Source organism: Camellia sinensis, chromosome 3 (genome assembly GCF_055761805.1).
Source record: "Camellia sinensis isolate YWXY chromosome 3, ASM5576180v1, whole genome shotgun sequence".
Classification (NCBI taxonomy): domain Eukaryota; kingdom Viridiplantae; phylum Streptophyta; class Magnoliopsida; order Ericales; family Theaceae; genus Camellia; species Camellia sinensis.
In genome coordinates, this window is record NC_138963.1 from 188,164,577 (window position 1) to 188,215,545 (window position 50,969).

A 50,969-nucleotide genomic window follows, 5' to 3' on the forward strand; every position below is an offset into this window, starting at 1 on the left:
TCTCTAGGGTTTGATCTAGTTTGAGTGATCCCCTACCTTGGTCCCTTTGTATAAAGTGTAGAGCTTGGCTTGGGCTGCATTTCCATCCGAAAATCTTGGCTTGTGGAGCATTTCGAAATTCATCATCTTCTCCATTTGGTCTCATCTTATGAGGTAGGGATAACTACTCATTTTTATGATCTTTGACATGAACTTTTGGTCATTTTGATTTAATGTTGAAGTTGGGTGATTTTGGGTGTTAGGGTTTCAACATGAATAAAGAGGGGTTTTGCTATTTTGACCAATATATGTATATTTTGGGTCTTAAAATGAGCTTATTGATGTTGTTGTTAATATTTGAGTGTTTGGGTCAATATTCAGAAAATAGGAAGGAAAGTCCTAATTTTATGATATAAATTAATTTGCATAATTAATTTGGAAAGTCATGGAAATATGAATTTGAGTTGGAAATAATGAAATTGGCTTATTATGAGATGGAATGGTGGAGTTGGATTTATTAATCACTCACGTTTGAAAATGTTGGTAATTTATCAGTTGAGGCATTATTATCTGTTTAGAAATAATTGCTTTAGGCTATCGGTGGAGGATAATCTTGATTGTTGTAGACACTGCATGATGATTAGGTGAATTAAAACTAATCGGTTGAATATGTCATTGAATATGACGGTTGGAATAATACATCGAATTTGTGTATTGATTGATTGTGTATATGATAATTGTTTATATACATTGTATTGTGTAGGAGGAGATAGAGGATGTACTCCACGGTTTGGGAGAAGATAGGGGATGGACTCCTAAACCGGATATTATTTGGGAGGAGATAGGGGATGGACTCCATTGATACAGCAAATCTGTGTATCATTTATGAAGTATGGAAGTGTTTAATATGAGTTGTTATCTCATGTGAATTGTGAATTATGGAAGTGTTTTATTATGAGTTATGATCTCATTTAAATTGTTGATATTGGAAAAGTTTTTACATGAGCCGTAGTCTCATGGAAATTGTTTGGCCAGGTTCTGAGCCATGTTTTTGAATTGAATCGGTTAAGTAAAGGAAAGTGGAATGAAACATAGACATATTTGTCATGGAATTGAAATATGCTATAAGTTGTTTATATGAGTTAAACATTTATCAAATGTTAATGTTTTAGTTATTGTTCATTTTATGTTTAGCATATCTCTACTGGGCGTTGGCTCACCCTATATGGGATATCATTTTCAGGTTCAGGTGATATGCCACCTCCAAGGAAGTAGCTTGGGAGGCTTGAGACTGATAGCTCTTTTTGTTGTCTCTTTTGTATATTACATGTATATCAAGCCATGGGCTTATTTTGTGTAAAGAGTTAGAACTCTACTTTTGTTGAACCCAAGTGTTGACTTGGAAAGTTGTAAGCCTATAGGACATTTATTTTTGTTGTCAACATGTAATATCTTTTGTAAGAATACTCTGATGAATGGCATTATGTCTTACTCTCTTAAGTTTATGGATTTATTTTGAGAGCGTTACACTACCCTGCGAACGAAGTGTCTCCGAGGAATCGACAATTTGTGAGGAAGACTGTTATTTTTTAATCCATTGTTTCATTCATCGCCGTCTAAAAATCATCACAAGTTCTGCAAGACAAAGTCTCCACACAAGTTCTTGATTAGAACTAGGTCTCTGCCGCCACTTTCCCTTTATCTCTCCCTTACCAAATCTACGAGCTTGAGCAAGAAGAATGCTTTGAAGCCTTCGTCATCAACTGCTGTGAAACTACACATATCATTTTCGCCTTCAAGATTGGTGAATAGATTGGTATCGCCATTGAAGAGCATGAAGACTGTGCAGAGGAGTGATGATGGGCTAATGATTTGTCCCGATTCGACTACCATGCGATTCAATGCTCGAAAGGTTAATCTTCTTTTTTCATTGTCCATGTTCGCGTTTACTAACTTCAACGACCTGAATCCACACTTTTTTTTTTATCTGCGATGACTCTGCCGGTAGCAAAATTTCTTTGTGACATATGAGTATGGGGTTGACAAACTTTAAACATCATAAAATAATATTGTGGATCTCTTCCATTACTAAAAATGGGAGAGGGACCTTATACTAATTTTTCCTTTCAAAATTCTATTAAAAGAAATTTTCAATTTTTTTTTTAAATTGTGTCCTTTAAAATTATTTTTTATTTTATATTTTTTTGAAAAAATATATTTTTTATTTTTATATTGAAGAAAATTATTTTTTATTTCTTTTATTTTTTCAAAATTTTTTTTTTTTTATTATTGACAAAATAATTTGCTATGATTTAGATATTTATGGTGATCTAATCTTCTTTTTAAATTTAAAAAATTAAAATATTTTTAAAAAAATATATAAAATATATAAAATATTTAAATATTTAAAAATATATTTATAAAATAAAAAACTATTTAAAAAATAATTTTTTTTAAAATTTTAAATATTTACAAAATATTTTTTAAAAAATACAACACACAAATGTATGAAATACAATGCACATAAAAATAAATAAATAAATATTTATCCAAAAAATAAAATTAAGAAATTTTTTTAATATTTAAAAAAATTAAGTCCAAAAATTTTAAAATACAATTCAAACTCATAATTAAACAAATTTTCTCTTTTGAGAATTCAATTTAAAACACATAACTCAAAACATGACTCCATATTCAAATCATGATTCTAAAAATAATTTTAAAAATTAAAATAAAAAAAATCTTTTAAAATAGAGTTTTGAAAAGAATTTAGTTTTGAGTTTTAAAAAGAATTTTGAGTTATGTTTGGTTATGAGTTTTGAAAATATTTTTTGAATTAAGATTTAAATTGCGTGTTTGGTTTTGAAAATAATTTTTAAATCGAGTTTTAAGTAGTTTTGAATTGTATGTTTGATTATAAATATTTTTTAAAAAAATATTTTTTTTAATTAAAATTGTGATTCCAAAAAAAACCAAACGTGGTATAGTGCCTGTTTGGTGCAGCTTAAAAGCTGCTTATTTCAGCTTTCAGCATAATTTAAGCTATTTTGATGTGTTTGGTTTAGCTTATAACTTATAGCCTATAGCTTTTTGGAAGTCAGAAATCAACTAATTCTTTGAGTGGGGCAGGAGATGCTTAATTTATAAGTCAGAAATCAGGTAATGTTCATAGTTATAAACTATAAGCTGTTTAGACATAAGTTATAAGCACTTTCCCACCGCTCTACCAAACAGGGCCATAAAACGGTCCAAACGTTTTTGAGAGTTGATTGTTGTTTGTTGATACGGCAAGTTACTGTCCATCTCTCATTGGTCAAGGGTGCCACCTGTGTATGGCATCCTCATAAATTCTCAAGCCAATTTTTATTTTTTTATATTCGTAAATTATGACATATAAAAATTATAATTTTATGTCTAATTAGACATAATTTAAAATTTTTACAAAATAGATAATGGGTAGTTAATAAATTAACAAATATAATTTATTATATGATTGGGTTATCTTTGATATAAAATAAACTAAATTATAAAATTTATAAGACAAAATGCATTTTTATTTCACTATAAACATAATTTTTATTACATTTTTTTTAAAAATACATTATGCCTTAGTTCATTTATTTCTTATCAATAAATTCTATATTATTATTTAATTTCAAAATTAATTTTTAGTTATTTATTTAAACCTGTGCATAGCACGGGTATTATGGCTTATAAAATAATTTTAAAAAATTACATTCGTGCTATGAAAATCTGTTAAGCAAATGTGAGTGAGAGAGAATAATAAGAAAATGATTCAATGCGAGATGTCTGAGAAAGTCTAAAAGTTACACTTGGTACTAGTTTTTAAGACTTTGTGTTTTTAATTTGTTTAGATATTCTGTTTGTGTTTTCAATTGAAAAAGAGTTTAAATATTCTATTGTGTTTTTAATTTATTTTCAATTTATAAATCCTTTTATGAAATGGCAAGGGTTGATATTTGGTATTTTTGTGTGAAAATTATAAGACTTAATTTTGTCATTTAAAAAAAATTCAAATTAAATAGTTTTTGAATAAAAAAAAAAGTAATTAAATAGTTTTGATAATGCATAATTTTCTTATATGTATTTATTATTGGTATTTGATAATTTACTTGATAATTTGTTGGTTATGTTGAGTTTGATTGTTATCCAAAAACAATGTTAACAACTTTGTTGTATTATATTAAAAAATTGTAAATGTTTAAATTGTCAAACTGATTCGCAACAATCCGCCAATCTGCTCAATCTGCATCCATCAATCTGACGGATGGATGCAGATTGATTTTTTCCAATTCGCCAATCTGGCGGACAGATTGGAGGATCTTTTACCGCAACCGAACCGCGAACATCCCTACTTGATAGGTAAATACTGATTTCAAAAAAGATAATAGAATAAAGGGTATTAGTAGTTCATTGTTTGTCATTCTCATTCTGTTATTCAATTTTTTGATTTAAAAAAAATTTGCTAGATTGAGTTTCACAACAAAATTATTATTATTATTATTGTTATTATTATTATTATTATTATTAATAAATATGGCAAACTAAAAAAATGTAATTAGTAAAAAATAATACAAATGATTATTGAGTTTCACATAGTTTACGAGCCAATATATGTCAAATTAAAATTATGAAACCATTAGTAAATAATAATGTATTTATATTTTATCATAGGGATAGTTTTGCTCCTAAAAGTAAAAATTAAAAAGTGCAATTTTATAATTTATTATAATTTATATCTAATTTTTACTAATTGCATTATGATTCATGTTATTGTTATTTAGAACTTAAAACATAACATTAATGGTAGGGGGGAAAAAACATAAGTGAAATTGTGATAAAAATAGTTAACATTTAATTAATTTTATTTTTTTACTATTTAATTTTAATTTTAAAATTAATTATTAATTATTTATTTGAAACCGTGCATAGCACGAGTATTACGCTAGTATATACATACATACATATATATATATATATATATATATATATATATATAAGTAGTGTTTTTCTCTTTTTTATGTGACACATTCTAATTTTTTTTTTTTTTTATTTTATTTTTTTTTTTTAAAGCCACATCAACATACCTTTTCTATTTACATGTAAAGTTCTACACAAACTAAATTTCAATTATAATAATCAATTTTATATAGACTCTATTTGAAAAATACTTATTTTCTATATATTTTTCATCATGTATTTTGTTTTGTCATTGTCAGATTTATTTTATATACTTGAAATTTTAATTTAATTATTGTGATATTTAAAAAAATTATTTTGATATACAAATAAATAAATAAGATAGAATATGCTTAATTATATATATCGCACAGATCAAATTAATTTTCTTTTATATTTTTTATTTATCTTATTGATATCTTAATATTAATTTAAATTTAATTTTTTATTTAACATGAAATTAATTATTACAAAACATTTATATTTAATTTAAATTTTATATACCTATGTAGAATATGTATGAACAATCAAAAAACAATATTAAAGAAAAAAGCAATACTCTACCTAATTAATTTATGTATTTTATTCTTAATCCAATCACAACATATTTATATTTACTCTTTAAATAAATTTTGTGTAGTTGTATTTTTATATATTTTTATTTTTCAAATAAATATAAAAAATAAAAATAAATAATTAGAATCACTTTTAGTTTTATATTATTAATTCTCTTTCTAATTTAACCATTATTTTTAATATCAAAATAAGTGTTTATTAATATCTTATAATTTAATTTATACCATTTAAAATCATTGTATGATAATTACACTTTTATAGCACAATAGAATTAAAATGATCAAAATAAACAAATAATTTCACTAAATTTATTATATATAATTATTCAAGTAATACTTTTATCTCCTAAGATTATTGAAATAAACAATTAAAATTAATATTAATATTATCTTTTATAACATATATCATAATATAAAATATCATTACATTTATTAAAGTTAACTCCATTGTGATTTTATGTCAGTCATCATATTTCTATAAGTAATTTACATACAAGTGTAGCATCCAATTTGATATTGATTGATTAAAATAATAGAACTCAATATTTTTTTGTTAAGTTTTTAGAAGATAAATTGACAAAATGTCAAATGATAAATACTGTGGAGTATTATTTTAAAGAACAATGACTCATTGAAAATGATTGTGCATATTTAAGGCATTTATTGATGTTTTATTGAATAATTTTTAAATAAAATTTTTGAATTTATAGAATTACTGATAATGCACCTTCATAAGCTTTGCCAGAAAAGATATGCAAAAATAATTTAGCTAGAATAAAAAAATTGCAGTTATTATGATGTGTTACATAATTAATTAGAACTCCTTTGGAATTGAAGTTATTAAGGTTATAGAGATTTTGTGCCTGATTCCTTTTTATTTTTTATTTTTTATAAAACTTTGAAAAAAGTTATGTTTATGAACTTTTTACATAGAATCACACACAATGACAAATTTTTTTATTAGCCATTAGCAAATCTATTTATATTTGGCTTTCAATTGTTAAAATTTTATACATATAAAGTATTAACACTCAAAATCAATTTTTCATTATAAAAATAAATTCTTGTACATCGCACAGGTCACCTGTCAATGTCTATGTATCTATCTATCTACATCTATCTATCTATCTATATATTATATAAGCAAAATGATGATTTTCAATCCCAAGGGCTACGAGAATTTTAAACCCTCAAACTAAAGTTTTTGATTTTTTGATTTTTAAATAATAATAAAAACTAATCTATTGATTAAACTCTCATTTAAAGATTGTTTGGGGTGTCCTAAATAAGTGCACTTTTTGACTTTTTAGACTAAAAAGTGAAGGAAAAAAATATTATTGTTAGAGATAACTTTTTGACTTTTTACGAAAAAATGTGTAATATAATATTATTACAAATGCTAAAATGACTCTTTTACCCTTTCAAACTGACACAATAGCAGAAAGAGACGTTACATGCTTGTTAGGTAGCGTGCCTGTGAATAAGTGGCTCCCATTGGTCCACATAATTGGACAATGGAAAACACTGTGCAACGGTCACATTTTAGTGCTGTTGTTGAACATTATTTTTTTTTATTTATTTATTCATTTCCTTTTTTATTAGCTGGACAATGGGAAACATTGTGCAACAGTCATGCATAGTGTTGCTGTTCTTTTCCTTTTTTATTAGCTGGTCTTACTTGATATGTAGGACCAATAACAACAAACAAAAATCCTGTACCATAAACAAATTTTTTTCTATAAATTTTTTTATTTTTTTGAACAATTTTTTGTGGACATATGTAACATAAAAAGGGATAGAAAAGTATATAAAGTTCCTGGTGAAAAGTATTAAAAATTTACACAAGCATAACAAATTTATTGCGTTATTTTTGTGTTATGTGTTTTTTCAAATTTCTTTGACATAGATTTTTGTTTATAGAAGGTGCATCTAAAAAAAAATATTGCTTGTATCACAAAATTATTGGACATACATCCTTCATGTATTTTTTATGTTAAAGATTGGACATACATCCTTCATGTATTTTTTATGTTAAAGATTGGACATACTTCCTTTATAAATAAAATTCGTTCACAATTTATTTTACCGAAGACATCAAAATATTAAAACCAAACGTTTTTAAATATATATGATAATATAAATTTGAATCTTAGTTACATGTATTAAAATTTTAACCAACATTATTGTTTCAAATATTCGCCCCTACTGCTGCGCTTGCCGTCCGAGTTGGTACGTAATGTTCGCTCTTACAGCAGCCATTGCGGGGGTCGGAGTCCCCTTTCTCAATCACATTGGCAACCCGTGTGTATTCATCGTGGTTGGGCATTTCCGAGGCCATGTATTCATTTCTGTCTAGGATAGCCAATGTGACCTCATCAATTTGACTATGTCGGTGTATGAAGTTATGTAACGCCATCGACGCAGATACAAAGACCACCTGATTAGAGAAACTGAACTTCTGAATATTCCGCAATGCCCCCCACCTCGACTTCTAGGCACCGAATGTTCGCTCGATACAACTACGTAATGACAAATGTGCCTTATTGAACAGTTCGAACTCATTTTGTGGTGTTTGATTCTGATGGGCATTTTGGTGATACCTATACCCCTTATACGGGGCTAGGTACCCTATCTTGTTGTTATAGCTGCTATCCACCAAATAGTATTTTCCTGCAATGAACACAGAAATGTTATTCACTGTGGCCTATTTGGTAACCATTTCATTGTCAGTTTGCAGTTTATAATTACAAAACTCAAAATTATTGCCAATAAAACATCGTTCGAAAATAGTTTTTCTTGTTTATAAATGCTTGTCACCTACAATAATTTGAGGAAAAAACGTAGTGTCAAAAAATGAGTTTACGTTGTTTTTAAACTGACATTTAAAATTTTTAGTAACACATTTTTTTTTTCAAGTAAGTTTTTTGTTTCAAATAATTTTTCTTGCAAGTAATTGTTTTTCAATTAATTTTCATTTTCAAATAATGATTTTCCAATTACATTTTTTTTTGTGAAATAATTTTTCTTTGCATTCGGTTTTTTTTTTCAAAATAAATAATTTTTCTATTATTGTGTTACTAATTATTTTGTTTTCAACTACTTTTTTTTGTCAATAAATTTTCTTGTGAAATACAACAATTTTCAATTACATTTCTGTTTTTAGTAAATTGTAGTTTTAAATATTTTGTTTCGAAATAAAAAAATTTCGAATTAATTTATTTTCTCATTTGTTTATTTACAATTTTTTTTGAAATGATACTGTGTATGATCGCATTATCATGTGGACATATTGGCTGTTGGCACTTGCAATTTGATGATGATGAAATTTTGACACAAATATGTTGTGTACACGCAAGCAAAATATGTAGCCATTAGTGAAGGCAATTGTTTGAGGGAAGAAATTACATTGCACTTGCGTGACTACACTGAGCACATTTTTTAGCAACAGCACTACCAACACTTACGAATATTGTTTGTATTACCAGTATTGAAATGTTATTCATTATATCAAATAAAATACATACAAAAAGTGTACACTTGAAGAAAATATGAAATCAATCCTACCAATATGTTTATAATATTGTTTATTTCCTTGTTATTATGAATGATTGTTCATAATCTTTCCAATCAACAACTGGAAATAGTAATTTTATCAATTTTTTGTACGAGAGCAAGTATGATGTCGTAATTTGTCTGCTATTATTTTTAAGTTATACTATTTTATTAAATATTTAATAATTTTTTCTAGGTGCGGGGTGCAGAAAGTGATGTTTAGGCTCGGTTGTGACATAGTGCAACACCCTGCTGTCATGCATGCTCCCATTCCAACCAGCTGACACAAACATGAAGCACAAATCAAAGTCACATACGGCCAGTATATTTTGTGTTGGCACGCCTTTTCGGCCATAGTACGAAGTGGCGTACTCTTGCGAGACACAAGCCATCACGTGCATGACGTCTAGTGCATCACTATTTTTCAGAAAGTATAAATAAAAAATTCAGGGTATATGTCAGCACTATATTCACTAAAATTTTATGGAAAGTGTCACCTCGAATGGTCGGTACCGCCGTTGCGATCGTAAATGTGGATGGCCCCCTTGTTGCACTTGCTCGGTAGTAAGACTCCTACTATGAACCGATTTGAATGGTATCATAGCTTGCATAACCTTATGGAAATTGCGTGACAATGTCTCATTTGAGTGTTGGAACCATTCTTTCAAATTTTACCAAGACATTCCCTACAATGCACAAATGAAAATGGCCACATTCTCTTCCAGCCATTGTTTTGAAACCCGGACCGGACCAGCCAGTTGGACCGGTTGGACCGGGAACCGGGCTTTGTCCCGGTCCGGTCAACGTCCTAAAACTGGAGTGGGAACAAACCCGATGTGAAAATGAAAAACCGGAAGACCCGACAGTCAAATCGACAAAACCAATGACCCATACTAGGTTTTGAGGGTCGGCCCGTTTTTTTTTTTTTTAACTTTTTTTTTCTTCTTCTTTTCTTTCTTTCTTATATATATATATACGTATATTTCAAAATTATGACTAAGAATTCTTACTTCAAGAGTCTCCTCTCATAAGGAAGAGTCTCATTGGAAGCTTCAGAAAATTATGAAAGTCTATTCCTATTTATAGGAAAAGATTTTTCAAAGAGAACCTATAAAATTCTATGTGGGATTCAATCAAATTATTTGAAACATATTGATTGGAGGGAGAGATGAAAATTTCATTTCCCTCCAAAATTAAATCTAGTGTTCAATCAATTTGTTTGGAGGGAATGTTTAAAAAAATTAATTTTTTTTAAAACAAGTGACTTTTTTTTTTAATTATCAATTATGACTTTATTAAATATTATTAATAAATACTATGCAACAATTTTTATTTTTATTTGAGTATTTATATATATTTTTATTTATTTATAATTTATAGTTATATTTTTTAATTATATAATATTAATCATGACGTCATGGTTCGACCGCTTTGACCCGACGGTTGAATCCGTTCCCTTTCCATTCAATCCCTTTTTCGGTTCGCTTATCGGTCCGGTTTTCAAAACATTGCTTCCAATGGAACGCCATGCTCTCGCTACGGCAGTGTCAGCCCAAAACTATGAATCGCGTCACATAACAACAAGAAGACTGGTTTGGACATACTGACAGCATCTTCAAACTGGGCTTGGTACCCGTTAAACAACTCATACATCCAGAAACGTCCCAAAAGTATTGATGTATTTCGAGGGACTTTGTGACAATGGTTGTAATAATATATAGTTGCACTGTTCTACGCCTCTATCAAGTTGTGATCAGTTTCGACCACCATTTTTGCGCAATTTCAACGATAGCTTCCCGAGATGTACAATTGTGCACGATGTGACTAGGACCAGCGTCGTCTGCCATTTGTAAAAAATGAAACGCAAAATATGTAAAAATTGAAGGCAATACGACGGCCGCTACGAGTTTTACAAGAATTTTTCACAATCTAAATGAGTGATGAGTAAAAATATAAGCACACACCTTCTACAAATACTATGGAAAATGAAAGAGTTTAAGGGAGAGGAAGTGTGAGAGAGAACCACACTGTCAACAAACAATAATATAAACAAATGAAAAGGGAAAAAAGAGATGGAAGAAGGTGGTGGTGGGTACATTTTCTTGCATGTGCTGTGTACACCTGCTTGTGAGAGTTAGGACAAGGAGGAAGGGGCTTATGTCTATGATTCCCTTTTTTTGGTTCACCCAAAAAAATTATTTGTGTTCAGAAAAGTCTATATTGTGCACCTCAAAAAAAAAAGACACCTTGTTTTGGTATAATTTTTTAAAAACAGTGTTCAGAAAATTCTATTTTGTTCCGTTGCGTAATTTTTGTGTTCTCTACCTTTTGTTCATATTTTATAGTCAACTTTTTAAATTGGTAAACACACGTAACATAAATTTACAAAAACAGTAAAATAGTTTTACAAAAAAAAAATCCAAAAAAAAATGTACACTAATTGGGAACAAAATTATGCTTGAAAAAAAAGAAAAAAAAGAAAAAAAAAACAATTTGGAGGACTCCAGTCTTCAAAACAGTTGAAGAAGAAAAATGTAATGGCGAAAAGGAAAATTGTAAACTGTGAAAAGAGGGAATCAAAGCACAGTGTAGTGTGGGCAACTCCACAATGGGTTTCCTAAATTTTATTGTAACCATTTATAAGTAATTAAAAAAAAAGTATATATATATATAATTATCTTTAATGATCATTAAAAAAATCTAGAGGACTCCAGATTAGTGTGGGCAACTCCAGTTTTTTCCTTTATTTATTTTTAATCTTTAATGATCTTTTTTTCAAAATTATATAAATTTTTGTTTACTTTTCAGCTCTGTTGCAAATCTGAAAAATAAAAAAATAATAAAAGATAAAAAATCAAAAACAGAAATGCCAAACCAAACAGAGGAGTTCTAGTTTGACACGCTACACTTATTTTTGAGCTAAAAATTCTATGAAGTGGATTTAAAAAAATTAATAAATAAATATAATCATTCAAAAATCTGGAGGAATATGCAGAAACTTGTTGAAGAAACTTGAGATTTGAAGCATCAACTTTTACTGGTTCAACTCTCTTTATGAATCTGTAATTGGAGGAATATGTAGTTTTAAAATTCACTACAAACAACAACCACGAAAATACACTCCAACTACTCAGCTTTCAAACAAATTTTGCGAAGAAGATAGAGTGTACGAACAATATTCACTAAAAAAGTAGTAAAATAGGTCGAGATTCCCATAATGCAAATTAGACAATTTGCAACTCAAGTGGCCAGAGAAAACCTATTTCAGCAAACAGCTACAAGCATGTGCTACAACATCAACATCATCACACAAACCAACCGATTGATAATAACGAAAAATTCCATGCACAGTGTCACAGCTTTTGGGAAGGAAGAAAAAAAGGCACACTAGCACAGTTTTTGGTAAAGAAAAAAAAAAGGCACACTGTCTTAGTTTGTTCGAAAGGAAAAAAAAAATAACAACAAACAAAAGAGGTTGTAACATGATACAAATGCTGGACAGTTGTCAGAACCAGCCACCCATTCCGGAGTTTGCCGCTGATGGGCCATCCATACTTTGGGACTTCTTCATTCGCAGCCAGCTAATGACAGCCGCGTCTGTCGGAATCCGCACCATTATGGCTTGATTTGCAGGGTTGTCCAGTACCGTCAAACAAAAAACAATTAGCAGGTCTTGCAGATCCAGCGCTTCCAGCGAGTACAACCTTGTCATACACTTGTCAATGAGCTCTTGTGTCGAATCTCCGTAGTCATGATGCACGCGGACCTCTCATTGTTGTAATTTAACTGAAGATGCAAGGTTTTCCATGCTACTCGCTAACAGCGAAGCTTCTTCACTCTGCCATTTTTTTCGCTATGGGTGTGCTGTGTGACTAAATTTGCGTTTGCTCCCACCACTTGTAGGTGTGTCATCAGCGTGAATTGCCGACGACGCAGCGTGTACGGTCACCGGCATGTCATCCTCTGGTGCAAAAGTGTGGTGGACAATGTCTTTACACTGTGCGATAGGCTGGAAAAGGAGCAAATCGCTGCTGTCCTCGCCATCTTCTTCATCCATCGGCGAAGTACCATCATCGGTTGTGACAAGTTCGAACGCTATACCTGGTGTCCATACATATTTTTCGGTTGTCGTAGCGCCTTCGTACACCCTTCGCATGAGGCCCATGTGCTCCAACGGTCTCGTTTTGACCTTTATTGCATTCTTGTCAACCTGGGAAAAACCCAAAAAATTGCACAGGATTAGATGCCAATGGTTGAAAAATCTATAGCATAGGATTTGAAATAAATATTTGTATTTCATGGTGTGTGAGTGAACCTGCTGCTAAGTCATACCAAAAAATAAAAAAAATAACTAAGCTTGTTATTAAATAATCAATGACAACGAACAAGGGAACCATTTAATTAAATTGTAAAATTATCTTCAACATCTTTATGTGTTGCAATTGGAAGGTTCCTTCTTTATACTAATTATCTGAGGCTGAGAGTTAAGACCATAGTTAGCTACATTCTAAATTCATGTTCAACAGTGTAACTAAGGAGATGCATGTTTTGGTTAGTAACCTTTACTGAACTTGCAGATAAATAAGGCTCCATTCCTCCCAATTACAATACAGTAACTTTCTTTCATAATTTAGATTGCAAACATTTTGGTTGGAACATCCTGAAATGTTTCTTTCTTAAAACATCTATCACCCAAAAGTTTAAAATTTTAAAATCCCAGGGTTGAATGGGGTGACACCTACAAGTGTGTATGCCAAATGTTCTGTGTGCCTGTTGGTGTTTTAATTGAAGTTCCTATGTCTGATGTCTAGCTGATATTTCATTTTCAATGTTCTAGTCAAATTAAACCAATGAAGTCAATAATAAATTTTGTTAGATACAATCATAACTATGTTTCCTTATTCAATTGTGCCATAGAATTGAGTAAGGAAGACAAAAGAGAGAAGAAATTTATAGAAGTGAAGTGACAAAGCATGACTCGTTTATATTTAAATTTTGCTATGTGGACTGAAATATATATGGCTTCAAAGTCCAATTTTTTATCTACCCAAAGTAGAAAGGGATAAACTTTCTGAGGTTTATTTAGAGAACTTTTATTCTGATATGTATAAATCAGAATGAAGGCGTTAAAATGTTGAAAAAGTTAAAGATGCAGCACATTTTCAAAAATCACAAAAGGGAAAAACCTACACAAGTCATGAACTTATTTTCTTATTTATGAACTTTTCAAAAAAAAAAAAAGCCTCATCGAGTTGCTTTAGATCACAAAGTCTGCAATATGTGGAAAACACTACTAGTACATGCCCATTCACATTCACAACCACAAAAACACCCAGACAAAAATACCAGAGAGAAAGAGTTTTTTGAATAAAACTAGCTTGGCAACTTTCCAATGTCGATAATATAATAAAGCTATTTGGAGTCCAAAATAGGTCCCAATTTAACCACATACGTGCATGCACACTCACACCTATAACAATGCAATTTGGAGTACAAATTGGAAATCTAACAGAAGTACTTGCCCACACAAACTCAGAAAACACTTTAAAAAAATTCACAAAACAGTCAGACATTGAAAGGAAGGGGGACAGAGAGACGGAGAGCCAAGTTGGCAAGTATAGCAAAGCTACTTGGGGTGAAAAATAGGTGTCTAACATTAGTCATACAACAGTAGTACATGGCCACTGAAACTCATAAAGCTCCCCCCCAAAAAATTGAAATTTTCTCTATCTTACATTAATTTGTCTGTCTAACCAAGTGACACTACGTTTCATTGAACACAATGACTAATAAGGCTTTCATCATTTTTGCTCAAATAAAAATATTAATCAATAGTTACATAAAATAATGCTTCTAATATATGCATGAGTATTGATTAAGGCCGAAATGTACATCATTGAGGCCGTTAATTAGAATCTCTTAACTTCACTTGCTGGTCAAACTGTATATTTTATGTGTGTTGAGTGTCAATCAGGTTGTACATCGTCGGAGCATAAAATGAGCTAAAAGACAGAATTTGGGCAGCGTTGACTTTCCCGCACGTGCGTTGACTTTTTCTGGGAAAGTCAAACCGACGTTTTAAACCTGTTTGGACGAGATTGGAAGTATAAAAAGGCAGGTAAAAGGCTGGATTAGGGTTCGAAAATTGTTTTGACCTAAAGAGGGAGGCTAGGGTTTACAAAAAGGGGAAGAAACAAGAAGCTTGAAAGATGTCTCCCATGGTTGTTCCTTCTCCTTCTACCTCCTTCCACTCCTCCATGAGTGGCTAGTCTTCTTTTCTAGGGTTTTGATGAAACCCTAGCCATGTAATTATGTAGTTTTCTTTTTTGATTTTATATTATGTAAAGGTTTGAACCATTGTATGGTGTTTTAGAAATTCTTTATATATAATTTTCATTATCTTTTCAAATATTTGACTTTCTGTGATTGTTGAATATTATCCATACATGAGTTTTCTATTCCTTCACATTCAAGGTATGGGACGAACCATGCTACGAGGAACGAGTCGTATCACTACCCTAGTTTAGAGTGAACGATTCGTATTACTTGAGATGGTTCGTGCTCGTACATTGAATGTGATGATCTTCTTGTTAAATGCTTTGAGCTTGTAGTTGTGAAGCATTAATTCGTTCAAACCATAGCATAATTAATTTCAATTGGAAACCCTAATTATGTGGTTAGTGGTGAATTCTCTACCCTAGGATTTTTCCCCAATTCAGTAAACCTAAATTCAATTATTCTTGATAATTTAATTCCTTAGTTTAATTTATTCGTTATTAAATTAGGTTACAAACATCCAATCTTTTTATCAAAATTAATTTAGGAATTTGACAATTAAATTAGTTTAATTTCATAATAGTCCCTGTGGATCGATACCTGGACTTGCCATTATTCTTATTGAATTTGGTATAGTTTAGTATTTAATTTTGGTGTGTTCAACGACCCATCAAATTTTGGCGCCGTTGCCGGGGACTTCTGGCAAAATTAGTTAATTTAAAGTTACATTCTTATTTTAATTTTTAGTTTAGGATTTTATGCTTTTGGTGTTGCTAAGTGTGCAGAGCGTTTGAAATTGGAGCTGTCACTAAAGTGCAAGCGGAGCGCAGCCGAGCTTCAAAAATAAAAAAAAACCCGCAGCGCTAAAGTGAGTAAACAGAAGCAAACACTCACAAGCAAAGCACCAAAGTGCTAAAACGGAAGTCAAAGCTCAAACAGAGATTGGAGATAACGTCTACACGTCAAGCATCCGCAAGACGAGTAAAGCGTTTTCGCTAAACCGCTGTGAGTATTTCTTCCTTTGGTATTTTGCTTTCATACTTAGTGCACAGAGTCAGAACTTGTTGTGTGTGTTTGGGTAGTGCATGCACGGGCGTCGTTCTTGTTGCCCTGAATTGTGGAGTTTGGACCTTGAACTAGAAAGGACCCTTAGGAGACTTAGGACCTCTGCCCGTATTCCTAGGCTTGAATATTCATACATTGAGCCATTAGAGATGGCAGATCCTAATGTCCCGGATGTGCCCAACCGGACACTTAAGGATTATTTTACACCCACTGTATATACATCACCATCATGCATCCAATTGCCCAATACCACTGCTGCTCATTATGAGATTAAGTCCAGCACTATACAAATGCTCCCATCATTCCATGGACTAACTCATGATGACCCTTATAAGCATTTGAATGAATTTCTGGAAATTTGCTCGACAGTAAGGATCCAGAATTTCACAAATGAGGCCTTAATGTTGCGATTGTTTCCATTCTCGTTAAAGGATAAAGCCAAACACTGGCTAAATTCTTTACCTGCTAATTCAATCACAACTTGGGACCAATTACAGCAACGGTTCTTGGAGAAGTATTTTCCCATAGGTAAAACCAACCAACTTAGGCGAGCCATCACAAACTTTGCTCAAATAGATGGCGAGCAATTCCATGAGACTTGGAAAAGACTTCGAGACCTTCTCCAACAGTGTCCCCACCACCAAGTGCCTAATTGGCAACTTGTTCAAACATTTTATTATGGCTTAACTGAGCCACACCGCCAAATGGTGGATTCGTCCTGTGGTGGGACATTTATGTCTAAAAATGATGCCGAGGCATGGCAATTGTTTGAGAACCTAAGTGATAATTCCCTTCACCATGCCTCCGCAGCCCGGCAAGTCCGGCAACCCATAGTTGGAGCCCCGAAAAGAGGGGGCATTTATGAGGTCGGGCAAAACCTAGAGTTAGCCCAACAAGTAGAGGCATTATCCCGCAAGATGGACCAATTATTAGCTACGGGACATGCTCCTACCCAACATGATCAACCTCAATTTCACGAGGCATGTGTTATTTGTGCGAGCCCTGCTCATGACTTGAGTGAGTGCCCTTCGGCATCACAATTTCCGGAGTTAGTCCAAGAGCATGTGAATGCGGCTCAAGGATTCTCCAACCCGGGTAATGACCCATACTCCAACACATATAATCCGGGATGGAGAAATCACCCTAATTTCTCATGGAGGCCCCTTTCACAAGGCACTTCTTACAATCCTCCACCACCAAGGCAGAATTTCAATAATTTTGCCAACCAATCATCTTACCGACCACCGCAACCGTATAGACCCCCACAATCATACCGTCAACCACAACCCCCGCCTGTTCCTCAGGGCAACTCTGCCTTTGAGACTCAGGTGTTGGAAGTTCTTTTAGAACTTAAGGGGTTAGCACCGATAGTTCACTCCCATACTCACTCTATTGCCAAGATAGAGACCCAATTGGGTCAAATGGCTAACAACATGAATCGGAGAGAGGAGGGAAAATTACCAAGTCAAACTGTGGCCAACCCTAAGGGACAATACGGGGCAGAGAGTTCGGGTGGGAATGGTAAGCAACATGAGCAAGTGCAGGCAGTGGTTGCTTTAAGAAGTGGTAAGGAGTTAGAGCCTCAATCAGTTGCGTCTAATGCAACTAGAGTTAGGAAGGGTGACCACGGTGGTTCACCTAGAGAGAATAAGGGTGAGGGGAAAACACTTAAGAGGGATGACTTAGTCTCTAACACTTCATTTGAGCCCAAGGCACCATATGTGCCTAAGGCACCCTTTCCCTAGTGCCTTGATACACCGTCCCCTTTTAATAAGAAGGCGGCATCTATGGAGGCAATTATGGAGGTCTTTAAACTGGTAAAAATCAACCTCCCCCTGTTGGAGGTGATTAAGCAAGTACCATCATATGCCAAATTTTTGAAGGACCTTTGTACGCAAAAGCGTAAATCTAGGACACATGTATCCCAAAAGGTCCTACTCACGGAGCAAGTAAGCTCCATCTTGTTGAATGACACACCTCCTAAGCTTAAGGACCCAGGTGCACCAACCATTGCATGCATTATAGGGGACCATTTCATTGATAGGGCCTTATTGGATTTAGGGGCTAGTGTTAATTTGTTGCCGTACTCTGTGTACGAGGAATTCGGGCTTGGCGAGTTGAAGCCCACTACTGTTACTTTCCAGTTGGCTGACCGGTCCCTCAAAGTGCCACGAGGCATGATTGAGGATGTGCTAGTTAAGGTTGATAGGTTCTACTTCCCTGTTGACTTTTTGGTTTTAGATATGAAACCGGTAGCCAATTCGAGGAAACAAATCCCGGTGATTTTGGGTCGACCTTTCTTGGCTACGGCCAATGCGTGCATTAATTGTCGGACCGGAGTTATGGAAGTTTCATTCGATAACATGCAAGTGAAACTTAATGTTTTCCAAGCATCACAACAACCTCATAAGAGAGAGGAGTGCTTATTAGTGGATGTTGTGGATGAGATTGTTGAGGAGGCTTTGCCCTCCATTCTTGTAGAGGACCCTTTGGAGGCTTGTCTAGCTCATTTTGGGTTTGAAAATTTTGATATAGATGGGTCAATTGAGGAGGTGAATGTCTTACTCAATTCTTCTTCTACACCGGATTTTCCTCCATGGAAAGCCCGGTTTGAGTCACTTCCTCCTCTGTTGAGAGAGCCTGCCACACCATCTTTGGTCACACCACCTACACTTGAGTTGAAGCCACTTCCGGCCACACTCAAGTATGCATTTTTAGGGCCCCAAGATACTTTACCGGTCATCATTGCATCTGACTTGACTGCAGCACAGGAGAGTCAGTTAATGAGTGTTCTCGTGGCACATCGGAGTGCTATAGGGTGGTCAGTGGCTGATTTGAAAGGGATAGATCCCTCCGTGTGCATGCATTATATACACCTAGAGGAGGACACCAAACCTTCTCGCGAAATGCAACGGAGACTGAATCCTAACATGAAAGAGGTGGTGAAGAAGGAGGTTTTGAAATTGTTAGATGCGGGTATCATAACCCCATCTCAGATAGCAAGTGGGTGAGTCCCACACAAGTAGTGCCCAAGAAATCGGGCATCACTGTTGTTGAGAATGAAGGAGGAGAGTTAGTCCCCACACGAACCACTGCTGGGTGGCAAGTGTGCATTGATTATAGGAGACTAAATTCCTCGACTAGGAAGGACCATTTTTCCTTACCTTTCATTGACCAAATCCTAGAGCGGTTAGCGGGGCAGGGTTTCTATTGTTTTCTTGGTGGCTATTCGGGGTATAATCAAGTCCCGGTGTACCCCGCTGACCAGGAAAAGACCACATTCACATGCCCTTTTGGCACTTTTGCTTACAGGCGCATGCCCTTTGGGCTGTGTAATGCACCGGCGACTTTTCAACGGTGTATGATAGCCATTTTCTCCGACATGGTGGAGAAATTCTTAGAGGTTTTTATGGATGACTTTTCGGTGTTTGGACCGTCTTTTGAGAAATGCCTTAGGAACTTGACTAGAGTGTTAGAACGATGTGCTGAGGCAAACCTAATCTTGAGTTGGGAAAAAAGCCATTTTATGGTTCGTGAGGGTATAGTGTTGGGACACATTGTGTCCCCTCGAGGTATAGAAATTGACAAGGCTAAGGTTGACCTCATTGCAGGCCTTCCTCCACCCAATTCCGTGCATCAAATTAGGTCTTTCCTAGGGCATGCAAGTTTTTACCGTAGGTTCATTAAAGATTTTAGTAAGATATCACGTCGTTTGTGTAGTTTACTAGTTAAGGACGCGCCTTTTGTCTTTGATGAAGCATGCTTAAAGGCATTCGAAACACTAAGAATGGCCTTGACCACCGCCCCAATCATAAAATCACCAGATTGGTCTCTTCCCTTTGAAATCATGTGTGATGCCTCTGATTATGCTGTCGGGGCTGTGTTGGGCCAAAGGGTCAATAAGGCACCATCTGCTATACATTATGCTAGTCGCACTCTCTCGGATGCTCAATTGAACTACACTACTACTGAGAAAGAGTTGCTAGCTGTGGTCTTTGCCTTAGACAAATTCCGGTCTTATCTCCTAGGTTCCAAGGTTACTGATCATGCTGCTTTGTGGTATTTACTATCTAAGAAAGAGACCAAACCTAGGTTGATTAGATGGATTTTGTTGCTTCAGGAATTTGATTTAGAGATCCGTGATAAGAAAGGATCTGAGAATGTGGTGGCGGATTATCTCTCCCGAATCCTCGTTGAGTATAATAGCGACCCTCTTATTTTGCATGATTCGTTTCCAGACGAACAACTTTTTGAGCTGTCACAAGCGAGCCCCCTGTGGTTTGCACATATTGTGAATTACTTGGCCATTGGGCAAACTCCGCAGAATTGGTCTAAGCAAGACAAAGACCAATTCTTTTCACAGATCAGGTATTACTTTTGGGAGGATCCGGAGTTGTTTAAATATTGCTCCGACCAAGTGATCCGACGGTGTGTGCCGGAGAGTGAGGTGCATAGCATTCTTACATTTTGTCATTCTTCTGCATGTGGCGGTCATTTTAGTGGGCATAAAACGGCCGCCAAGATTTTACAAAGCGGGTTTTATTGGCCCACAATTTTTAAAGATGCCCATCAATTTTGTAGAACTTGTTTGCGCTGTCAGCAAATGGGTTCGATGTCTCGGCGTGACATGATGCCAATGTCCCCTATTCTTGTGGTAGAAATATTTGATGTTTGGGGGATTGATTTTATGGGCCCTTTCCCGTCGTCGTTCGGGTTTGAGTACATTCTCTTAGCAGTAGATTATGTGTCTAAGTGGGTGGAGGCAATAGCTACCCGAACAAACGATCATAGAGTGGTAATCAAATTTTTGCATGAAAATATCTTTAGTTTTTTTGGGTTTCCTAGAGCCATAATAAGTGATCAGGGTACACATTTTTGTAACTGGTTCTTTGAGTCGGTAGTTAAGAAATACTCTATCACCCATAAAGTTGGCACTCCATACCACCCTCAAACTAGAGGCCAAGTAGAAGTCTCAAATAGGGAGGTAAAGCACATAATTGAGAAAACGATGAGACCGGATAGGAAAGATTGGTCACAACGGTTAATTGATGCATTATGGGCTTACCGCACTACTTATAAGACACCCATTGGGATGTCACCATATAGGGCGGTGTTTGGTAAAGCTTGTCATCTCCAGGTTGAACTTGAGCATCGAGCATTGTGGGCCATAAAGAAGTTTAACTTCGATATGGCCGCGGCTGGGCTCAACCGGAAATTGCAACTCAATGAGCTGGAGGAAATCCGGAATGATGCATATGAGAGTTCGAGAGTTTTTAAAGCTCAGACTAAGGAGTTCCATGACAAGCACATTAATAGAAAATCCTTTGAACCCGACCAAAAAGTGTGGCTTTTTAATTCAAAATTGAGACTCTTTCCGGGTAAGCTAAGATCAAGATGGGATGGCCCCTTTGAGGTTGTTGAGGCATTTAGTCATGGCGCCATTGAGGTGCGAGATCCAAAAACTGGCCACACTTTCAAAGTGAATGGCCAAAGATTGAAACCATATGTAGAGGGGATTGGGAATGGGGATATGATTGAGTCCATTGCTTTGATGGACCTATTTTACTATGATTGATAAATTGATTTCTTATTCTCTTTTCTTTCCCTTCTATGCTATTTTGTTTTTCTTTGTTCTCGTTATGCTTTACTTGCGTCTAGGAGACTTTAAATCCTCTAAAGGTGTAATTCCTTTGGTGTTTGCCGTGCCCGAACGACATCTGACGGTCTGGTATAGCCACCTAACCGTGTTTGTAGTGAGTTCCTAGGAGACCAACTGAGACGGTGGAAACTAGAGTTCGAATGGCAAAGCCTAGAACACAAAGGTTTGGGATTTTCGAGACTAAAGTCTGGTTTAAATACCCAGGGGTGTGGAGATTGCTTCAAAACTACCTCGGCTTGAACTCTGTATGGCAGCCCCATAGATTGAGGTAGCTTTATGCGCCTCGATTCTGGATACCAAATCAACCTAGTCTGTCACCCTGTTGGAGAATAGGGAAAGTTACAAATAGAGTTAGGGAGAAAAGTAGTACCCGTAATTTTCGGGTGAAGATTATACCTTTAATGGGCATTCCGTATGTTCTTTTGTGCTATATTTATTCCGGATGTCAATTGAAGGTAGAAATGTTTATTCTCTGTGTTTAAAAACATGCTTTCATGTTTATTTTCTGTGTTAAAAAAAAAAAAAATGAAATCGCCGCACGTGCAGCCTGGGCCCCGCACGTGCGGAAAAATTTGGCAGAAATCAACCTTGCACTCTGCTAAATAAGCAGGTGCGGAGGGGCGTGCGTTGACAAGCCGCACGTGCGGCTTGACTCCCGCACGTGCGGGACGCCGATTTTCAAAAAAAAAAAAAATTTGAAATCGCCGCACGTGTGGCCTGGACCCCGCACGTGCGGGAAAATTTGGCAAAAGTCACAGTTGCACTCTGCTAAATAAGCAGGTGCGGAGGGGCGTGCGTTGACCAGCCGCACGTGCGGCTTGACTCCCGCACGTGCGGAACGAAGAAATTTATAAAAAAAAAAAAAAAAAAAGAGAGAGAGAAGCGCGGGGGATGGAATCGCTGCACATGCGGCCTTGACTCCTGCATGTGAGGGGCGGAGAAATTTCAAACAAAAAAAAAAAAAAAAGAAATAATTTTGTTTTGTTTTCTTATTATTATTATTTATTTTTATTTTCATTTACTATTTTTTTTTTAATTTTTGTGTCCAAAAAAAAAAAAAAAAAAAACCCTTATCTAACACAACTCACTCCCTCCCAATCACTCTCACTCTCAGATTTCTCTCTATCTTTTTCTCTCTCTCTCTCTCTCTCTCTTAACCCCACAAACCCACCTTCTTCTTATTCTTTTTCTTCTTCTTCTTCTTCTTCTTCCCTTTTCTTTTTCTCTCTTCTTCCTCACTACCATCGTCTCACCGCCGGCATCACTTCCCCCTCCGTCCAACGAAACTCCGGCGACCACCATTTTTTCCGGCGAACCTCCTTTCTTTTTCTCTCTTTCTCCACTTTTTCAAGGTAAATTTTTCTTTTTCTTCTTTTCTTTCTTTTGTGTAGATTTGTGAAGGTAGGAATCAACTTGTAGAGTTTTTGATTTTTTTTTTTTATCTTGATCTAGTGTTCATCTAAAAAAAAAAATATATTGTTTAGCCATGACTGATCTACTTCTTTTTAGTATTTTTAGTGGTCATTATGATTTTATTTTCTTTTCTTTTATTTTTTTTATGCTTATTATTATCTTTATTTTATTTGTGCTCTTTTAGTTGTAGAATGCATGTTTGTTAGTTTCTTTCAAAAAAAAAAAAGGGGTGTTATACTTGTTCAATTTTACAAATATATATATATATATATAATTAAAAACAAAATCTGTCTTTTCCTTTAAAAAAAAAAACAAAAAACAAAAAAAACAATTTCCCGCATGTGCAGCACTGTGCACGCACATGCGGCACCATCTCACCAAAACATGGTTGGGCACTGCTAAATAAGCAAGTGCGGGGGAGTGATCCTTGACCAAGCCGCACGTGCGGGACGCCGATTTAAAAAAAAAAAAAAAAAAAAACTCAGAAAGTATGGTGCTAACACTAATCCTAATTTAGTTTTTTATTTATTTATTATATCTGTTTAGTTTAAATTGCTTCGTAGTGATTCTGGGTTAATTTAATTAGTTAGTGAAATTTGGTTTTATTTTTATTTTTCTTATACTTGTGTAGTTAATGATTTTGTTTTTATCTTATTCTATGATGTCATTGTTCATATAATTACTAAGTAGTTTAGTTTTTATTTTATTTTGTTTTCTGAAGTTTTATTTAATTTTCTTCTCTTCCATTAAAAAAAATAATAATAATAACAATAATAAAAAATAAAAATAAAAATAAAAATAAAAAAAACAAAAAACAAAAAAAAAACAAAACAAAACAAAACATAAATAAATAAATAAATAAACATGTTTAGTTTTGGTTGTTTGATTCTATACTTTAGTCTATTTTGTAGTTTAGTTATTTTATAGTCTAGTTTAGTTTAGTTTAGTTTATTTTATAGTTTAGTTAATTTAATTTAATGACATTTTACTTCATTTATTTACTTAATTTCGTTTTTACACACCAAAAAAAAAAAAAAAAGTGGGAATTGCATGTGGTACATTCATGGGCAAATTTGTTCTTTCATATTTTATTTGATTCTCATGCTGGTTTCACGGATATCTGTATTTATTGTTGGTGTGTGCAGGATATGAGTCGCCGTGTCTCTGCTCAGGCCTCCAAAAAGGCCAGGGGTGCCTCCTCTTCGGCGCCACCACCACCACCATCACCACCATCCTCGCCACCACCACCAGGAGACTTGCCACGGCCGGAGTGGGCTTCACGGCCTCTTCACAAGCTTACGCAATTCAACCTGCCATTTTTCCAGCATGACGAGGACACTACTTGGGCGGTTGAGCAGCTCCGACTCCGGCAACAGTTAGGCATTTGCGCTGTGACAGAGCCCACTTATCCTCGCTTGGTCTGATTATTCTACCAGAACCTGCATGAGACACCCACCACGGTTGGATTGCTCTCTAACATTGATGGTCAAGTTGTCCACATCACCTCAGCCATGATTGCCACAGTGTTAGAGTTTTTCGCCAAATCAGATTATCAGCCTTTCCCGGAAGTTGAGGATCAACAACCCATACATCGCCTCATCCAGCAATACTTCCCGGGAGCCCACGGTGACAACAGTTTCACTTGCCTGCGGCGGAGCAAGCTACCTAACCGCTTGCTTTTCCTTGATTCCGTGGTCCATAAGAATGTCCTTCAACTTGGGCATCGAGCTGAGCGCCGTTTGGAGTTTGTGCGGGTTTTACACGGGTATCAGCTTGGCTATCAGGTCCCGCTTGAGGATTTCATTTTGATGCATTTGCAGAAATTTCTACGTGAGGCAGTTCGGCCTACTCCTCTGCAGAACCTGACTTGGCCCCTACCATTCGCCAATTTGTTGACACTTGTGTTTGAGCTGAACCACCTCCCCATTGCTGAGGATGAGGAGATTGATAGAGGGTATCTGACATTCGGCCAGTGGGAATGGCAGCACAGCATATCTCGCATCCCGCAGCCGGTCGGTGCCCTAGTTGATGAGGCCCCGGACCCCGTACATGACCACCCAGCTCATTCTGTTCCCCCCGTGCCTCTCCAAGGGGACCCACTCTACATGACTCGCGAGGAGTACTTACTGCTTCAGCACTCTATCGATCAGGTCCACCGTACTCTTCATGATCACCACCAGAGTCTCATGGAGTTGTGCACAGATTTTCAGGCTCATCGCGACTATTCTCAGGCGCGCTTCGATCAGCTACACGCCGACAACCTCGCCATCCGGCAACAGGGTCAGGATGACGCCTTCGAGACGCGCGCTTTGATGCAAACCTTGTTTGCCCAACATTTCCCACCACCACCACCACCGACTTCACCGTAGTACCCGCCTGTATACTGCTTTGTCTCTTTTATTTTTATTTTTATTTTCCTTCTTCTTTTTCGTTTTTTCTTTTCTTTTCAAAAAAAAAAAAAAAAAAACAACAGAGTGAAGTGTGTATATGTTACTCTCTGCCTACCTGGATGTGCACCTACAATTCTGGTAATTTTCTCTCATTTCTCTTTCCTTTTCCATTGAGGACAATGTCATATTCAAGTTGGGAGATGAGGGTCATATTTTCTTTTGTGCATTGCTATTTGGCTCATAATTCATGCTTATACATGTTTCACTTGAGTGCATTACTCCACTTGATGTGACTTTTTGCTAGTAGAGTGATGATATTTGCATATGTTAATTAGAGAGCATAGTAGACTTGTATGAAAAGGATTTATTGGGTGGATACTTGCATGCCATGTTTGCACGAGTAGAGTTGTCTATGTTTGTGGTATTAGTACACTTGTCATGAGTATGCCTTAATTCACAAGAACACACTATCATAGCAGTGATCTTTTTATTATAATCCCTGGTGTACATCATTGATAATAGCTAGAGTTGCAGAAAAGAATAAATGAGGAGCCAAGATTCTTTAAAAAAAAAAAAAAAAAAAAAAAAAAAAAAAAAAAAAGAGACACCACTTGGCTAGTTTGGGTCCGTAGTCTTTTTAACTCGAGTTATTAAGCCCGTAGGGGTGTCTCTACACCTAATGCCCTAAAACTGTCTGGTTTGGGAGTCATTGGCCCAATGCTTGTTACATGGGTTAATTAGAAAGCTTAAGGGACATGGGCATTGCACAGTTAAGGAAAAATAAGAAGAATGACTTGTTCGGATTCGTAGCCTTTTAAACTCGAGTTATTAAGCCCGTAGGGGTGTCTCTACACCTAATGCCCTAAAACCGTCTGGTTTGGGAGTCATTGGCCCAATGCTTATTACATGGGTTGATTAGAAAGCTTAATGGATCAGGACATTACACAGTCATTTAAAAAAAAAAAAAAAAAACAACAACAACAACAACTTTTGAAAATCTTGGCTGCAACAGGTTAGTTTTTCTGTATATGATGGGTGTTATTATGAGTTACACTGGGCTATTATAGTGGATAGTTAACTAATATGGAGATTGCACTTTACACCGAGGATACTGATGGCTTGTCTACTAGCATGCACAAGTATAGGGAACTTTACTTTTGTATTAACTGAATTGTGATTTTGACTCAATAGGTTCCTTCATGCTTGTCTACTGTGTCTTTAATGACTCATGATGTCTAAATATCACACTGTAGTGGCACATAAGTTGATTGTTAGGTGGAGTAGTGTAGTCATTTGTTGTTGAGTATATATGAATATGTTAATGTTTGTGGGTATCATTTCTGGAAACCCTCACGAGACTTTACTCGTCTACTTGGGGTAACCTTGTGGTTTAAAGGCTTGTTGCATATGCTAAATGCAACCGTTTTCCCACGAAAGAGGAAATAGATAGATTTTGTTTAATTTTATTTTATTTTACTTGCTTGAGGACTAGCAAGTAGTAAGTTGGGGGATGTGATTAAGGCCGAAATGTACATCATTGAGGCCGTTAATTAGAATCTCTTAACTTCACTTGCTGGTCAAACTGTATATTTTATGTGTGTTGAGTGTCAATCAGGTTGTACATCGTCGGAGCATAAAATGAGCTAAAAGACAGAATTTGGGCAGAGTTGACTTTCCCGCACGTGCGTTGACTTTTTCTGGGAAAGTCAAACCGACGTTTTAAACCTGTTTGGACGAGATTGGAAGTATAAAAAGGCAAGTAAAAGGCTGGATTAGGATTCAAAAATTGTTTTGACCTAAAGAAGGAGGCTAGGGTTTGCAAAAAGGGGAAGAAACAAGAAGCTTGAAAGATGTCTCTCATGGTTGTTTCTTCTCCTTCTACCTCCTTCCACTCCTCCATGAGTGGCTAGTCTTCTTTTCTAGGGTTTTGATGAAACCCTAGCCATGTAATTATGTAGTTTTCTTTTTTGATTTTATATTATGTAAAGGTTTGAACCATTGTATGGTGTTTTAGAAATTCTTTATATATAATTTTCATTATCTTTTCAAATATTTGACTTTCTGTGATTGTTGAATATTATCCATGCATGAGTTTTCTATTCCTTCACATTCAAGGTATGGGACGAACCATGCTACGAGGAACGAGTCGTATCACTACCCTAGTTTAGAGTGAACGATTCGTATTACTTGAGATGGTTCGTGCTCGTACATTGAATGTGATGATCTTCTTGTTAAATGCTTTGAGCTTGTAGTTGTGAAGCATTAATTCGTTCAAACCATAGCATAATTAATTTCAATTGGAAACCCTAATTATGTGGTTAGTGGTGAATTCTCTACCCTAGGATTTTTCCCCAATTCAGTAAACCTAAATTCAATTATTCTTGATAATTTAATTCCTTAGTTTAATTTATTCGTTATTAAATTAGGTTACAAACATCCAATCTTTTTATCAAAATTAATTTAGGAATTTGACAATTAAATTAGTTTAATTTCACAATAGTCCCTGTGGATCGATACCTGGACTTGCCATTATTCTTATTGAATTTGGTATAGTTTAGTATTTAATTTTGGTGTGTTCAACGACCCATCAAGTATCACGTTGGACGTAAGTAAAACAATTTGGAAATGTTACATTTTCATAATGGGCCCACCAGTCGTCAAATGCTTGTATCAAACCCGTTACTTCATTGTAACTTATACCGGTTGGCCCATGTCTGTTGTCCATAAGTCGTGACCATGACTGCCAATCCTTCTTTAGCAACGCGTACTTGTTTTGCAGTTGGTTGACGTCATGGACCTTATTTGTACACTCCTGGAAGGCCTTGCTGACAGCTCTATATCCATGCATTGTCATTGTATGGAAGCTCCCCTTAAAACCAGAGTCCAACTCTTTGATAACAAGTTGCAAGAAAATCTGCACTATGTCGGAGTTCCAAGCTTCTTTATGCACGTTTGCAGACTGCTGCTGTGTGTCACGACCCAAACCCACCCCTATGGGTTTAGCACCGTAACCAGCTAGTAATCCGAGATTACCGAAGGCCTGCTGAACAGTAAGACAATAAAACAGAGTACAGGGGCATGACGGAAGCCAAAACAGTAAATAAACAATGTCCAATGAGCTGTGAGTCTGTATGCAAAAAGATTTTTCATACGTATATACATGAACATGACAGAACAGTATGTACAACATTTACAGTCGATCAGAACAGGGACCTAATCCCTGTTAAACAGTACAGTACAGTGCTATCAGTCTATACAACATTACAAAACAGATACAGAGACAGACGGAGGAAATTAAAACACCCCTAAGCCATAGCTTGGCAGGCTCGGAACCTCGCAGTGAGGCATAGTGGTTGGCTTGACAAAAAGGGGAGTCTAACCCACGCTCTTAGCTCCGGTCTGGTGCCTGTACACCTACATATATATATGAGCAGTGAGCTAAAGTCCAGTGACTAACATAATGCGTAAAGAGGTTATGAATGAATGTCCTTACAGTATTGAAAACAATCATTTCAATCAGCATGTCAGTTATTCAGTCATTACAGTCATATGTGGTGCATCCAGTAGCAAAACAGTACAGTAGGTCTTATCAGACCGAACAGTTGGTTGATGGCCATCATATCAGCAAACAGTAGTGGTTCCAACATGGGAACCAACAGAGATCTCTGTAACAGTAGCAGTAACAGTAACAATAACAGTAACAGTAATTGCTAAAGATGCCACAATACAGTTAACAATTAGGACATCATTCATTCAGTAACAGTATCATTTCAGAAAACAGTACAGTTTAATTGTTCAGAAGATAATCATATTTGAACATATCTTTACACAGTTGTTACTCACAGAGTTCTGGGCTACAGTTAAGCTAGAGCGCGTCCTCAGATGCCAACCCTACACAGTTACAGGATGAACACACACTAAGTTCACATTCGGGAAACAAAGACTTAGTCCCTACTTAGACTCGGTGTGGTTCTACGTCTATATCCTCATTAAGATACTTTAAACTAGGCCTAAGAATGCCTAGGATGAAATGAGGATGCAAAGATGCACTTTAAAAGCATTTTCAAAATTTTCAGAAAATAGGGGTCCCGCTCAAGCGTAGGTTACTCTGCTCGAGCGAACATGCAGACAACGGTTTCCGCTCGAGCGTAGACTTATCCGCTCGAGCGTACTACAAAACAGTCAAAAGTGCTGGATAAGTGAAATTCATGCTCGATTGGGCGCTCGACACCCGCTCGAGCGTAAGACACAAGGTCCCGCTCGAGCGTAAATTACCCCGCTCGAGCTGACTTAAAAACAGAACAAAATTCTAGGAGCACGATTTCCATGCTCGAGCGCCAGTCACCCCGCTTGAGCGTGAGTTCAAAATCTGGAATTCCCAGATTTGAACCTCAAGCTCAAATTCAACTTCAAATGTATCGAATTCCGATTCCTTTGGGCCCATTTCCTGGAAAACACTTGTAAATACATAGTATGACATGATTCAAAGCTCAATTTGTAAAATCAAAGCCCAAAGGTGAGGGAATTAAACCAAATTTCAAACCAATTTTCAAGAACATGATTTCAATTGAACATGTAAGACGTTAAACAACTTTCAAGCTTCAAATAACTGTTCTAGTGAGCCAATCTTCACAAAACATGATAAATTCATGCACTAGAACTCTAATATGAACATGCAAGTAACAATCTTCCATGAAAATAACTTCAAACTCAACAATATAGGCATGCATGCATGGAATGAGCTTCAATTCAACATTATAAGGCTCAATCTAGGCTTAGATCACTAAGGACACAAGAACCATGCATGAATCAATTCAAAAACAAGTTCAAGAAGGTGGATGTTCTACCTTAAGTCTCCAATGCAAGATAAGGGAGTTCAATTTTTGCAATTACTCTACAATTCCTCAAGATTTCAAGCCAAACTCTCAATTGAACTCAATTCTCTCACTCTCTCTCTCTCTAGTCAGCTAACACTCAAAATGGCTGATGAAATGTACAAGGTAAGATGAAGGCAAAGCTCAATATGTTCAATGTAGTGGGCCACTAAGTGGCACCAATGTAAATAAGTCCAATTCATGTAACTTACATCATACCCAATCACATTTCAAATAAATATGCCATAAAATCACATAAGTTCTAATGATCATAAAACATCAATTGATTCTGGATTCGGCCGCCAATAAGGCCTTCAATTCGCAATTTACAACATAAAACATAGACAAATAATTAAACAGTCAAACAGATAGACATGCATTTAAACTAGTACATTTAATCAGTCAGTTCAGTATTTCAGTCGATTCAATTACTTTTCATAATCAGTCTCAGTTTAGCAGTAATCAGTAGCGTTATTAGTGATCAATGGTGAGGGTTATTACACTGCGTCTGTTTATTACTGCGCTTATGCAAAGTTTTGGAAGGCGTTGATTGCGTTTGGGACTGCTCTATTTGCCTACTACAATGTAACAATAATTGTGGTATACGTGGAAAAGCAAGTATTTGACAAACGTAAAATGGGCATTCATAACATGGCAACATAATGGACATGAATATAACAAATAACATAAAATAGCATATTGCTTAACCATTTGAATTACGGATTGGATACATTGTACAAAAACGACAAACAAATATACAGGTGGGTAGTACATACAACCTAGCAACTGAAGCAAATCAACTACGGCTGTGAAACCACAACATTATAATAACAATAGACAAGACGAACGTCACAATTTGCAGGAAACACAATGCATGCTACAGGTTGATGATGTCAGCCTTCAATTGGAAGACCATGTTCAACACTGAGTGCTACTGGTGTATGATGAACGTCACAATTGGAAGGCCATGCCAGTTACCTGAAAAAAATGCGTAGGATTGTTGTAGCGTATGTCATGTTGAAGTTGTGCTACTCGTGTATGATGATTAGTTAAGGAACATGTGAACAAGTGTGTGTACCAAAAATGTGAAAATACTGCTTAGCTATTTGTTACAAATTCAATTGGGACAATTAAATTTCATTTAAATAAACTAAATAAGTCAATAACATAAATCATAATTATTTTATTTTTTCTCTAAAAAAAATTTAAAAAAAATCAAAAACATATAAAAAATTCTCAAACAGAGCTAATTAAATTAGACAAAAGGCCAAAAAATTAGACTACAAATGTTCTTCCCAAACTAACCTTAAATATTATATTTTAAAAAAAAATTGTAAAAACTATTAAAAAAATGATAATAAAAAAATACCCAATTGAAGTACAGTTACATATAGACAACACATGAGCTATGTATCGTAAATGTATAACCCAATACTGATTGTAATGAGATTAAGGAAAAAGACTCAATTGCAGACCAAATGAACAAGTGGTCAGATCAAATATCAAAGAAAAAACACAGAAATTGCAATAGGGAAAGTACAAAAAACATCGGAGACAATAAGGATCCCAAGCGTCGAATCAGGGGAACCAGAAATGTAGGTCTTAAGGCCTCAAAAGTCCTCCACACGCCCTGCTCCACAGCTTGCGCCAAGGAGGGTTGGAGCATTCTCGTAGCATTGAGCACTTGCCATATCAATTTTCACTCTCCAAACAACAATTTAGGAAATCACAGCTAGTGTAGGTACACTATATGTGTGTCAGTGCATGTATAGGCTGCAACTTAACTTTATATATGTATACTACCACACCTTCCCTAGCTGCGTGAGATTGATTTTCATCAACACTCCATACATAGAGATTGGTACAAGGATTCTAGAATGAGTCATGTTAATGAATTTTTCGAGAATAAGATGTAAGTTTTTAATGTTTGCATGAATTGCATTATTAAAGTCCCTAAGAATGTCAAATCTATTATAATAAAAATCTATATTTCAGTTTGTATTCCTGTATTTTTTTATTTACCTTTCTATATCTTATCAAATTTATTCTGCAGTACCAAACATTCTATGTAGAAAACAAACCGTGAGTGGGGACAGTGGACATCTGGTCATGTTCCTGTCTCTCAAACTTAATTATCTGTTGATGGTGCTTCAAATGTATTTTATAATAAGTAAAAAAAAAGCAGGTTATTTTCATTTGTTATGTACTGATTTGTTTTGCTTAGACAAAAGGGGGATCTGTACAGTATTGGTTCAAATGCGAAAATTCATTAGCGTGAAAGAGATGTTACCTTATAGATTGGAGGAAATGGGCCGGAGTGGTGTAGATCTGGTCAGCAGTAGTGCAGATCTGGGCGACAGATGGTACGATAGCCGTCGGTTATTGTTATTCACATGATTGAGTCGAGGTTCGACTTTCCCACGGCTGTGGCAGTGCTACAAGGTGAAGGGTGTGACAGATCTCCGGCAGTCGCTAGTGTGAGCATGACGGAGTGGACTTGTTTCTCCAATTGAGGGATTGTCTTGCTTGTTCAACGACGAATGCAGCTTAGAGAAGGAAAATGGGAACTTTTGAGTGAGAGGATATATCATTGTGATATATCTGTCTCAGAGAAAGTAATGAAAAACAGGGGCAAAATTGTATTTTCACCCTCTACAGATTCAAACACATTTTTGCCGCCCAATGCATGAAGGTAGGATAACTTTTTGACTTTTTTGGTAACTTTTTGACTTTTTATCTTTTTTTGAAGATGCCAAACCAAGCCTTAATCATAACAATAAAATTCTAATTATTCCATAAATTACAACTTTTAAAAGGAAAATATGTTCAACTATTGCAAAACTCAAATTTATGTACCACTATATATGGAAGCAATTTACTAAAATCTAATTATTTTTTGTTTTTAAAAAAGTTTATTGATTAACTCTAATTTAACCATAATTATTAAATTTTAATTATTCTATAAATTATGATTTCTGAAAAGAAAATATGCTTAATTATTTTAAATTCAAATTTGTGTGCCGCTAATATGGAAGCGATTCACTAAAATCTAATTATAATCATAAAAAAACTCTAATTATTTCATAACTTATGATTTATATATATATATATTTTCCATTTCAAGATTTAAAATTATGTATCATTAAATATGATAAATAATTCAATAGAATCTAAAATTTGTAGAAACCTTTCAAATGGTCACCTTATCTATACTATAACTAATAGAAATCTTTTTCAAATTTTATAATGATTCTCATTTCAAAATTCAATATGGTAAGCTTTCAAAATTTACATTTAAAAAAGTCAAAATTATTTTTATTTTTATTTATTCCAAACTCACATATTAAATTTCTTGATTAATTTTTTATTTATTTCTATTTTTTATTAAAAAAAAATCTATTGGGTAACTCTTTTTCACAATAAAAATGTAATTATCTAATAATTTGTGAAATTTAAAAGAAAAGTATAATAACCCATTTCAAAATTTAAAAGTGTGTCATACAGTCATTGACTTTTAAAAGAAAAGAATACTAATCAATTTTAAAATTGTGTATCACAAATTATGGAAGCAATTCACATTTTTCATATATCTTCTCTCTCCCACTCATTGGATTCAAGTCAAATTAGAGTCAGTATTTATCAAGTGTAGTAACTATTGGTGATGGAAGCAATTGTGAGGAATTAAATTAGTAATTTTTATTCACTGTAAGTTTATGTTTTCTTATAAATTTTAATTTATAATCTTTATTCTCCCATATCCTTATTTTAGTTAAACACTTAATTTGTTATCAAACAATATTTTAACTTAAAAAATTAATTATTTAAGTTTCAGTACACAGGCCCCTTTTTGCAACACCTAAAAAATACATACATTTTTTCCTTTTTATTTTTTATCTTTTTTTTTTCAAAATTGCATAAATTTTTTTTTCACTTTTTTGGGGGTTTGTTTGGAAAGTGGATTAGTTTTTTGACTTTTTTTACTATTTTAGCCTGGGGCTAAAAAATCTCGTTTGTGATGAATTTTTTTATTTTTTTAACTTTTGTGAGTGAAAAAAATGTATTGATTAAGAGTTGGGTGTGATATTTTATCTTATTAGCCTAAAAATTCTATTTTATTTTTTTGTGACTATTTTAGCAAAAAATGCCAAACCCACTATTCCCAAACGAGCACAAAGTTTTTTGAATTTTTTTTTTATAAAAAAATTCACAAAGAACAAAAACATAAAAAAGCAAAACAAAACAAAGCATCACTTAATTTTCGACTTTCAACTATTAACTTTAGAATAATGTTTTAGAGCACTAAATTGGGAGCTCTACAGTATCACTAATGATGTGGCCCAGTGGCCTCCGCCAAAGTGATGTGATGTTTTAGCTTGAGTTTTTTTTTTTTTTTTTTAAAACTCATTAGAGCTATTAGTGATCCAAAAATTAGTGGGATGAATCACTACTCTTAACTTTAAGCTTCATCTAAAAAAAAGGAAAATTCTAACATATACCTTTTTAAAAATAGTATATTATATACATCTTTATGTGATTTTTTTATTTAGTTATGACCAATATTTTTCTTTAGTTATAATACTATTTTAATTATATGGCTCATGAGTTATTTAGTTATGCTCTCTATGTTGCGGACATTGGTCCGTTAGCCCGCCCAGCACGTCTCGCCCAATTATATTTTTTTAGGGCTTGAGAAGGTTGTTTTAGCCTTAGGGCCGATCTAGATCAATTTTTTCAATCCGAAATATTAATGGGCTGAGTGTGGAACTTATACTTTTCAACCCAGCCTGACCCGATATTAAATTAATTAATTATTTATAATATATTAAAAATATATATATATATATATTTTTTAGATGCTTTGATCATATACAACGGAGGTCAACAGAGTAAGTAGTGAAAATATGTGATACAGTGACGATAGATAGAAGTATTAAGGGAAGGAACAAATCTAAATTAACTTAAGCGAGTGTAATAAATAGAGATATAATCTGCTTAATTTAACTAACCAAATGGCCGTTGATAGAGTTGAGTAGAGAAGAAAGATTTATGTAACCAACCCTTGTTGATGAGACTTAACGCTTGATTTGATTTTGGCCTCCTTTGGGAACATGTTTTTTTAGTATTTTTTTTACTTTCTAGCTAAAATATAATGTAAAAAAAAAATAGTATGTTTGGGACGAGTTTTTGGTTTTTTATGAAAATATATGCAAAAAGTAAAGAGAAAAGAGAATTGTTGACTTTTTGGTATAAATTGTTAGTTTTTTAATTTTTTTAGTGACTTTTGATTTTTAGACTAAAAAATGATATTACCAAACAAGACCTTAGTTTAGTTATATAACCTAGGTAGATTGGAAATTTATAATTATTTCTTGAAATCAAATTTGAATAAATATAAAGGTTCAGTATTAAGGAGTTGTTTGAGATGATCTAAATGAGTATACTTTTTGTCTTTTTATCAAAAGATGTGTAGAAAAATAGAGAGGTGATGTGATAAAAAAAAGATAAAAAGATAAATTATATAGGGAATACCAAACCATCCCTAAAATAGAACTAAACTTGAACAGAAATAAAATATCTTATTATTGACCAATTTGGGAACATTAACCTATTTTAAAGTCTCATCAACTGTTTATTTTTTTTTACATTTTTTAAAAAAAATAAAAAAAATAAAATTTTAACCAATTTATTAAAACAATCCTTATGCGGTGACGGTCCGCCGGCCGACGATTCTCCAACCCTGTCCCATCCTTGTATACCATCTCATGCTTACAAAAAGAAAAAGCCAATCAACATGTGAATCATTAAATCGCTTACTCAGCACATAGATTCAGCTGAGCCCTTGAGAATCAACTAAAAAACAAAGAAACCACACATATGTATATATACCCAAATCCTCTCCAAACACCTCTCCTCTTTTCACTCCCCCAAACACAGCCCAAACCACCCCCAATAAAAAACCACCTCCAACTCCCACTCTCTCTCTCTCTCTCTCTCTCTCTTTTTCATCGCTCCACTCTCTCTCTTCCATGGCGTCAATCTCGGGCCTCGGCTCTTCTTCATCCACGTTCAAACCCGACAAATTCACTCCCAAGACACCACTCTCTTCATTACTCGCAAGAGATTCGATCTCGATCGCATTCCCTAACCGGTCCAAGTTCTTCGAGCGATGCTGCGATCGAGCTTCGATTGTCCCCGCACAGTTAGTGGCTCGCGAAATTCCGGCGAACCTGTCGAATACGAACGACGGATTGCCGGAGAAGAAGAAGAAGGGGCTGGAGAAGGATCCGAGGGAGCTATGGCGGAGATACCTTGACTGGTTGTATCAGCACAAGGAGCTTGGGTTGTACTTGGACGTGAGTCGGATCGGGTTCACCGACGAGTTCGTGGAGGAGATGGAGCCGAAGTTTCAGGCGGCGTTACGAGCCATGAAGGAGCTCGACGAGGGCTCGATTGCGAATCCTGACGAGGGGCGAATGGTCGGCCATTATTGGCTTAGGAACCCTAAGCTTTCGCCGAATTCGTTCTTGAGGTTGCAGATTGAGAACACGCTTGAAGCCTTGTGCAAGTTCGCCGACGATGTGGTCAGTGGTAAGGTCAGTTTTTTACGTCAATTTGTCAATAGCGGTTTATTTTCATGTTAATGGTGAGAAATGATAAGCATGAAACGCTTGGTTTCAAGTCAATAGCAGACTCTCTTCAATCTGAAGGTTCCATTTTAGTGATGCAAGTTTTTAATGGAGTTTGTTTGTTGGAGCATATTTGCCCTGTTGTACTATTACTATAGTAATTCAATAATGAATGTGCCTGTTTGAAAAAACTGCAAATTTATGGTGCTGAAGTGGTTAAATACTAAATTTGAAAATTTTAATGTAAACATGTTAGAGAGCATCTCCAAGGTTTACTTCTTCTTTTTTTCTTTTTTTTTTCCCTTTTTTTTTACCAGCAAATTTGAGTAAAAGCTCATATGATATCGTTCGTTCCAACAGAAAATTTTGAATTTTCATCAAAGCAATGGTCGACCGAGAGGACGACCAGGCAGATGTCCGGCTCGTCGACCGGTTTGGTGTAAATTGACCACAACCTGCATGACATTTTTGCAATGAAGAGGTTGTTCGGGGAGGATGTCTGTGAGGACGTCCGACCCAACAGTCACCTAAATTTGATAAAAGTCTCTAGGCATCCTCAATTTGATGAAAAGTTTAAGACATCCTCAATTTGATATTAGTTTGATGTTTTGATTGGAGCACCAAGACTAGATATTTTTCATTAAATTTAAATTTGATGATAGAAAAGAGTAAGCGTTGGAGACGCTCTTAGTTGATAATGAAAATACAGCCTGAGACGTGTAATAAGATGTCATAAGAACAAGCATAGGTGATTTATGTAGATTTCTCTAGATTTGAGTTCATCATTTCATTTGATTTGTTTCATGTGCTCCTGCTTTTGCCTTAGAAATGAGTTGTGACTTTTTTCAATTGCAATGGAGAGATTAATTTATTCTTCAAATGCCTCATAATACACAGTGGAGCACTTCATAATGCATGTCAAGGGGATGTTCATGCATGCATTTAATTTGTCATGATTGAATTTCATGTGCAAAATAAAAGAACAGACAGCCACTTTTTATTGACTAATGGACAGCTTCAATAATGTAAAATTCATCCCAGAATGGCAGAATTAAGCTCCCCATTTTTTTTTAAAGCTCCAGCACAACTGTATGGCCATAATCAACGAGACATAAGTACTAAAAGGTTCTACTTGATGGACTGGAGAGGCATGAACTGGAAGTTGATTTGGCTGCTTATTAGAACTGATTATACTGACTCCTTTCTATGTTGGTGGAAATCACATTTCTTTTATGTTTATCTTCTTCTTTTTCTTTTTTCTTTTTTTGTGAGCGCTCGTTAAATAGATGGAAGGAAGGAAACATTCATTCCATTGACCCATTTGTGACTTATACTTTGGAGGATGAAAAACTAAAATTTGCTTAACACTGCATCTTAGCTGTGTGAGGAGTTCTATCACGAGCCATTGATCCACTTTTATGCACTGAGGGTTTGCTTATTTGGATTACTGAATCAAACATAGGAAACTTGAGACTTGCTGAATTCGTGTTATTCTTTTTTCTGTATGAAGATCAGGGAGTACTATTATGCATTTATTCCAAATAAATTACAAATGCAATATTTTTAATGTGCACTTATGGATCCTCCTTGTTTGTTCTATTTGTCAGTACTATACACAGACATGCACTAGTTCCTACATAACCCTTGATTCTTCTGCCCCGTAAATGTGATTTGTTTCATAAACATGTTCTAATTCATTACTATCTCTAGGATGTTACGATACTTTCTGCATGACATTGTTGGCAGAGCTGTAGTTCTAACAATTTTCCGTGCTTTATTTTTGGCTTTAAAACCATAGATTAAGCCCCCAACCTCTCCTGAGGGTCACTTTACACAAGTACTTTCTGTTGGAATTGGAGGTTCTGCCCTTGGACCACAGTTTGTTGCAGAGGCGTTGGCTCCTGATAATCCTCCTCTCAAGGTATATAATGAACTTGTATTGGAACATTTGTTTTTACAATGAGGTTTCTAAAGCTTGTCACAATTTTTTGTCCTTTCTGCAGATAAGGTTCATTGACAATACAGATCCAGCTGGCATTGATCATCAGATTGCACAGCTTGGCCCTGAGTTGGCTTCTACGCTTGTAATAGTTATATCAAAGGTCTGCATGGAGGTCATTTTTTTTGCTGCTGTTGTGTTAGTCGTCACAAATCACAGTTCAAAAAAAGGTTGCTAATATGTTTCCGGTTCCAATTCTACTCAGAGTGGAGGCACTCCAGAAACAAGAAATGGTTTATTGGAAGTACAAAAAGCATTCCGTGAAGCTGGCCTGGATTTTGCAAAACAGGTTTTCATCTCAGGTTCTTGTTTCTGCTTTTATTTAGTTTTCTCAGCTCTTCAGAGTGTAAATGAAATATACTCCCTATTATTATTATTGGTTTGAAAATAGGAGTAAAGTTTCTTACTGATTAGCTTTTAGCTCAGCCAAAATTTTTGGGTCCATTTGTCCACTATGGTCAAATGTCTGAGACTCTTATGCACAAGGAACTTTTTTTCTTCAGACTTTCTTACTTTTCATGCTACATGGTCTTTGCAATTGGCTTGATTCGTATGGATTAGGGATGTTTAAATTGTATTATAGGTCCTAAGAGTGACTTGATTTTGTTGTTTATCCTAGAGGTTTGAATACACTCTTCCTTTTTGTCACTACATTTGCTGTTTAGATGTGTTGGGAGTGTTAGATATATATATTTAGACATAGATATAGTTTTTCAACTACTTATCGAAAAGTTTGTATGTATAGTTACTTGATTGCAGGCATGGCTGCTTTTAATACTGATTTACCCTTGGGATTTGTTTATGGTGTGTAGCTTAGCTATAATTGATTATCATTGTCTTCATGTTATACTTGGTAACAAAGTCCAAATTTCTGGGATGCACTTGGCAAGTGTTAGAGAACCGGTTGGTTAGTCCATCCCCTTAACTTGTTGCACATCCTCAACAAATTTCTTAGCAAAATTAGCTGAATGGGATTGAGTTATGCTGCCATAAGCCAGATGTTTTGTTTTTTGTTTGTATATTTTTTTCCTGACTGCGAAATGTATGACTTGTTGCTTCATCTATTATTGTGCAGGGTGTCGCAATTACACAAGAGAATTCATTATTAGATAACACTGCAAGAATTGAGGGATGGTTAGCTAGATTTCCAATGTTTGACTGGGTGGGTGGTAGAACTTCAGTAATGTCCGCAGTTGGCCTACTTTCAGCAGCGCTTCAGGTAAGTTGTCCTTATATGCAGAATTCAATGTGTCATCTTTTCTACTTCAGGACTTTGCAATTATTTACAAGAGATTCTTATTTCAGGGAATTGACATTAAAGAAATCCTTGCTGGTGCATCATTGATGGATGAGGCAAATAGGACCACCATGGTAAAGATTTATTATTCATTCTCTTATTATTATTACTTTTATTTTTAAGTCACTGTTGTCTTCTGATAGTAGTTTTGTTACTTGAGTAGCCAAACTATTCTCGTCTTCTCAAGCAACTGAATAATGGACTTTCTACAATTGTGGGAAATGCATTTTCATCTTCTTCACTTCCTTCATCTTCTCATTCTTCTCCTCCATATTTCTTTTTTCTGACCTTGCAAAGGATGGTCCATATCTTTCTCGCTATACAAAGGTATTGTTATATGTTGAGGTGTATGTCTCACACAATAGTTGTGTACCTTTTGTGTGGTCTATTGAACTTAAATATTATATACAAAATAATCGGCGAGGATTTGGTGTATTTGCTTATTTTTCTTGGATAGTCAATGAAATGGGAGTAGGTGGAGATGTTCATTGGTGTAAACTAATCATGAGGGGGAAATTAAAGTTAAAAATTGGTCGGTTCTGTTTTAAAAAATGATTAGTCAAATCAGTTTGGATTTACTCATTCATTATGAGAAAGCTGTTCGATTAGACCATTATCAAAATTGCACAACCCACACAAATCTTTCACTGAACTTCAAGTCTTGTTTTTCTGTTTTATTAGTTTTCCTCCAGATGTCCTGAAATTCAGTTGTTTCCAAGCAGTACCTCTTGGCAAGGCTCTGTTTTGGTTTAAATTTGTGCAATACAAATGTTAGTTATTCTGCTTTAATTTCTAAGGAGTATCTCATCCCCCTTCTTGATGACTTATAGACCTTTAGCCACCAGCTATTGTCTTAGTGTAATCTCCTGCCAATCCAATGGGGGAGAAGTGGAAGGTTCAAATCCCAGTTGGGTCATGGGTGTGTGTGCCTTTCTTATCATCAAAGAGGGGGGAGGGGGGGAGGGGAAGTGAGAGAGACAAATAGATTGATGGTGCTGCATGTTTGATTTTGTAAGACTGCCTACTACTACAGTTCTTTAAAAAAAAAAAAAGAAGTAAAAAAGAAGAAGACTCAAGTGCTACGATTAGAGGACAATCTCTTGAATTGATTTATTGTCTAGCTTACCAGGATCACTAAAATAGGGTAGGGAGATACATTTTGAATTCATACTTCTCATGTGGACACACATACACACAGAATACACTTGATGTGAAATTGCTTAATTGAATGTGAAATGATTATTTATTTCACTGCTCGTGCTTGTAAGTTGGAAAAGAAGTTCTGATAACAGAATATCAAAGTTTCCTTTTTTATTTATATTTATTTATTTATTTTTAGGTGAGGGATAACCCTGCAGCATTGTTGGCTTTAAGCTGGTATTGGGCCTCTGGTGGAGTAGGATCCAAGGTTTTGCTTCACTCTGTCTTTTTCTCAGCCTCATTTCTACCTATGTTATGTTTCAGTTTCACTCATAAATATTTATTCTTTGGTTTCTTTGTTTTTCCACAGGATATGGTTGTTCTTCCTTACAAGGATAGCCTATTATTATTTAGTAGGTATTTACAACAGTTGGTCATGGAATCACTGGGGAAGGAGTTTGACCTAGATGGTAATCGGGTATGTCCAACCATCTCTGCCAACTCTTCTTGTTTGAACACGGAACAAATTTGATGCCGTAAAATATCATTATCTATTTAATTGGCATTAGTATTGTTCACCATTGAAGCATTTTGAATTTGTGACACCTCTGGCAACTACAAAAAAGGTGTGATGTAAGACTAGGGCTACTTATTTCAGATGGCCATACATTTTTGTCACACTATAGAGTTTCAACTTGGCAGTGGTTCAGGACGAAACAGCTGAATAGAGTAGGAATTTTGTTTGAGGAAATATTCCTTTTATCTTTCTTAGGAGGCAATTTTTAAATATTTTGGTTTTTAGGAAGGACTCTTATAACATGTTAGCATTGTTGCATCTAGTTAGGCAGATGGCATGTAAATTGTAATAACAAATTTTCTAGCGACTTTGTACTTCATGTCTTTTTCTTGGCTCTGTCCAAAATTTTCATTTAAATAGCAACTTTCTTCAATTTCGCCGTCACTAGAAAGCAAAATTTGATGATTTAGTATCTATTGGAAATCTTGTTTCTTATTTTCGTATTCTATTCCCCATCCATCAATAAGGAATTGGAAATATTGGATTTTAATTTCCTAATTGTTAAAATGGCATTTGATCCTGCATTTCCAATGTGTGGACATTTTGATGTAGATGGATGGTGCACCTTTATCCATTAACCGAGTTCTATTACCTACATATAATGATTTAAGACATGACCATCCCTGTCCACAATAGACAAGATACATCTCCTGTTATATACGCCTTTATTTTATGTCAATGCTCAATAGCCCCTTTGGTAATCATGCTAGAATAAAATTTAGGTTGTTTTTCTTTGGAATTTGAAGTTATCAACTAGCTATTAAAGCTTCAACAGTTAATTGAGCATGGTATTTAAAATACCATGTCTAGCCTAGGCAAGGACGTGTTGATTGCCCAAGGCCCTGCTTTACTATGTGTTGATGTTTATTTTGATCACTTATGCTAGCCTTTTTTTCTCTTTTTCTTTTTTCTTTTCCTCAATAGGTTAATCAGGGACTTACTGTTTATGGAAATAAAGGGAGCACGGATCAGCATGCGTGAGCTTTTGTTCTCATGTAGTACCTTATGTCATATATCTGTAGATGTAGACCATATTTAAACCTTCCATTTCTTTTCTACAGCTACATCCAACAACTGAGGGAGGGCGTGCACAACTTCTTCGTGACGTTCATTGAAGTCCTGCGTGATAGACCCCCTGGCCATGATTGGGAGCTTGAACCAGGGGTCACATGCGGTGACTACCTGTTTGGTATGTTACAGGTCAGTTTTCTGATCCATCTATTAGTTTGATATATCAAGATTGGTTTTGTGCTGCAAGTGCATGGAGTATGAAAAATGACATAGATGCACATGCAGTGAAAGAGTAGTTTCTTTATGTCCCCCCCCCCCCCCCCCCCCCAAAACCCCAAACCCCAAAACTGATGTTGACTTTTTGCAGGGAACAAGGTCAGCTTTGTATGCCAATGACCGGGAGTCCATCACAGTCACTGTGCAAGAAGTGACATCTAGATCAGTGGGGGCACTAATAGCACTGTATGAGCGAGCAGTTGGGATTTATGCCTCACTGGTCAATATTAACGCTTATCATCAACCTGGTAAGTACATATTTCCTTTTGTTGTCTGCTAGAAATTTGGGTTTGGAACTGTGGTCTTAAATGTTGGTGTTCCAGCTGAATCATGCCTTATTGCACCGAGCTATGTTCAGAAAGATAACTCGTGCTTATGAGAACATTTTGTTTTATATTGGATGATGGTTCTCTTTTTAACTCTTCTTCCTGTGAACATGCATGCTATTATTTTAATGTTATCTCAGGTGTGGAAGCTGGGAAAAAAGCAGCAGGAGAAGTATTAGCTCTACAAAAGCGTGTTCTTGCAGTACTCAACGAGGCCAGGTACATTGTCAACATTGGAAGATTGTGACAATCCAAGATGTTTTGTGCATTTGTTTTGAAATGAAAAGGTCTTTACAAAACTTGTTTTTTTATGATTCCATAGATATGGTTTGTGTAAATTTATGGTTGAAACAGGCTCACTGAGTGCATAAGTATGTGGAAGTGTTAAAACATATGCTGTATGTTTTCGCTAAATGTGGTGTCTCTTTGACAGCTACATTAGTTCTGGTCATGCCTCTTGATTTTTTTTTGAGAAATAATTTTCCTTGTACCATAACAATTATTTTTATTTTTATTCTGTAGTGATCGAATTTTGTAACACATCAATTTTCAAATTTGAGTTGACTGAGGAAATGGCCATGCTTTGGTGAATGCAATCCCTCCCTTTAAATGCATTTCATTTGGACAACACCGATGACTAGTTTTGTGCTTTTTATGATTATTTTCCAGCTGTAAAGAGCCCATTGAACCATTAACACTCAATGAAGTAGCTGATCGATGCCATGCTCCTGAAGATGTACGTGCAAATCTCTCTTGAATAACTGTGCATCCAACTATTTCATCTTTCTTGTGCAACAAAAGCTTTGCTAACCATTCTTTATGGTATCATGGCATTGCAGATTGAGATGATTTACAAGATTATCATGCACATGGCTGCCAACGATAGAGCACTTATTGCCGAAGGCAGCTGTGGTTCACCTCGTAGCATCAAAGTTTACATTGGAGAATGTAAAGTTGATGAAATGTACGCATAAGTTGCACCTGCATAAACACGCTTCATGAATAATCTATCAGTCGACAGAAAAAGGCACCTGACAACTGTTTTGGAGAGTCAGTTTTGGATCTTTGTTGAGATTTGAGAATAATTTATCGGAATTGTCTTGGTTCTGTAGTTTATTTTTGCTTTTAGCATTGCGTGCCATATCAATCTCAGGGTCGCGGGATGTTTGGAAAGACTTTCCATGGATTTGTCAGCAAGTCACTGGCACTTCCTCATGGTATAAATGAACAATAATTGATACTTCGGTGGTTTTGATCTGTAACAGTGTGTAGGCTGAAATCGACAGCCCATCAATTATTTGGTTAATATGTACTCAAAAGATTTCATCACTTTAGTTCAAATTTCATTTTCCCCAACAACTTTCACTTTCGATTACTTGATCTATGCACTGATGATGATTGTCATGTTTTCGTATGGCATATTGGAATATTTCTTACCAGAAAAGGACAGAAATTAATTATATATTCTAAACATGTGAAAGAGAAAAAGAATATGGCATATGCATTTGGAGAGAGACAATATTCAAAATGTAGACCTCAAATTTGAATCTTAATTTCATGGACCTACATCAATTACTACAATTAGTCGTTAGAGAAACCATGTAATGAGCAGCACAGTGCTTTTTGAGCCGTCTAGTAGTTTTATTATTCAACAATGATAGAGACCACTAATTTTGGAGTTCTAAAAGACCACTAATGACATGGGACTTAATAAAAAAAGAAAAAAAATACAATACCAAGGCTAAAATATCAAATCATTCCTGGTGGGGTCCACTGCCACATCATTAGTGATAGCACTAATTAGTGCTCTCACTCATTTTCCTTTATTATTATGGCGGTGGGGTGGGGTTGTGGCCATGTGATTGGTTGAGGTGGTGGTGGGTGCATTCGGAATGAATAAAACAAACACCAAACATCCCCTTATAGCCAACAGTGTTCAAAAAAATTCAAATTAAAGTGCATAAAGAATGAAGGAAGCATATGCTTTGCCAAATTGGAGTCATGCACTGGACTGGACACACACTGACAGTAACCATATAAACACTCATAATGTGTCTACATAATTTACATCCATCATAAAACATGACTTATGATTGTTTGGACTGATTTAAATAAGTGTATTTTTTTACTTTTTATGAAAAAATATGTAGAAAAATAGAAAGGTAATGTGATTAAAAAAAGATAAAAAGCTAAAAAATGTGCTTATATAGCACGCCGCAAACAATTAGTATATATTTTAATATTTCATAAGTAAAAGATATTTTTGATTCAAATAAAATTATTTTTAATTGGTTAAAAACTATTTTTCGCCATATCAAATATAAATAAAATGTTTCAGTCAAGACAAACGGAGTGTTGCAAGAGTTTGGATTAATTGACCTAGCCCAATAAATTTTTCTTTATGAAGAAAGATGTTACTATTGGTATATGTGTAAAAAAAAAATGTAAAAACTGTAAAAAAAAAATGAAATCGGTATCAAAATTGTATATTTTTTTTTAATATTATTCAATTCTACCAATATCCAATGGGAAGTATTGAGGGGAAATATTATCTTAGTAGATGTTGTAAAAAATATTTCTAAATTAGTGATAAACTTTACAAACATAAAAAAGCAAAATCATAAATTTTTTCATAATTTTGTAATTAGTTTTTAAAGATTTACCTGACAAGTAATTTGCCCAAGTATTAATGCTTTCTTTAGTAATTAATCATTAATTTAAAAATAAATGTAAAAATCATAAAAATATACTCCATTCATTTCAAAATATTAGTCTCCTTGGACAATCTAATTTTTTTAGTAGTACGTTCATTACGTTTTAAAAATATTAACTTACTAAAATTATGTTTTGATAATTTAATTATTATACTTCAAAAATATTAATATTAATAAATTTAAAAGAATGACAAAATAAAAAATTTATGTTATTTTAGTTATTAATTTTTAAAAATAGATGTGGAGAAGGGGTTTGGAAATACTCTTCAGATCCTGAGAGACACTAGTGATTCTCAGCTAGTCACCTGAAAAGATACAAACACTCCGGTTGGGGGTGCCGGAATTAACACTCCGATGGACAAGTCAGTTCAGACGCTCAGGATAGCTTCTTTACTAAGTTAAGTGAAGTGATTCTTACATACCTTTCTCAATCCATTGTTCCTATATTTATACCTGTTCCTTTTGATCATCGGGGTCAAGGCCTACTTTTTAATCATTGTCCTTTCTCTTATCCGGCTCTAAGGATCTACACTTATTCGGCACATATATTATATTCGGCTTCTCGTTCCCGTAGGATACAGCCGGTTAATATCAGTCTTCTAAGGTACGCACCTTCTGATTCTGCCATTATTCGGCTCCCACAATTGCCCCCCGAACCCTCCATTGACAGTAGTTAATCGGCGTGTTTGGTCTTGAATTGGAAAAGTCAAAATAGGTCAGACGGCTTCGCGTACCCCAGTACAGATGTCAGAACGCGCACACCTTTTGGGTCATCATTAAACTTTCCCGCCTCATTCGTGCGTCTCGCATTTATTGCGATTTGAAATTTCAGTCCTTTCGAGTGCACATTTCGTCGAGTATTCGAGACTCTTGGACCGCCAGCGGGTATCCCTTCTCTGACTCGCATTTTCTGCAATTCTTTTCCGTCTATCTTTGCCCCGTTTACTCCTCGTAAGTCTTCTTCTCTCTTCTTTACAATCCTATTTTCTGTTTGTCATTTTGATTTCAGCGGAACCTTGAATCCCCGCGAAAATGGCTAAACACTTGAAAGACCTCCTCTCTGAGGGTCGTATTTCTGGATTCCGGCGACACTTTTCCATTCCCGACGATGTTCACTTATCTCTTGTAACGGACAGTACTCTTGATATGGAGAGGGAGGATCAAAATATGATCGTCTTCCCTTTCTTATCCATACTGAAGAGTGGAGTCCGTTTTCCCCTATATCCATTGCTTAGGGCCGTCCTTCGCTATTGGAGTCTAATTCCTTCTCAACCCAACGTAGATTTCTTTCGAATCATCATGGGAGTGATAGAGTTGAACCGACGCCTTAGGATCAACCTTGGCATTCCGGCGATTCGGCACTGCTATGCTTTGGCCAAATCTTCCGGTCGGCTAGGGCGATACTTTCTCAAGGCCAAGGGCACTGACCATCACTTGATAACCATGCTTGCCAGTTCTGGTAAGAGAGTTGACGACGTAATGGTCAATGTCCGAGGTAATTGGGAGTTTGGTAAAGGCGAAGACCGCCCAGACCCTATTCCCAGACGGAAGGGTGATCCAGGTTGCCATGTAACGCCTCGTGTTTGTTGATCTGCCTTTTATTCGGCTTTTTTCCTTTAATCACCCCTTGTTCTTTGCAGGTAACAGATTGAAGAAGATTTTTCTCTCAACCGACGACGTAGTCCTTGAGGAAATTAAGTCTGCACTCAGATACTTCGGCCGTCCAAACGTACAAAAACAAGGGAGAGCTGCTCACATACTCCTCCGATACGAACCTACTTATACAACATTTTCGGTCGCGGACGGCATTCCAATTCCATCCGGCGATCAACACCTTTCGGCTCTTCTCTTTCCCAGCTTCAAGAGCCTTAGGCAAATTGGCCTCGAAGATTCGGATTCGGGGGAAGACACGGAGCCGGTGGTAGAGGTAATTGCCGAACCAACCAGAGAGGTCGCTGAGGAGGCCGAAGAGGTCGACGAGGCAATACGCTTGGCGTTCGAGGCTGCTGGACTTAACCAACCTTCACCGTCCACTTCGGTTCGGGCAGAGTTTTCTTCTGGAGATATTTTTTACGAATTTGGGAGACCTACCCGGTAATTTTTCCAAAGGTATGGCTGGGGAAAGCCTTGCGTAGATGGCGCGAAAGACAAATGCCGAGCAAATGGCTGCTCGGAAGAAGGCCGAGGCCGCCCATTCTGAGCCCACCTTGATTAAAACTTTCATACCCGTTATTGAAGAGACGGCTCAGGTTGCTGCGGCCGAAGCAGGGAAAGAGGTTGAACAACAGGTCATTGACGAACGGCTGAGTCTGGAGGAGCGGGGCAAAAAGCGTAATGCCGAGGGAGAGGCTGGGTCGGAGATTATCCCTGCTTCCAAACGGCCTCGTTTAGAAGAGTTGGACGTGGTTGCTCCTTTTATTGTTCGGCCAAAGATCAAAGATACGCCGATCTCTTCTGACGCTTCAGCCAATGAGGATCCAACCGTGGCGTTGAGCCTGGCGGCTTCAATTTCCTTGCCGGTTGACAACGCAGCTGTAACAACCTCCATACTGTTTACCGATTAATGACTGCTTGATTACCGATAACCATCGATTACCGTTAAACTGAATTGATTACGACTGATAATTGGACTGGTTAAAGTACTGAACTAACTGACTGAAAACTGGAACTGAATTGACTGAGTATGTACGTTTGAATTGCATTCTATCTGTTGATTGTTTATTTGATCTGTTCGTATTTTAGTGTTTAAATTGCTAATTGAAGGCCTTATCGGCGGCCGAATCCGGAATTGATTAATGTTTTATGATTGTCATAATTAATGTGATTTTATGGTATAATTATCTGAAAACTGATTAGGTGTGAGTAAATTAGATTAAATATTGATCAATTGCTTAAGTTGGCCTTATTTACCAAACTACCCCTAGTGGCCACTATCTCAATATAACATGTGAGCCTTGTATACACTTGAAACAAACATTTCCTCAGCCTTTTTTCCTTGCTCTAGCCGACCAAGAGAGGGAGAGAGTGAGAGGACTTGAAGTCCATCTTGAATTTTGCTTGTTAATTCAAGAACTTGAAGGTTGATTGTATATTTGAGCTCCTAGTCTTCTAATTCAAAGAACCTAGGTATGAATTTCATCTTTTGATTTTGTCTTTAAGTTGATTCATGCATGGTTCATACCTAATTGTAGAGCTAAGTCATGTTTTAGTTCATACATATTGATATAGAGCTCATTTCATGCTTGCATGTTTGAATTGTTGAGTTGTGAGTTGATTTCATGGTAAAATGGTGCATGCATGTCCATAACCTTGTAATGGTCCATGTTTTCAACTTGTTTTTGGATCAATGGGCTCACTAGAGCATGTTTTGAAGCTTTGAATCAATTTGAATTCATGCATGTTTGCATGTTCATATTGTTCATGAAATTGGTTTGAAATTGGGTTTGAATTAAACACCCTTGGGCTTTGATTTCTCAAATTGAGCTTTGAACCATGTTATTCTATGTGTTTATAAATGTTTTCCAGAAAATGGGCCCAAGAGGATTGGTTTTGATGCATTTAAACTTGGTTTTGGCTTGGAGGTGCAATATGGGTTTTCCAGATTTTGCACTTCCGCTCGAGCGGGGAAAGTGACGCTCGAGCGTGAAATCCGAGCATCTAGCATCTCTCTGCACTGTTTTACAGTCCGCTCGAGTGGAGGATTGGGCGCTCGAGCGGAGTCATGTCTCAAGCTCGAGCGGGCGTCGAGCGGAGATTTCACGCATCCAGTACTTTTACAGTACGCTCGAGCGGGAAAGTTTACGCTCGAGCGTGTACCTTTGTTGCATGTCCGCTCGAGCAGGGAAACATGCGCTCGAGCGGGACTCTGTTTTTCTGAAAATTTTGAAACAGTCTTCTGATCACATCTTTGCATCCTCATTCCATTCTAGGCATTCTTAGGCCTAGTTTAAGACATCTTGTTGAGGATAGATGTAGAGCACACCGAGGCATTAGGGGTTAAAGTATGTTATCTCCCAACTGTGTAGCTTAGTGTGTGTTCAACCTGTGAACTGTGTAGGGTTGGCGACTGGGGAGACACGCTCTAGCATACTGTAGCCCAAACTCTGTGAGTAACAATTGTGTAAAGATATGTTCAAATGATTATCTTCTTAATACTGAACTGAACTGTTTACTGAACTGATATTGTTTACTGAATGAATGTATGTCCTATCTTCTGAACTGTATTGTGGCATCCTTAGCA

The 50,969-nt window shown here is 35.6% G+C and overlaps 1 protein-coding gene and 1 long non-coding RNA gene across 3 annotated transcripts in view; both read left to right on the forward strand.

The window, feature by feature from the left end:
* The window catches only part of LOC145822998 (uncharacterized), a 3,944-nt gene extending 2,963 nt beyond the window's left edge, over positions 1–981 (forward strand). The window contains exon 2 of the long non-coding RNA XR_014365010.1: positions 743–981. This is a non-coding gene — a long non-coding RNA (uncharacterized LOC145822998). The remainder of the gene's footprint in view (positions 1–742) is intronic.
* A 35,500-nt stretch (positions 982–36,481) lies between these two features.
* LOC114280217 (glucose-6-phosphate isomerase 1, chloroplastic) lies at positions 36,482–45,374 on the forward strand. 2 transcript variants are annotated; one of them, XM_028222558.2, is made up of 14 exons: positions 36,482–37,356; positions 39,188–39,310; positions 39,393–39,491; positions 39,594–39,677; positions 40,464–40,607; positions 40,694–40,759; positions 42,025–42,093; positions 42,196–42,303; positions 43,327–43,379; positions 43,464–43,602; positions 43,781–43,937; positions 44,156–44,234; positions 44,685–44,751; positions 44,855–45,374. In XM_028222558.2, the coding sequence occupies exons 1-14, from the start codon at positions 36,790–36,792 to the stop codon at positions 44,987–44,989; spliced, it is 1,890 nt and encodes a 629-aa protein (XP_028078359.1). In that variant the 5' UTR covers positions 36,482–36,789; the 3' UTR covers positions 44,990–45,374. The 2 variants fall into 2 exon arrangements, 1 of the variants encoding a protein (XP_028078359.1); XR_014365016.1 differs by having other exon boundaries at positions 36,564–37,356; positions 44,538–44,751.
* Positions 45,375–50,969: the final 5,595 nt, after the last annotated feature.

Bases quoted from the DNA above. Each gene is read 5' to 3' on its own strand.
- LOC114280217 (XM_028222558.2), top strand. From the start codon at position 36,790: ATGGCGTCAATCTCGGGCCTCGGCTCTTCTTCATCCACGTTCAAACCC. The intron at 39,492-39,593 runs GTCTGCATGGAG...AATTCTACTCAG, and splicing joins TTGTAATAGTTATATCAAAG to AGTGGAGGCACTCCAGAAAC. The intron at 44,235-44,684 runs GTACATTGTCAA...ATTATTTTCCAG, and splicing joins GCAGTACTCAACGAGGCCAG to CTGTAAAGAGCCCATTGAAC.